At 33.6% G+C, this 59333-nt stretch overlaps 4 protein-coding genes, 1 long non-coding RNA gene and 1 pseudogene across 5 annotated transcripts; 2 read left to right on the forward strand and 4 right to left on the reverse strand.

Annotated features, from left to right (window-relative positions):
• Positions 1 to 13211: 13211 nt before the first annotated feature.
• On the reverse strand, positions 13212 to 18354 carry LOC133781576 (uncharacterized). The gene is made up of 9 exons (XM_062220616.1): positions 17987 to 18354; positions 17745 to 17849; positions 15716 to 16006; positions 15529 to 15638; positions 15209 to 15463; positions 14317 to 14654; positions 14064 to 14234; positions 13621 to 13789; positions 13212 to 13542 (listed from the first exon to the last, which is right to left on the reverse strand). Exons 4-9 carry the CDS (start codon positions 15622 to 15624, stop codon positions 13534 to 13536), a joined length of 1038 nt encoding a protein of 345 aa, XP_062076600.1. The 5' UTR covers positions 15625 to 15638; positions 15716 to 16006; positions 17745 to 17849; positions 17987 to 18354; the 3' UTR covers positions 13212 to 13533.
• On the reverse strand, positions 18032 to 18112 carry LOC133787813 (small nucleolar RNA snoR128; annotated as a pseudogene).
• Positions 18355 to 33866: 15512 nt separating the features above from the next.
• Positions 33867 to 42180, reverse strand: LOC133781580 (uncharacterized). Its single transcript, XR_009870156.1, has 3 exons — positions 41776 to 42180; positions 40421 to 40703; positions 33867 to 34279 (listed from the first exon to the last, which is right to left on the reverse strand). It is a non-coding gene; the product is annotated as an uncharacterized LOC133781580 (long non-coding RNA).
• On the reverse strand, positions 35037 to 37476 carry LOC133781575 (receptor-like protein EIX2). The gene has a single exon (XM_062220615.1). It carries the CDS (start codon positions 37464 to 37466, stop codon positions 35250 to 35252), a length of 2217 nt encoding a protein of 738 aa, XP_062076599.1. The 5' UTR covers positions 37467 to 37476; the 3' UTR covers positions 35037 to 35249.
• Positions 42181 to 42668: 488 nt separating the features above from the next.
• LOC133784636 (receptor-like protein EIX1) lies at positions 42669 to 44699 on the forward strand. The gene has a single exon (XM_062223927.1). It carries the CDS (start codon positions 42669 to 42671, stop codon positions 44697 to 44699), a length of 2031 nt encoding a protein of 676 aa, XP_062079911.1.
• LOC133781577 (receptor-like protein EIX2) lies at positions 44700 to 45363 on the forward strand. The gene has a single exon (XM_062220617.1). The coding sequence runs from the start codon at positions 44831 to 44833 to the stop codon at positions 45269 to 45271; it is 441 nt and encodes a 146-aa protein (XP_062076601.1). The 5' UTR covers positions 44700 to 44830; the 3' UTR covers positions 45272 to 45363.
• The last annotated feature ends 13970 nt before the right edge of the window (positions 45364 to 59333 follow it).

Consider the following 59333-nt stretch of genomic DNA (forward strand, 5'->3'; position numbering starts at 1 on the left):
AAGTTTGAATGGAGTAAACAACCTTGACTAAGCCTTCAACGTACTAAAAGCTGCTGACTGACCCTATAACATTCAAACTTTACTCCTTATTATATTTAATCCTCAAAAATCTTTAATCCTTAATCACCATTCATAACATGTGCTTAAAATCCTATTGGTTGATATCTAAACCTTATAGTATAAAATATATAATCCTTAATATCAGTCACATTAATCAAACCTTAGGTTAACTTAATATTCTTAAACTATAGATTAAACTTAGAAAATCTATAAGTACTACTATGAGTGTCCAAATAATTCCCGGTCTGAACCAAAAATCCACAGTAACAATGATAATACTAAACATACTATCATACTATTATCTATCTTAGCTAAGTAAAGTTCTTGGACTCTACAATGAACCTGGTTTCCTTGTTGAGAGTTAGGGGGCCTTAGTAGTGGGAACGATTTTACTGATCCCAGCCCTCCCTCAATATGGTTAACTTTGGAACAAAGATAAGTTTCGAGCCTGAGAATTAAGTCATATAGGATGATTAGAAACACACTTAGAAAATAAAGATGACTTGTTTTTCTAAGTATAGAAACCCACTCTAATAATAAATAAAGACCTATATAATTTTTCATAAAAAGTCATAATAAATAGGTCCGAGATATGTTTGTTTTAGAATAATTTTTTGCCTTAGAGCCTATTAGGAAAAAGTTCTAACATGTTTCTTTTAACTGTTAGAACTCTGCTACGATGTCTCTCCGAAGATCTGCTCGCACCAACGGAAACGCTTCCAACGATGTTCCAGCGACCAATGCGGTCCCTACCGTTCGCCGAAGGGGAGTGCGTGCTACTGCTCGCCGCAACGCGCCGGCACAGCCAGCTGACAACACTGCAGAGATTGCCAGACTGCGACAGCAAGTTGAGGAACTTCTGCAGCAACAACGCCAACAGGCTCAATCTCCGCCACAGCCGCAGCCACAGCCAATGGCCCCAGCACCCCAACAAGTTGGTCCGTATGGGGGATGGCCTATGACGAACTACGCTCCTTATCCTGTACAGCATATGGAGCCGGTGTACGAAAGGTTCCGCAAGCAGCACGCTCCGAACTTCGAAGGGACTACGGACCCATTTGAAGCAGAAGAATGGCTAAGGAATGTGGAGCCGATCCTAGCCCACATGAACCTCAATAATGCTGACCGCATATCCTGCGTCTCATCTTTACTCAAGAAAGATGCCAGGATATGGTGGGATTTGGTCCAGCAATCCCACGATGCTGCCACTATGACGTGGACCCGATTTGTGGAGCTCTTCCACAAGAAGTACTACAATTCAGCAGTGCTTGCTACGAGAGTTGAGGAGTTCACCAATCTGAAGCAAGGGAACTTAACAGTGGCGGAATATGCTCGTCAGTTTGATCGCTTAGCCAAGTTCGCGGCAGAGTTAGTTCCAACTGATTATCTGAGGGTGAACAAATTCGTGAGAGGACTCCGACCAAAGATTGAGATGGGGGTGAAGCTAGCGAACCCGGGAAACACTTCATATGCCGACGTTCTTGAGACGGCAATTGAAGTAGAAAGGTTGCAAGCCAACGTGAGCAAAGAAGAAGCCAGCAAGCCGGAACCTAGGCAGCAGAGCCAACCTCAGGCCAGTCGGAACAACAATCAGTCCAGCAACAGTCAGCCCAACAACAACGGTAACGGACAGAAGAGAAGGCATCCTGACAACAAGCAAGCCGACAACAATAAAAGGGCACGACCAAGTAATGGGGGAAATAGGTCGGGCTACATGGAATACCCGCCATGTGCCAAATGTCAGAAGAAGCATCCTGGAGAATGCCGTGCCAACACCAAGGAGTGTTTCAACTGTGGTCAAGAAGGGCATCGTAAAAGAGACTGTCCTCAGCAAAAGCCGGAAGGAAAGAAGGACGAAAAGATGGTTCCTGCTCGGGTTTTTGCTTTAACCCAAGGAGAGGCGGATGCTAGCAACAAGGTGGTCACAGGTCAGGTTTCCATCCTCAATAAATTATGTCATGTATTATTTGATTCGGGAGCCACCCATTCGTATATTTCGTTAGGAATGATAGATAAACTAGACAAACCTAGTGAAAGATTTAGAACTAGGTTTGCAACCGAGTTGCCTTCGGGCAAAGTAGTTCTATCATCACGAATTGTACGAGGCGTACCAATCAAGATTGAGGACAAGGAACTAGAAGGAGACCTGATAGAGCTGGTGATCAAAGACTTCGACGTCATACTAGGCATGGATTGGCTAGCACGGCATGGCGCAACGATCGACTGCAGACGCAAGAAGGTGGTGTTCGAGACTCCTGACGGCCAGAAACTGTGCTTCATGGGACAAGCTGCAGGACTACGCACACCGTTAGTATCATCTCTCAAAGCTCAGAGAATGATGGAGAAAGGATGTCAAGCATTCTTAGCCAACATCACGAATGTGGAGAAGGAGACATCACTCAAAGTTGGAGATGTTCGAGTCATACAAGAATTTCCAGAAGTATTTCCCGATGACTTGCCAGGATTGCCGCCAACTAGAGAAATAGACTTCACGATAGAATTAGTACCCGGCACCGAGCCTATCTCTAAGGCACCATACCGGATGGCACCTACGGAACTGAAGGAGTTAAAGACACAGCTACAAGAACTCCTAGACTTGGGTTTCATTAGGCCAAGCCATTCACCATGGGGAGCTCCGGTACTATTCGTGAAAAAGAAGGACGGAAGTATGCGCATGTGCATAGACTACCGTGAGCTGAATAAAGTAACGATTAAGAACAAATACCCGCTACCTCGGATTGATGATTTGTTTGATCAACTCCGAGGCGCGACTGTATTCTCTAAGATCGATTTACGGTCCGGGTATCATCAGCTCAAGGTAAAGGGGGAAGATATTCCTAAGACAGCCTTTAGGACTCGTTATGGACATTACGAGTTCTTGGTTATGTCTTTTGGTCTTACTAACGCGCCAGCCGCGTTTATGGACTTAATGAATAGGGTCTTCAAGGACTACTTGGATAAATTCGTTGTTGTGTTCATCGACGACATTTTAATTTACTCCAAGGATGAAGTGGAGCACGAGGAACACTTGAGGATAATTTTGACGCGATTGAAGGAGCACCAACTCTACGCGAAGTTCAAGAAATGCGAGTTTTGGCTCTCACAAGTGGCGTTCCTCGGGCACATCATATCGAAAGACGGAGTTGCAGTAGATCCATCGAAGGTAGAGGCCGTGAAGGATTGGCCTAGACCAAAGAACGCGTCGGAAGTAAGAAGCTTCTTAGGGCTAGCAGGTTACTATAGAAAGTTTGTAGAGGGCTTTTCTAAAATAGCCACTCCACTCACCAACCTGACCCGGAAGCAACAAAAGTTTAACTGGAATGATAAGTGTGAGGAAAGCTTCCAGTTGCTTAAGGATAAGCTTTGCTCAACCCCAGTATTTAGTGTCCCAACACCCAACGACAAGTTCGTTGTCTACTGTGATGCATCAAAGTTAGGATTGGGATGCGTACTGATGCAAAATGACAAGGTGATAGCCTACGCCTCACGTCAGTTAAAGGAGTATGAACAACGCTATCCAACTCACGATATGGAGTTGGCAGCGGTGGTCTTTGCGTTAAAAATCTGGCGCCATTATCTTTACGGAGAACAGTGCGAGATTTATACGGACCACAAAAGTTTAAAATACTTCTTTACTCAGAAGGAGCTTAACATGAGGCAGCGCCGGTGGTTGGAATTAGTAAAGGATTACGACTGCGAAATCCTATACCACCCGGGGAAGGCAAACGTAGTTGCCGATGCACTTAGCCGAAAAAGTTATGGGAACTTAGCAGCCTTATCCGGAATAGAAAAGCCACTGCAACAGGAGCTTATTAGTGCTGGAATAGAAGTGGTGGTAGGCAAGCTGGCTAACTTGTCTATCCAATCGAATCTGCTAGAAGACATACGGAATGGTCAGAGACATGATGATTCGCTATCAACGCACATGGATGCAGTCAGAGAAGGCAAGACTACAGATTTCTCAATATCCAGTCAAGGTTTATTGAGATATAAGGATCGGGTATGCGTGCCAGGCGATCAAAGTATTAAGAAGACGATCCTAGAAGAAGCGCACAGCACCCCATACTCAGTTCATCCAGGGTCTACCAAGATGACTCATGACATCAAGGCAGTCTATTGGTGGCCAGGGATGAAGAAGGACATAGCGGAGTATGTATCTAAGTGTCTGGTATGCCAACAAGTGAAGGCGGAGCATCAGCGGCCTGCAGGATTATTGCAACCGCTTAGCATACCGGAGTGGAAGTGGGACGATATAGCCATGGACTTCGTGACGGGTCTGCCAAAGACAAATAAGCAGCATGATTCTGCTTGGATAGTCATAGATAGACTAACCAAGTCGGCTCATTTTCTGCCTGTTAAGACTTCTTATACGGCAGACCAATATGCAGACATCTACATCCAAGAGATTGTACGATTGCATGGAATCCCCAAGACGATAGTATCAGATAGAGGATCAGTGTTTACGTCAAGATTTTGGAGAAGCTTACAGCAAGCCATGGGTACTAAGTTAAGTCTTAGTACAGCTTTCCATCCTCAGAAAGATGGGCAGTCCGAGCGTACGATTCAGATTTTAGAGGATATGCTACATGCATGTGTACTTGACTTTGGAGGATCGTGGAACAAGTACTTACTGCTGATCGAGTTCTCGTACAATAACAGCTACCAGTCAACGATCGAGATGGCACCTTATGAGTTGCTATATGGAAGAAGGTGCCGATCACTGTTGCACTGGGACGAGGTAGGAGAAAGGCAGCTTCTAGGGCCCGAAGCTGTTAGGCAAGCTCAAGAAGCAGTAACGCTTATTAGACAGCGTATGCTTGCTGCTCAAAGCCGACAGAAAAGCTATGCAGATACCAAGAGACGCGATGTGGAGTTCCAAGTTGGAGATCAAGTCTTCCTGAAGATATCTCCTATGAAGGGTGTCAAGCGGTTCGGGAAGAAAGGCAAGCTCAGTCCCCGATTCTTAGGTCCTTTTGAGATATTGGACAAAGTGGGACCAGTTGCGTATAGACTAGCCCTACCGCCAGCACTAGCCGATAGTCACAATGTCTTCCACATCTCGATGTTACGCAAGTATGTGTCAGACCCATCTCACGTCCTCAAGTACGACACCATAGCGCTCCAGAAGGACTTAAGTTACGAGGAACGACCGGTGAGCATCCTAGATAGGGGGATGAAGCAGTTACGGTCCAAGAGCTTTCCTATAGTTAAAGTCCTATGGAGCAATAGTTCTGAACGCGAGGCAACGTGGGAGTTGGAAGAGGACATGCAGAGCCGGTATCCGGAATTATTTGGTAAGTAAATTTCGAGGACGAAATTCTTTTTAGTAGGGGAGAATTGTAGAGTCCAAGAACTTTACTTAGCTAATTGTTTAGTAGTATTATAGTATGTTTAGTGTTATCATTGTTACTTTGGATTTTTGGTTCAGACTGGGAGTTATTTGGACACTCATAGTAGTACTTATAGATTTTCTAAGTTTAACCTATAGTTTAAGAATATTAAGTATAACCTAAGGTTTGATTAATGTGACTGATATTAAGGATTATATTATTATATTATAAGGTTTAGACATCAACCAATAGGATTTTAAGCACATGTTATGAATGGTAATTAAGGATTAAGTATTTTTGAGGATTAAATTAAATAAGAGTAAAATTTGAATGTTATAGGGTCAGTCAGCAGCCTTGAGTACGTTGAGGGCTTAGTCAAGGCTGTTTAATCCATTCAAACTTAGCTAAAAATGTGTAAATTCGTGTTTAAATATTCTGCGTATGCCGATATATCGCAGCTATAGGGGGCGATATGTCGCAGCACGTAGATACGGAAAACACGAATCGATGCACGGTCGCCTCGGGAACAAAGGTCCAAGCGATATATCGCCTATAGGGGGCGATATATCGCCTCCACCAGCATGAATTCAAATACTTTTGAATTCTTTTCCCTTCAGCCATTCAAACTCCTTCAACAGTCCAGCATCTTTTGAACGAGTCTTCAGCCTCTGCTGAACGATTATTCAAATGATTTTCACCTAAAAAGACATTATTTTTATTCAAGTAAAACCAAGATATTTTCATTCCCAAACTCTATAAATAGGACCTAGTACCCAGCCATTATTCACCATTTGCTCTAAGTTCAGAGGCTGCTAGTGTTAAGTGAGTGTGAGAGTGTAAACACTTGGTTTGGGGAAAAACTATAAGCTTAAACATCATAAGCTTATCAAACACTTTGGGAAGTGAGTTCTATAGTATTTCGGTGAAGGTTAGATTGATCTTGCAATCTTTGAGGTAAACCCAAAACTCTAGTTCTTTTCTGTATTTTTATGTTAATTCCTTTCTCAAAACCTTCTACTCAGTCCCCTAACCTTATTCTTATTTTGGTTAGGGAATCCAAGCTTTTAAGCATATAAGTCGGTAAGTGTGTTTTCTATGGTTTAGTCTTTCCATCTCTTTCATTTCATCTCCTTTCTTTAGACTTACTCTTTCTTATGGTTTTAGGAGTGTTCCAACAATCCCAACTCAGTCCATAATCTCGGTAACTTTGGTAAGGAAATAGGCTAGAATCAACATGTTATGTGATTATGTTATCTATATGTTTTATGTTATTAAAAGTGTTATGATATATGTGTATGTTTGTAGGCTTGGGCATATGACCCATATGACTAACAAGACCCCAAATGGGTTATGGGCATATGACCTACTTAGCTAGTAGGACCCCATTAACCCCATGGGCATATGCTTGTTTAGCCTATGGGACCCCAAGTAATAATGGCCATTATAATAAGTGTATGTTATATGTATTATGTTAAGTCCTTATGTTTTCTTATGAAATTATGTATGTGACTTTGTTTTAGATTTTCCTTACTGGGCATTAGGCTCACTCCTTTCTGTTTATGTGCAGGAAAATAAGTTTAGAGGTGGAAAGATTCGTGACGCTTGGAGAATGTGTATCGATGATGAATGGAGTCAAGGGGCCGAGCGTTATTCGATTCGAGGATATAGTCTCCTTTTATGTTTTTATGGTTTTTATGTGTATTTTCCGCATTATGATGTAATGTCTTTTATTTTAAACCATGTTTTGTTTTAAAAACAATGGGATCCCATAATCCTTCTTAGTATTCTGTTTGTTTGTAAATAACTCTCATTTTTGCAAGTTACTCAATAAATTATGGTATTTTCGTAAAAATGTAAGTTTTATGTATAGTTTCGTTAATGGTCCAAATAGTCTAGATTAGTGGGTCATTACAGAAGGGCTGGGTTCTAAGTCCTATTTATAGAGTTCTAGGAATAAAAATCTTTTTTTTTTGGCTTTGACTAAAAATAACGAATTTAATTGAAAATATTTGAATATTCTTCAGTCAAAGGCTTAGGACTCGTTCAAAGGTAGGTCTCAGGAGTCAAAGCTTGTTTTAAAAATTAAAAAAATAGAATCCTAACTTCTAACTTCCTAAATCTTGTAACTCGAAACTCACCTGTAGTAAAATCAACATAACTGGAGCTGTAGGACTCCAATTTAGACCATCTTTATACCGTTAGAAAGAAAATTCAATTATCTACAACTTATTGAGAAATACTATGTTTCAAAATTCATAATATAACTGGGTCAAAAATAGGTCGGAAGTTACAGTACCCTAAAGTTACGGGAAAATCTATTTAATTATCTAAATAACAACCTAATCCACAAATTTCTTAACTAACCATAAAATAACAAACTCTAATTCCCTAATAATCATGCTTATGATAAGTGTCATATTATTATTGGCTCTATCTAAACCTTAGGTTATAATAAATAATACACCTAGGACCAGCAATATTAATCAGACCTTATGTTATAATTAATATTCTTAAACTATAGGTTAAACTTATAAAATTCATAACTATTGCTATGAGTTTCCAACTAAGTCCCAGTTTGAACCAAAATCCACAGAATCTAAAATACTACAACTACTACTATCTAGCTAACTAAGTAAAATTCCGGGACGCTACACCAAAGAACCACTAGGGCTAGTATGTTCAAATGTCTGGGGACATATGAATGTTCAAGTGAGGGTGGTTATGAGTATTTCGTCAGCTTCATTGATGATTTCTCTAGAGACTCATGTAAGTACCTAAAGCATATGAATTCTGCGAATTTGTTAAGAAGTTCAAAGAATTCATTGATATGGCTTTAAAACCATATTATGTGAAATGTTAAAGATCTTGCAATCTGATTGGGGTGGAGGATATTTGGATAATCGTAACCAAGATCATTTAATTGAACTTGGAGAATTGTATAAAGAAACTGCCCCAAGGACTTCGCAACAAAAGGATGTTGCTGAACAGCATGAATCACGCATTTATGAACATGTGTGTTCTAAGATAAGCTATTCAACTCTACTTCTTACCCATATCTTTTCTGGAGACAAACTACCTAGACCGCATGTGACATTTTTTAAATGTTGTGTGCTGACCCTCGTTTTGGCCAACTGACACGGAGTCAAATGCTTGATATGACCGAAAGTGTTTAATAAGATCTAATGGAAAGAAAAATAGACAACACAACAATTTATAGTGGTTCGGCCCCAAGAATTGGTAATGACCTACGTCCACTTAGGCTATTATTGATCTTGATTCTCAAATGAGTGATCAAAGAACTAGGGTTCTTGAGTTTCACAAGCCTTCGAGGGATGAGTAATATGATAACTCTACAAAATAGAGTTATTTTACCACATTTTATAAGTCAATTGTTGCTTAGTTCTTGAGTTTTAAATTAATTTATCAATTTTTTAAGTAATTTTGAATTTATTAGTTTTATTTTGATTTTATGTATTTTTATTTATTTTTTGTATTTATTTTGTTTAATTATGTTGTTACTAATTTATGTGTGTTTAATTTCTTTATGTAGGTGTATTTGTTGGGGCAAATGAAATGTTGATAAAATGTTGGTATAAAGAAATGAAGAAAGCAAGCCCAAAATGAAAGGCCCAATCCAATTCTTGACAATGCCATGTCATCAATCCATGTGCTTCTTTCTCCACCATTGGATTTGTAACTATAGGAAAAGATGACAATTTTGAGCATGAATCCATGTGCTTTTTTTTAGACTAATAGGAGTGTTATCCTTTACCAAAGAATTTATCTATAAATAGGAGTCTCATTTCACCATTTCAAGGACACCTTCTCTTACACCACTTCTTCCATCTCTCTATTCTCTCCATCTTTTTCTTTTCTTAGATTAGTTTTTATGTATTTTTAGAGGAATAATTTGGAGGTTCCTCCTCCAAATTTTCCTATTTATGTTGTAATTTTTATTTTTGTTTTTGATAGTTATGGGTTTCTAATCCACTTAAAATTATTAAGGTGGAGGATGAACCAAGATATAACTATATAGTGTTTATTTTATGTTGACCTCCCAAAATGAGCAATAAAGTTTATGATTTTTCTTCTTCTAAATATTTCTTTCATCTATAATATCATGTATTTTAGATTGTTAGAACATATTTTACTTGGTTCTTAATTGTGCAAAAACATAGTATTCTTTGATTAAGATGTGTCATTAAATTGTTCACATCCAATGCTTAGAACAAAAATACTATATTTTGCTTTAGAAATAACATTATTTGATTTTTTTGTAGTTTCATTAAATTGATTCACAACTAATGCTTTAAAGTTATACTATTGAAGTGAAGGAAAATCTATATTTTTTGAATTAAAGAGAGCTTAAAGGAAGAATAATGTTTTGGAAAAGGTAATTAGATTAATTTCAATTATCACTAAAAATTGGGAAGTCAACATATTAATAAATATTATTATTTATATTTTGTGGATTCTAAAATCTTAATAATTTTATAAATAACTATTAAAAACAAATCTTTTTAGTTTATTTATTTTAATTTTTTTTAGTATTTTCTTTCTTTATTTTAAAACAAAACACATCAATCTTTGGAACTAGGTTAGAAATTTATTTCACTTTGGTAAAAATAGTTTTCTCTTTTGATTTAAGTCAACTCCTTTGGGTTCGACCTCGTGCTTACACGAACACTATTCTATAAATACGATTCGTGCGCTTGCGAGTATAAATATTTAAAACATACCCGTTTTGGGTCCATCATAATACAACCGAAAGATAATAGTCAAAATTCTCTTCTAAAGCATAAACAAAAATTAGCCAAAAGTCCCTCCCTTGAGCTATTTCTCTCTATTTATAGGCTCAAGGTGGGTTACATGAATCAATCAATGATATTTTTACCTAATTAATCGAATAATCAGGTATACAGGGAAATAATCTCGGATATGATTACAACTGCACAAGATTACTCAAAAATATACAGAGTATACGAGCAGTCTGGTCATATATAAAACTCAAATGCTATGTCAGGGGAACATCCCTGATCGATGGTCGAACAGAACCTCTACCAGGTGTTAGCCACGTGTTGAAAATATTTGCCTCGTCATCCACACCTGCATTCTGGAGACATACTACCTAGACCGCATGTGACATTTTTTAAATGTTGTGCCATCTCAAAAGATGTCTCCAAGACACCACTAGAATTTTGAAATGGAAGTGAACCTGGTTTACTGTAATGACCCACTAATCTAGACTAATTGGACCATTAACGAAACTATACATAAAACTTACATTTTTACGAAAATACCATAATTTATTGAGTAACTTGCAAAATAAGAGTTATTTACAAATAAACAGAATACTAAGAAGGATTTTGGGATCCCATTGTCTTTAAAACAAAACATGATTTAAAGTAAAAGACATTACATAATAAGGCAGAAAATACATGTAAAACCATAAAAATATATAAAATGAGACTACATCCTCGAATCGAATAACGCTCGGCCCCTTGACTCCATTCACCATCGATACACATCCTCCAAGCGTCACGAATCTTACCGCCTCTAAAGCTTATTTCCTGCACATAAACAGAAAGGAATGAGCCTAATGCTGAGCAAGGAAAAATCTAACACATAGTCATATACATAATTTCATAAGAAAACATAAAGACTTAACATAACACATATAACATACACTTATTATAATGGCCATTATTACTTGGGGTCCCATAGACTAAACAAGCATATGCCCATGGGATTAGTGGGGTCCTACTAGCTAAGTAGGTCATATGCCCATAACCCATTTGGGGTCTTGTTAGTCATATGGGTCATATGCCCAAGCCTACAAACATACATACATATCATAACACATTTAATAACATAAAACATATAGATAACATAAGCACATAACATATTGATTCTAGCCTATTTTCCTTACCAAAGTTACCGGGATATAACGGACTGAGTTGGGACTTTTTGGAACACTCCTAAAACCATAAGAAAGAGTGAGTCTAAAGAAAGGAGATGAAATGAAAGAGATGGAAAGACTAAACCATAAAAAAAAACATACTTACTGACTTATATGCTTAAGAACTTGGATTCCCTAACCAAAATAAGAATGAGGTTAGGGGACTGAGTAGAAGGTTTTGAGAAAGGAAATAACATGAAATAAATGAAATAGAGTTTCGGGTTTACCTCAAAGATTTGCAAGATCAATCTAACCTCCACCGAAATACTATAGAACTCACTTCCCAAAGTGTTTGATAAGCTTATGATGTTTAAGCTTATAGTTTTTCCCAAACCAAGTGTTTACACTCTCACAATTACTTAACACTAGCAGCTTCTGAACTTAGAGCAAATGGTGAATAATGGCTGGGTACTAGGTCCTATTTATAGAGTTTGGGAATGAAAGTATCTTGATTTTACTTGAATAAAAATAATGGCTTTTTAGGTGAAAATCATTTGAATAATCGTTCAGAAGAGGCTGAAGACTCGTTCAAAAGATGCTGGACTGTTGAAGGAGTTTGAATGGCTGAAAGGAAAAGAATTCAAAAGTATTTGAAAACATGTTGGTGGAGGCGATATATCGCCCCCTATAGGCGATATATCGCCTGGACCATTGTTCCAGAGGCGACCGTGCATCGATTCGTGTTTTCCGTATCTACGTGCTGCGATATATCGCCCCCTATAGCTGCGATATATCGGCACACGCTGAATATTTAAACACGAAATTACACATTTTTAGCTAAGTTTGAATGGAGTAAACAGCCTTGACTAAGCCTTTAACGTATTCAAAGCTGCTGACTGACCCTATATCATTCAAACTTTACCCTTATTTAATTTAATCCTCAAAAATACTTAATCCTTAATTACCATTCATAACATGTGCTTAAAATCCTATTGGTTGATATCTAAACCTTATAATATAACAAATACTATCCTTAATATCAATCACATTAATCAAACCTTAGGTTATACTTAATATTCTTAAACTATAGATTAAACTTAGAAAATCTATAAGTACTACTATGAGTGTCCAAATAATTCCCGGTCTGAACCAAAAATCCATAGTAACAAAGATAACACTAAACATACTATAATACTACTAAACAATTAGCTAAGTAAAGTTCTTGGACTCTACATTTACGTCATTATGGAATTTGGCGGTGTCATGTTTATGTCTTGAGGAAAAAAGGTAGAAAGCTAGAACAACAAAATGAGGGTTTTCTTGTTTGATGGATATTCTAAAGGTACTCAGGGTGGTCTATTTTATAGTCCAGTAGACAAGAAAGTTTTTGGCTCTACAAATGCTACTTTTCTGGACAACGACTACATAATGAATTTCAAGTCTCATAGCAAAATAGTATTAGATGGAAAAACTATAAACTATTATTCCATCCTCACTAATGAAAGTCGATGAAAACATGGTAGATTTAGAAACCACTAATCCATGTCAGAAAGTTACGATGCCTCGTCATAATGCACTACTACAAAATTGACATGGGACGATGGTTTTAAACCGTCGTATGGACTCTCATACGTCGGTTCTAATACCGTCATCCCATGCAATGTCATGCCATGTAAAAGCATAAAACGACAGTTGAAATAAAAGTGTCATCTCATGTCGTACATGAGATGATGGGTCCTATACAAACGTTGTCTCTTGTGGTACATGAGACGACAATTTCTGTGCAAGCGTCGTCTACTATAATAAATGAGACAACAGTTCCTACTAAAGCGTCATCTTCCTGCAGCACATGAGATGACAATTTATGTGCAAGCATCGTCCCCTGCAATACATAAGACGACAAGTTCGTGGAGACCGACGTCCCATGTAGAATATGAGAATTTTTTCATTTCTCTATTTTCAACCACTATATTCATTCATAATTTCCTGTGTAATTACAACATAGTTCAAACATAATCAATAGGCAGACAAAATCAATAGAACTCAGTATGTTCCAAATCTAAAAATTACAATATCAAAATATACACGTGGAATAACTATGTAAGTACTAACTAAATACTATAATTAGTATATTTTTTAATTCTGATTTCAAAAGTTACTCTAGCTATAACTCATCCGCTCAAGAAGCTTGGCTGCCCATTCATTTCGAGTTTCATTAATTTCGCCAAGTGTATATGTATTCTTTCAACCACACTACAAAACACAAAATAAAAACTAAGTCAGAAATTAAATCCAATAGAATTGTAGTTCAATACTAATAAATACACTTACATTACTAGTTAGCCATCGCATTGGTGTCTCATTCAAGCAATAGTCCTTCATCATCCTTATGATATAAAAGCCGCATTCTACTGACGATGTTTGACGAGGGCAATTGACTATTTTCCACTTGTAATTTTTTTCATTCCTTCCTGTCTTTCGCTTAATGTGTGAAGAGACACTATATATACATCAATATGAAGAGCATATTAATTTTTTATTTTCATATCAAATAACCATATTATATTCTAAAATGAGTTTCAAATGTATTACTTGTTCATAAGGTTCTTCAAATCATTTGGAGAAGATTTTCTAAGTGGATCAAGATAGTAACATATATGGTCATCTGGATCAATGATCACTAACATCCAGTGACGTATGCATTTAAACAAAGTTATTAAAATAAACATCATAAGGTATAAGTAAAATTAATATTAAATGAAAAATTTACTTACAAGAAATGGTATGGCATTAACCAAGTTTGACCCATTACTGAGTTATTGATACGTTCTGAGATAATTTCAGCCCGATTATCCATATTTGTCCCAATTCTCGATGACCACGATGGCTCAATGAAACCAAAAAAGTGTGATATCTCTCTATCGCACAACTCGGAATGTATTATACTACATACATGAAAGTTAATGATATTATAGTTATACTTAAAAAGAAACTAAAATATATAATGTTTATTAATTTAAAATTTACCTGATATAGAATGAAATGCAAGACGAGCCGATTTCTTCCATAAGTCCAAAGTGTACTATATCCTCATGTGAGATATATAAGGTATATTGTTCGCCCATAATATTGGTCTCCATAAGAATGCCAATCATGAATCCTGGTTCTACGTACTTAACTGAACCTAGAAGTATCTTAAAAAACATGGGAAGTCCAGTGGGAACCTTGAAGATAATCGGCGACTTACTGGCCATACTTGATCCTGCCTCTTCTTGAGTAGTGGGAAGATGTTGTGGAGGATGTTTTAGGTCTTGTGTTGGCAGACAAGCTGCTGAAATCCTCTTTCTCTTTAGTCTCTTGGGTTCCTTCACAATTAACATAGAAAGGTTAGATAAAAAAATCACAAAATACATTCAATTTGTTATCAATGCAAATGCTCGTCCAAAATTGATCTCTTCCTTTCACATATACATGTATAAATATATATATATATATAATATTCTTCATGGAGGGCTATAATTCTTTTAGTTGTAGTAGGTGAGAACAAATGTATTAAAAAATGTAAGAATTTAGGAGTGTGAACATATATGGTTGTACATGGGAGGCATAATGAGAAAGACATTTTGAAAATATCGCAAAAGAGAAGTTTCTAATACACTATTTTATTATCTGTTTGTAGTAGCACTTGCAATTTATAGGTTGTATTCCAACCGAAACCAATAATGTAAATATATAATTTAAGAGACTAATTAAGTATGCTATGTCAATTCCTTTGGCACATGGCTCCTCACCAGTACCACACCATATATTTCTTTGTCAAAATCCCCATCTATTACACAATTTACTCCCTCTCTCTCCATGAAATTAAACATTTATGGATCTTTCAAGATGAAAATTTTTACAGCACACTAAAAGTTACCTGTTCATGATCATAAGTAATGATCAGATGCGATGGCCAAGCAACATAACTGTTGACCGCATGAACCACAAGAGTCATCTCATCCCCAACTGAGACAGGTAGTTTTGCACTCCCATATAGACATCTATCAACAACCACATGATAGTTACCAGGTGCTAAACTTTTCCCATGTACATTGCCTTTGGTAGCCACCGCCCGTCCAAGAGCCACAACATCACCACCTTGCCCAATGTATAATTTGCACTTAACATCTTTCTGCAATGATGTTATAGTTAGTATAAGTTAAATAATCATTTCTTAAAAAATATAAGAGAATTTACCTTTAGTGGCTCAGGATGAATAGAAGGTGAAGGTGTAGGTGTCTCATACAAAGTACTAGTGTCAATAGGTGCCTCAACTCCTGGAGTAGTGTCCATCAGTACCTCAACTTCTGGATATCCTCAAATATTAAAGAATATCCTCACAACTCATTCCCCAAGATCAAGATGTGTGAGAAAGAGAGCTTACATTTTTGGTTTCATCCTGAATGTAGATGGGTCGGTCATGGCTCCAATTTGTCATAGATTCTTGAACATACTTGTACATGTCTCTGGTGATTTGAGCCTTGAGCTGTGGAGATTTAAAGAAGCCACCCACTAGTCCATGGATTCTCCTTTGCAAGCTTCCATTGATAAGCAAAATAGAAGACTTTCCCATCAACTCAGTCAGAGATTTTGGGTAAGAAGGCACAAAAACCTTTGCATCAAGTACCAACAGAAAGAAATTGTTAAGAAACCCAATAGTTTTTATAATTTGACCCTGAATAATGAGAGAAAGAAGTTCAAGTTAAACCAAAGAGCTGCAAGTACCAACAGAAATTATGAACTAATAGCATCCTGGAAATCATTGAAACATGATGAAGACAACTGAAACAACACAATATAACAAACCTCAACAACTCCTGCATTCTGAGGTTTATACACAATAAATTGTTGAAATTTGAGATCATTATCCACAACTTCCCCCCTAAGTATTATTCTGAAACTTGCTGGTAGAAATAGTTAAGAAATGCAAAGAACACAGACCATGCTTTATGTCTTCCCTTTCTTTTATTATGCAAAAAACACAGACCAGCTGAAAAAAACAATTTGAAAACAATACTTTTGTGTAAAGTTTCAAGAGAAACATGTACATAAACATGTATATGTAGGAGGGGATAGGTATCACTGAAATATTAAATGCAATCGTGGAGAGGATTCCCCCACCTCAAGATACTGCCGATAGGCCACAGAGGGCTTTAATATTTGATAGGTAGAAATTTTGTCCGTGCTGTTATTATTATTTTATGGAAGAAGACATGCCACCATCTTTAAAGTAAAGTTTTCAGTGTGCTCACCATTATGGGTGCAGTTTTATTGAAGCCACATAAAATCAAATTTTGACATAATCAAATACCAGAGAAAAAAGAAGATATTGATTAGAATTGGTAATTTAAAGGAATATGTATACTATAAATATATGGAAGATCATGAGACATTGGCATACACCCATTATTGTAAAATGCAGTAATGGAAAAGAACCAAATATTTTCTGTTACTAACTATTGAAACCTTATATGTACAGTAAGAATGAAAAGAGGCATGAATTACCTTATGCTAGACTCTTTTACAATATTAATTTTCTATTTCCCAGAAAAATGATATATATATATACACATTGTACTGTAGTAGTGTAATAGGACACAGTCCACTTTCAATATATATAAATAAAGTATATATACGATGATCATATCTATATCTATATAAGTAGGTACATTTACATACACACATTCACATGCACACACAAATATATCTAAAACTGTAGTATAGCCATTATTAAAGATATAAGATAAAAAGGGGAGGCAAATATACATATACATATATATAGCTAAAAACATATATATAGTGAGTATGGTTTACAAAGAAGAGACAATCAATATATAGTAGTGCTCTATATATCTTGAAAAATTACAAGAACGATCAGGCACATTTTGAACAATAACCAATAATAACAATGCGAATTCCAGTGTATAGTAGTGTGTGATGCTTTTCATATATACCCTAGTGATCTAAGAACTCGAGACTACTTACTAATCATTTTTGGGACCATCTGCTTTAATCAATATGACCCTTTTTAGCGTGTGCATTAATCCAGATAAGGTGCAAGCTGGTTGCTAGATACATATATATCTATATATATAGATAAGACATGAATTACACTAAGGTAAAAACAAAGGTAATAACCACTTGATGAATAATAAATATATATTACTAGAGATAGTTGACTCATATCCAGTTTTACTCATATCTAGTTTTACGGAGTTTTTAAGGAAATTCTGCTATAATGCATGAAAGAAAACCTACACACATCTACTGTATAGCCAAGACCAACAATCTCCAACAATTTGGGGAACTGATTCATTTCATTGAATTAAGCATATCATTAATATGCCAACTTAGGGAAAAACAATCTATTGACTTGATTGAAAAACAAAGATGCTAAGGAAAAGCCTACACACCACCGGGATAGAATCAATTGCTCCAACAACAGCTGATGCTAGCCACAGGGTAAGCAAGGCACCACCACCAAAAAGTAAGAAAGAGTAAGTGTCTTCGGATTCAAACTGCAAGTAGTGAAAAATTATCTGATAATGACAATTATTAAACTCAGTATGCTGACATGAAGTGCTGACATGTCAGTATGCATGTGTATATATCAACAAACAACAAGCATAACAATAGACATGAAACGGTGTTCTACCCTCATCTTATCTACTAAGAAACTGTGCTTCTGGAGAACCTTGTGTTGCTCAGGTAACCGCTCAGGATAACAACTCATAAAGCAAATAAGTTTAACTTTCATCACTTCCTGATCTCATCATAGCAAGTAGATAAAAACAAACATCATTTTTAAACACATGATACTTTATAGTTGTCGTGGAGCCCAATAAGGTGAGCTTTTGTAGTGGGATTGGAGAAAAATAAACACATGATAATCTTTGTTACTTATATCTCCTAAATTGTACATATATACGAGCCACTCATTTTAACTGATATAAAATATCACTTTATTGAGAATCATAAGTTTATTTAAAGATATTAAAGATACTTACCATTTGCATAAAGTCTACGAATAACAACAAATTAATACCATCTGTGCAAAACTTAGATAAATCAAGTATCAATTGGGGAATAAAACTGAAAATATTACACCTCTAATAAATTTGAATATTGTCAATTTAGTTTAAAGATATTATTGACATATATCTCAGTGAAGCATTTATTCAAACACTTCTAATGCGTTATTTAAAAGATTAGTAATATATACTTTAAAAAGGCAAGCAAGACCATCAAAAGCAGTAAAATTATGGAACAGAGCACATCCCACTATATATAACTAAAACTTACCTCATTCACACTCATAAAGCCATTTATATATATTTATAGCTAAAGAGCATAAATACACGGGTCTTACACTAACACTTACAATCATTATAATTTCAAAACTCATAAAATTGATCACTATGATATCCAACTGATTAACATATCTCATATATATGCATATAGCTAGCCGATGGTGGTGGTGGTGGTGGAAGAAGAAGGAGGCTTGTCTTCGATTCTAACGGAGGTGATGACATGATTGGGCTTAGTGGAGTAGTTGAGGGTACTTAGATTAGGAATGTGGAACAGAGAAGTGGGCAGTTCTTTAGGCAAGCATCGAAGCTTGAGTTAAAATCCGTACATACATAAGAAAATAGAATTACAGGTTATTGAGGAATTTAATCAAACAGTTTATATGCACACCAAATTTTGAAAAGAACAAAATATAATATCATCTTAAATGGATTTATATGTTCTCACACCTTGAAACTGTATTTACAAATTAGCTATAGTGTAAAAGTTATAATTTCTTGTTCGGTCTTTTTGTGAAGAGAAAAGATCATCACTATCATACTAATCAATTATAGCAATTAAACTAATTTTTTTCCATTTAAAATTTCAAAAAAGAAAAATAAATAGAAAAAAAGAAAAGAAAAGAGAGAAGAGTTTGTGTTGTGATAATTACCAAACACCTTAATTACATAAATTATACAACTAAAATGAATATTTTATAAACCCTTCTATTCTCAAAAATGAATCTTATTCACAAAATTGAATCACGATAATGGAACGTCCCATTCAAAGAAACACATATTCAATCAAATCTTTAGTATTTAAACCAAAAAAATCAGTGCAGAGAAAGAAAAAAAGAAAAAAAAGAAAATTCCCAAAGTCTTGTGGCTATCACTGTGAAGAAGATAGAGAAGCAGGAACACGGCACCGAGAAGAGCTTTACGCCGGAGATGGGTGGAGGGCAGCGATCGAATGGTCGGAGTGAGAGTTAGGCGCGAAGACGCCGGAGCTTTAGGTCGGAGATGGGCTGGACCACAAGTAGTTAGGGCTTGCCTGTATCCAAGGAAGGAGCCGTCGTCGCCGCCGTCACCTGGGTTGTCGCCGTTCTCCCTAGTTGTCATAGATTGCTGGATTGCAGTTGTCGCCGGTAGCTGTTATAGCATAGGGTTGTGCTATCGACTTATGCAGAAGAGAAATGGTAAAAGACTTTACCCCTAATTGCCTAATTCTATTTTGAAGATACTGGGTCATTAGTTTTTTTATTTAATTTCTTTTTATATATTATATTTTATTAGTTTAAAGACATTATTGTTATAATTTAGAAGTAACGCACGTTAATAAAATAGTATATATAACTAATAGAAGTATGACATTTTTTTTATTAATTTTTATCTTAAAAGTATTATTAACATAATATTTTTTTATTATTTTTATCTTAAAAGTATTATTAAATAATTTAACAACTAATATTAAATAACTCTTTTAAATTTAAATTTGAATTATTAATTATTATTTATTTTTTATAAATATATTTGCATAATATATTTAGTATATTTATTAATTCATATTAAAATATATACAAATTTAATTAATGCCAAAAAAAATTGGGTTGCATTGAGACAACGTTTCTATTAGAACTGTCTTCTCATGTTAAAGGTAGATACGTGACGACAGTCTCTATAGAACAGTCATCTAATGTAATCTTCAGTTTGAATAGCACGACAGTTCTAGAGAGTCTGTCGTCTCATCTTTACTTTTAACATGAGACGTCTATTCTACTAAAAATGTCGTCTGAGGTGCATCGTCTAAGTACAATTTTTTAGTAGTGATGGGAGGGTTTCTCGAAACCCGGTACCTATGAAAGGATAGTGAAATCCACCAGTTGGTTGGGGACACAAGTAACAATGATCTGTTGGCCTTTAAACATGCAATGGATAAGTTTGAAAGGGATCTTTGACTTGAAGCCAAGTACCAGGAAATAAAGTCTAAGTACTCTTAATTTGTCTGAGATCTTGTAGATGTGCCATTGGACTTTAGGCCCATGGGGTGCAAGTGGGTCTATAAGAAGAAGAGAGAATCTGATGGAAAGGTTGAGACATTAAAAGCTCGACTCGTGGCAGAGAGAGAAATTTGTCTTAGAGAAAACTTTTTCTCCGATAGCCATGTTAAAATTCATTTTATATACTCTTATCCACAACCACAATTCTTGATTAAGAGATAAGGAAAATGGACATCAAAGAAGCATCTTTTAATGGATTTCTTGATCAGACCATTCACATGGATTAATCAGAAGGATTTAGAGTAGTTGGACAAGAAAGTCGGCTTCGCGCTCCTGGAACTTAAGGTTAAATGAAAACATGAAGACCTGAGGTTTTGAACAAAATGTAGTTGACCCTTGTGTTTGACAACTTAGGGAAAAAGGCATTGTGGTGTTCTTAATCCTTTATGTAGATGATATCTTACTCATTGGAAACAATGTCAAGAAATTATCAGACATAAAAAACTGGCTGGAAACGAAATTCCAGATTTTGTTGTAGCAAGTCGTGTTCTTAGTATCTAGAACATTAAGGATAGGAATAACTGAATTTTGGCTCTAACTCAAGCGACCTACTTTAGTGAGGTACTTGGTCATTACTCTGTAACAAATTTTGAGAAAGGATGTTTAGCGTCTTGACATGGAATTTATTTTTCTAAGCAGCAGTCTCCACAGGCTCCTCAAGAGAAAGAAAAGATGTAACGCATTCCTTATGCATTTGAAATTAAAAGTCTAATGCATACTATGTTGTATGTTGTGACTGAAGATCTGCTATGTAGTGGGAGTGGTGAGCAAGTGTCAGTAAAATTTGGGGGTTGGTATCTTTGACAAACTAGAAACTATATGTTAGTCTTTTCAGGTGGATCTTTGAACCTGTTAGGCTACACAGATTTAGAATTTAGACTGATGTTAATGACAAGAAGTCTACTTCTGAAAAAATGTGTTTACTCTTGGAGGTGGAGCTATGATTTGGAAAAGCGATAAGTTGTCTGCCATCTCAGTAGTTGTGATTTGGAGAAGCGTTAGGCTACCTGCCATTTCAGAATCCACCTTGGAGGCTGAGTACATAGCTGCATCTATGGTGGCTAAGGAAATAGTCTGGCTAAGAAAGTTCTGTACGGACGGTGTTATTCCAGAAATGGATAAACAACTCATTTTTTCTAGTGACAGTAATGAGGCAATAGAAAATTCTAAAGAACCTCGAAGCTGCAAAAGAGCAAAGCATAAAGAGAGAAAGCACCACATTATCGAGGATGTGTGGTGAAGGCATAATGTGAAGGTGATGAAGACAGCATTGGAAGGCAATCTTTCATATCCCTTAACAAAGATACAAGTAGAGAGCATAATTGTGAAGCATGTAGAATGCATGGTTTTGAGAAACATGTCCCATTTGTTTTAAAATGGCAAGTGGGAGTTTGCTGGGTTTTATGCACTTATAAAACCATGTCGGACATGTTACACGATTTCATATTGTCAATAAAAATAGTAGAAATCATTTAGTTTTAGAACCGTGTTGCTTGCTTGTTTTATTACATGATTATTGAAATAATACAAACATGGATAGTTACAATTGTTGACCCAAGATTTGGCCAACTGACACGGAGTCAAAATGTGATTGATATGAATGAATGTATAGAGAAGAACGTATGGCAAAAACAGTAAATCACACAATAATTTTTATAGTGGCTCGGCCCCAGGATCTGGTAATGACCTACGTCCACTTAGACTGATATTGATGTGAGAATCAGAAAAGTGGTCAAAGAACTAGAGTTCAATGAGTTTCACTAACCTCTGAAGAACAATACAAGTTTACTTGGAGAATTACTATAGTTTCGAATGATTCAAAAGCCAAAAGTCCCTCCCTTGAGCTATCTCTTGCTATTTATAGGCTTAAGGGGGGTTACAAAAGATTGTTATAGATATTCTCCCCTGAATAATCGGGTACTCAGGAGATTGAGTAAGATAAATTCGGGATTACAAAGATCTTCCCATAAATGTTGCCTTGTACACGGAACCATCGACCAGACTGGTCGCGGGTAAGACGGGCTTACCCTGCTTCTACTGTGTCTTCTGGTCGATACTCTAGCAGACGCTTCCAGGTGTCAGCCACGTGTCCAGGGATTACTTGCCACGTCATCAATGATAATTTATTGGATAACAACAATTATAGTGACTAGGTCACAGTAGATTATAGTTGTAATTGTATGTTCAAAAGAACGAGTCCTAAGATTAGATCAGTGCATTGGATTTTTACTGATTAGGAAATCTACGATATGATCTGCTTACACATTTGGGGTGTGATGTCTTTTCCAAGGCATTGACCAAGTAGATAAGATCGGATGTATTTAGTTAAATCGGACTAGGACCGATATTGATTATTGATTGATAAAAAATTATCGTTGTTATCTAATCTAATCAATGTCACAACGTTTACCATAGGTTAAGTCGATATTAATTCTGAATGATAATATTATGCTAATTATATTATTTAAATCTGTTGACTTGTTTGTTATTAGCTTACCCTACGGTCTAGCCCATGCTTACATAGATACGAATCTATAACTTTTGTATGAGAAGTGAAAATATGATTTCCTTAATTGATTTGTTCAAAAGGTTAAATGATTGAGATGTCATTTCTGTGATTAAGTTCACAGAAATATCATTTATAAGGAACTTAGTGGGTGTTAAGGATAAAATACTGATGAGGGGTAAAATAGTGATTTACACGCATCTCGTTAGTAAGTCATCGATAGAGGATTGACTGACTGTAATAGTTATAATAATGGATAACGTATTTATAGTTTTGAAAATACGTTCTATGGATTCAAGATTTCAATTCAGATTCTATAGTGGAGTCACAAGAAATTAATAAGATAGTGAAATTACTCGTAAATAAATTCACAGTAACTTGTTGGAGCTTGATTTCATGGATCCATGGTCCCCGCATCACATTTGAGTAAATCATCTAGAATGTCTCAATTAATTGATTTAATTATCAATTAGGATTTTTAAAGTTGATTAGATCAATTTTGGAAAATTTATAGAGATGTGAGATTTAGAGAATAATAGAGAATTTTTGGGTAAATTTATTAATATTGATAAATTTGTGTCAATATAAATAAATAATAATAAATCAAGTTTCAAATTATAATTAATTAATTTGAATAAGGATTTAATTAATTAATTAAAATAAAAAAATAAATGGTTTTGAATTTAGGCCCAATTGGGATTTAAATTCAAAACAAAGAGATTGGGCCCAAGTCCATTTATGGCAGCCCAAGGTTTTTATTTTTGCTTATTATTTGTAATTAATTTTAATTTAAATTTAAATAAAGCCCATTGAGTTTCCTATATAAGGAATATGATATTTAGGGTTTTCATAAGGAAGTCAGTCTCAATGATTAGATAAGTGAAAACCTAGACAGTCTAATCCTTTCTTAGCCACCATCTCTTCTTCTTCTCTTCTAGATCTCTATCTCATATATTGAGAACCAACCCACACTAGTTCTTGGTTGATCAAAGGCTTGGTGAGGAAGACTATGTTGCTGATCTAGTTCAATCTCTTGATAATACTCTGTTGGGGTTTTATGCCCTAATTAAATCTCAAATTCTTTGTAATCTCATTTTATTATCAATAAAATAATAGAAATCATTTTTTGACTTGGTCAATCATTTTGCTCACATGTTTTATTTTCATGATTATTTGTTTAATATAAACTTCTATTAAATCCTGAGCATATAGCTAATATTATTTATAGTGACGTAATCACAGTGGAATATAAATATGATTATATGTTCAAAATAAGTTAGTCCTAAGATTAGTCAGTGCACAGGATTTACACTGACTTTCCAATCTATGATATGATCTACTTACACATTACAGTGTTATGTTATTTCCATAACATTAGCAAAGTAGATAAGATCAGATGTATTTGTTACATCGGACAGGACCGATATTGACAGTTGATAAGATAAGTAAACATACCGTTATTATCTATTCTAGTCATATCATATAGTTTTCCATAGGTCAATTCAATCTCAATTCTGAGTGGTTAGTATTCTAACTAATTGTATTATTTGAGTTCTTTGACTTGTTCGTTACCAGCTTACCCTACAGATTAGCCCATACTTACACCTTGGGAACTCGGTAGCATAATTGAGTGGGAGTGTTAATCATAGATGTGAACATCTATAGCTTCTTATGAAGAAGTGAAATGATGGTTTCCTTTTAGTTTTGTTCAAGGTGTTAAATGATATAGATCTCATTTCAGTAATTAAATTAGTTTACTGAAATATCATTTACAAGGAACTAAGTGTTTTAAGGATAAAATACAATGAGGGGTAAAACAGTATTTTAGTCCTATCTCATTGTAGACCGTCTATAGAGGATTGAGTGACAATTATAGTTGGAACAATGGATAATTAATAGCGTATCTATATTTGTTATAGAGCATTCTATGAAATTCAAGAGTGCAATTCCAAGTCTATAGTGGAGTCACGAGGAATTAATAAGTTACTAAATTCATTTGTTAGATTTATGATAACTTATTGGAGCTTGATTTAATAGGCCCATGGTCCCCATTGTACCTTGGATAAAATCATCTAGATAGTCTCAATTAATTGATTTAATCATCAATTAGAATTATCAAAGTTGACCAGGTCAATTTTGGATAGTTTTACAGAGTTGTGTAATTTTGAGAAGAAAAGAGAAATTATGGCAGATTTATTAATTAAGATAAATTGGTATCTAAATTAATAAATAAATTTAAATCAAGGTTCAAATTATAAATAATTAATTTGATAAAGGATTTAAATAATTATTTAATTAATTAAATCAATAGAAAATAATACAAGCCTTGATTTTAAGTCCAATGGGCTTATAATCAAATGGGAAATTTTACGGGCCTATAGCCCATGATAATTTCGACCTAGGGCTTCAAAATGGCTATTATTTTATTGATTTTTTAATTAAATTAAATGGCCTAATTGAGTCTATAAAATGAGTGCTTAGAGAGAAGTCAAAACATATGTTTGATAAGTCACAAGTCAAATTTTCTGATAGTTTTAGATTCTCTCTAAACACAAGTCCTTTTCTAAGCCTCTTTGTTATTTTCTCTTCTTCTCTCTATATCTATCTCATGTGTTGAGAATTGCCCACACTGGTCTAGGTGGTTCTAAGGATACATTGGAAGATTGTGAAGAAAATAGAAGATCAGTTCAGTTTCTTGATAATACTCTGCGACAGAGAGGATACACGAGTTAGAGAAACTAAAGGAAGGACTCTTAATTCCGCTGCATATACTGTAAGTATTCTATTCTTTGTTTCTCTTTGAATTCAATTTTAGAAACATGCTTTAGGCTATCTCGTATTAAGTTGTTTAATATTAGATATACATGAAAATAAATAAAGATCCTGTATAAGCTAATCCAACATACTCTGCTACAGAAAGGAATCAAGGCTTAGAAAGATTGAAGAATGAAGTTGTTCCAGTTTTGCTGCGTAATGTAAGTTTTACTTTACTCTATATTTGTATCAATTTCATAGGAGCATGTTCTAGGAATTTGCATGTTTGTTTGATAATATGTAAACTGCATGAAAATAAATAAAGATCCTGCAATAAGTATTTCCTACAACAATATAGTCGTTATGTTGTCGAAATATCGGTAGGGGTTTTCATCAAGCTTATGATAAGTGGATTCATCATGGTGAGGTTGAAGAAATTGTTGCCGATGAGGTGATTGATGAGATGATTCACGTTGTGGAAGACTTCCTTTTACCGAAAACTGACGAAGTAGAAATGGATCCCAATGCGAGTTAGTATTATGATGAGTTATTTGAGGAGGTTGAAGTGGAGTTGTATCCTGGCTGTGATTGGGTTTCATCCCTCAACTTTTTAGCAAAGTTATTGCATCTAAAAGTTAGAGGGAAGGTGCCTAACAACATATTTGATGAATTGCGGAAGTTGTTAAAGCTTGCATTTCCGAAGGAAAACAAAATTCCATCATTGTACTACGAGTCGAAAAAGAGATTGAAAAAATTAGGGTTGGGATACGAGTCCATTCATGTGTGTCAATATAATTACTGCTTGTTTTACAATGAGCGTGCATCTAAAGAGACATGTCCAGTCTGTGGAAGTAGTAGATGAACTACTTCCGAAATGACGAAAGGCAAAAAAGTGTCGCACAAGGTGATGCGTTACTTTCCATTGACACCCTGAAAAGATTATACAGTTCAAGTATTATAGTGAAGCACATGGTATGGCATCACACTGGGAGATTTAAAGATTATAGGGTGATGCGACACTCGGTGGATGGCTCTGCGTGGAAGGACTTTGATGTCAAGCATCCTGATTTTGCAAGAGATCCCAGAAATGTTCATTTGGACTTAGCTGCCGATGAATTTAATCCATTTGGCAATATGAACCTCGCATACAACATATGGCATGTGGTGTTGGCGAACTATATTCTACCACCTTGATTGTGTATGAAAGATAATTATTTCATGTTGACCCTCCTTATTCCCGGGCTAAATCACCGGGTAAGGACATGGATGTATTTGTAGGACCATTGGTGGATGAGTTGAATGAATTGTGGGTTAATTAACAGAGTAGTTACAACTGATAGTACAACCAACACGATATTCAAGATGCGGGCCACCCTTTTGTGGACAGTGAACGATTTTCCAACTCGAAGCAGCTTGTCTAGATGGATTGGATAGGGATACAAAGCTTGTCCTACGTGTAATGAAGACACAACTTCCAGACGAGTGATCGGTAAGACATCTATGTTGGTCACCAAAGATTCTTGCCAAGTACTCATCAAATGAGAATAGACACTGAGTTCGATGGAGAAGTTGAGAAAAAATGTCCTCCAGGAAAAAATGTCTAGTTTGGGGGTGTGAAACGTAAAAGAGGTGTAGATGAAGGTAAATGGAGGAAAAAAAGCATATTTTATGAGCTTGAGTATTGGTGTACAAACAAATTAAAACACAATATACATATCATGCATGTTGAGAAGAATGTGTGTGATAGTCTCCTTGGCACCATCTTATACAATGATAAATCTAAGGACACCACTAATGCAAGACATGATTTGAAAAAGATGGGTGTGAGGGAATCATTGTGGATTTATGAGGATGAGAACAGGAAGTTTTTGAAGCCACACGCTCCTTATGTATTAACTCCTGTGCAAAGGCAACCGTTTTGTCAGTTTATAAAAGGAGTTAAATTTCCAAATGGATTTTGTTCAAATTTGAAGAAGAAAGTGTCCGAGAGTAATACAAATATTATTGGATTAAAGTCACATGATTGTCATGTGATAATGCAACGATTACTTTCCGTGGGTGTTTGTAGGTTTCTCCCAATATCTATATCGACCACCATTACAGAATTGTGCAATTTCTTCAGGCAAATATGTTCTAGGACTTTAAATGTTAAAGATATGGGGAAAGCACAAAATGACCTTATTCATATATTGTGCAAGATGGTGTTGATTTTTCCTCCAGCTTTTTTTTGCCCTAATGATTCATTTGGTCTTACATTTGTCAGAAGAATCTATATTGGGTGGCCCGGTATTTATGAAGTGAATGTACCCTTTTGAAAGGTACATGAAAAAATTGAAGAGTTACGTGGGAAATAAAGCTCGCCCAGAAGGGTCGATCGCCGAAGGCTATGTTGCAGATGAGGTTTTGACCTTTTGTTCAATGTATTTCCAAGACATTGAAACAAGATTTAATCGTCTTGATCAAAATGAAGGTGCAACTTATATCCCGCGAAATCTTGCAGTCTTCCAATCTCAATGCCGTCCACTGACAAAGGGAACTTTGAAGCTTCTCGATCATAACACTCGTGAAATAGCTAAGTGGTTCATACTTTAGAATTCTGCTGAAATTGAGGCTTATTTAGAGTAAGTTTATTCCCTTTTAAATTTGAAGATGTGTTTATTTTAAGTTTTTTTTATCAAGTATCGTAACAATATTCTAATTAACAGCGAACATCTACAAGAGATTATACAAAATTACTCGGATGGTGATCCTGATCGTTTGCATAGGAAAAAATTTTGTTTTTATGAATCTAATACAGTTTTATATATTTAGATATATGACTTGCACAAGCTTGGGTCTTTGGAAAATGGTGATCAATTTACTAGCTTTAACATCTGAGTCTGATCATTTGCAACCTACTACAAAAAAGTCAATGGTGTTCGATTTATTGCATATGACCGAGATAAAAAAGTGCACTACACAGAATAATGGAGTGTCTGTTGTCGGAATAGAAGGTTTTAATTATTACGGCACACTTGAAGATGTAGTAACATTATCTTTCACTGGTGCATATTCAGTGGCATTGTTTCGGTGCAAATGGTTTAATACAAATCCAAGAAGAAAGAAAACAATCATTGAAAATAATATCACTAGCATAAAAATCAATGGTGAATGGTACAAAGATGAGTTGTATATACTTGTTAGCGAAGCTAAGCAAGTTTTCTATCTCGATGATCTACTTAGAGGTCGTGATTGGAATGTTGTGGAAGATGTGAATCATCGACAAATTTGGGACATTAAGGACAATTTTAATGAGGTTAATGATGTTATACACGACACAAGCTCATCAAATTTTGTTTTGATTGTGGACCTCGGAGAGTTGATTATGCAATCTGATCAACCTATTGCATATGTTGGCACTGATGGAGAAAATGACGACGAAGGTGATATGTTAGAACATGAGGAAGTGACAGATGCAGAGGATGAATTGCTAGTTGAGCTTTGTCAAGATGAAAATGTTTGATTACTGATGGGCACTCAAGTTACAATGTTGTGTCTGGGACATTATTTGGATTTGGCTGATTTACCTGACAGTTTTAGGATCAAGTAGTTGATCAGATGAAGGTAGAAAATTACAAATCTTATGCTCTATATTATATATTGGCATTGTTTACAAACTCATCTAAAGTGTTTTTTTTCTTAATGCATCATTATTATATTATAGACGGTCATACACAACCTGAGTCAGTTCTAGCAACTCTCTATAAGGAGATGGACGAAAGATGTCGCGAGAGAAAGACCATCAGACATAAACACTTCAAAAAGCATTACGCGGGAATAGAAGATTGGGAGAATGTACTCCCCAAGCCACCTGATCATTCCACTAAGGAGAGATGGAAGGATATTTGTGAGCTGTTTTTTAGCGAAAGATTTTTGACTCGCTCCTCCAAAAACCATGCAAACAGAAAACAAATGAAGTATGTAACAACGCAAGGCACAAAAACGTTAGCAGGAAAGTGTCACGAATATGTAAGTGAAGAAGTTGATTTAATTTTACAAAATAACACATTCTAAAACACAATTTTTAGATTTGTATAAGAGCACCCAGATGCGCATGTTGTTGATACTTGGACGGATGTGCATATGAAAAAATCGACAAAAACTTTTGTCAACGAGGCAGCCCAACAAGATTATGTAAGTGAATATTATTGTGTTCTCATATTCATAAAGTTATCTTAGTTTTATATTTCTAATGTTTTCTTTATATAGGAAAAAATGGCGATGGAGCTTAAGAGGTCACAACTTGAAAGGCAGTCTCAACATCAGAGTGAGGGGTCTGGTGCTGAATCTGGCGTTGATTCGTCCCCAGTCGATCAATACGAGATACTAAGCAAAGTACTCGGGGAGAGATCTGACTACCAAAGAGGAGTAGGTTATTGGGTTAAAGGGAAAGGGAGAAAGTCAACCTCCAGCTCTACAAATCAAAGTTAGTTCCAAGCACATACTGCTCCTACGCCCCAAGAAGATATGATTACTATGGCTCTGATGTTGAAGGCAATGCGTGAGACGATTTAGATGGTGAAACCTTAACAATCCAGTAATCTGTATGACCCATGGTTTGACAGCTTTCTGCAGAGGTATTTTCCATCACAATCTGAAGGTGGTACATCTTCTCGGGGTAACACCGCCCATCTTGACCTTCATACACCGCCACATCAATAGTACCAACCTCCGCCGCAGTATCTGCCATATATGTCGTCGCAACAACCTCCTCCACAATATCCGCCATATATGTCGTGGCAACAACCTCCGCAGTATCAAAATCAGTACATGTTTGTACGCTCTTCCTAGTCTCCTCCCCTCTATTTTAACTTTACTGACTTTCCAGGAGGATCGATGCAGCATCCGCAGCAGCAACCATATTTTAAGTATGATGAGTTTGGGAGCGGGTCGCAACAACAGGAGCAACCTATTTTATCCACCCCATACGCCCATAGCATCGAGATCAGTTTGGGGACCTCACGCTTGGACGATCTTCAAAGCAGCCTTATATTTCTTCATCGCCACCGCCACCAGCACAACAGAATGTTGAAGATGAGGATAATTATCAAATTGTCCTTAATGATTTTATATAGTTATTATTTTATGTATTTTGATTAAATTAAGAGTATAATTATTTATTATGACAATGTCGGTATTAGTTATTTTGACAAATATTAAAATTATATATTAATTTTAATGTTAATTATGTTCAAATTAATTAATTGATTATTTTATTAAAACTAATTTTAAAAATATTTAAATTTAATGAATATTAATTTATTTTAAATTAATATAAAAACTGATACTATAAAAAAAAAACATTAGTGGCGGACCCCCGCAGCTAATAGTCCATGCTAAATTAGCAGTCGGAGCACTTATTAGCGGCGGAGCTTCCCACCGCTAATAAGCATTAATGTTGTAGTGATATGAGAGTTATTCTAATATAGAGTAACACTTTAGGAAGATTTTACTATATATATTAACAGTTTTGTTTTCATTCTTTTGTTGACTTTGTCAATTTTTTTAATTAATATCATTTGTCCATAAAACAAATTTAATAAAATTGAATGATTTTCAATGTCATATTTTTACAGAGTACAATTCTTTTTTAATGGGAATTCAATGGATATATGAGTCGAATACTCCAAATTGAATTCAATACTCTTTCATGGCAATCAAATTAGATTTGATATTTTTCATTTCTATCTTAATATCAATTGAACTGAGGCAATAGACCCCCTCCCCTTATTACTTTGGTCCTATCATAAAAATTGAATGTCATAATTATCATTTCATTCCAAGATACATTTTACTTCTCCTAAAACGTTGTCAGTTGTTAAAAAATATATAAAAAAAATGAAGTAAATTTGGCATAAAAGCTATGGAAAAAAGACTTTAATAGTTGTGTATTGACATTATCATTCAGAAATAAATGTTCAAAATTAATTATAAATATATAGTTGACTGTCATCGTCACATTTCTTTCTCTTCCCCATTATGATATAGTTGGAATACTAAGAAGCTTGTTAGAAATATACTTGAATTGACCAAACAATACAACTTGTAATGCAAGTCATCGCAAAAATTTGATTGTTTTTGATGTAAGAGGTAATTTACATATGATTAAATCTTTATATTTACTTTAAGCAGATAGATGACACATGTAGTTTTTCGCTTTGTTTAGCTCAAATATTGTTCAATAACGTAACAAACGTTTAGTGATTGGTCAGGAAAATGATTATGTTTGCCCAACAAAAACGACAACAATTATATTTTAAGATTTAGCATGGAACTACAAAAGTCAATATTGTTAAAAAAAATTGTTATTGCCCCTATTTTTGATAGTGTGTGGATGGTAATTGTTAGGGGAAAATTTATTCATCATGAGTGCAAACACGCAAGTGTGAGTAACGCCATCATTGGCTTGGTGCACATTATCTACTAAATGCACCAAGCCAACGATGGCATGGGACTTTATGGGAAAAACATGACCTTCTCCCTCTCTATCGTGGGTAGGAAGTAGATAGCGTGCATTTAGTACAAAGCCAAATTGAATTGGCATTTAGTATCATTGATTAATGCAATAATTATGCTAGCAATTAAGGGTCCGTTTGGTACAATTTTGCTGTGGGGAAAAACAAATGTAGTTGTGTTGTGAGGGAAAACAATTGCAACTGTGTTGTGAAGAAAAATTGTTGAATATTTGGTGAATTATAGATTTTAAAGTGTCACGAGTTGTAATAGTTATATTGAAGTGTTTGATAAACTATATATATATATGATTAAAGTGCATCATTTTTGCCCCTACCGATAGTAAAAAAATATGTTTTCGATACTTGTTGAAATTATAACCTAATTTTTTTTATATGACAATGTACATTGTAATTATAGCTGGTATCCCTTAAGTTTTCGTGAAATTTCTAATAATTTACGGTGTTGAAAATAATATTCTACTGAGTATGTTGCATGGTATATAAAAAACAAGCATGAGTGCTACTAATTGTTTGAATCTTATTTGCGGTATCGTAAATTATTCAAAATTTCATGAAAATTAGTAGAATGTCTACTATAACTACAATGTACATCATCATATAAAAAAATTGAGTTGTAGTTTATCATGTGTCTATAAGAGCAAACGTGATGTCTCTACTTAAGAATTTCCCTATAATTATGTATAATATTATAATTAGTAGATGTAATTAAATGACCTTGGTACAATAATCTAGTTTAGGATATAATCACAAATATGTAATACTTAAGTTATGACTTTCTATTTCCTTTTTTTTATTTTTTATTCTTAATGCATGAAATTAATATATGTTTCAAAAATTATAATTTGAAAAAAAAAATATTAATGTATATTAAACTCTATATTAATGTGGTTTCTTAATATAAAATTACTAAAATAAAAATATGTGTAAAAATATCTAATAAATAGTATTCTACAAATATAAAAGTGTACAGCAGCAAAATGTAAAAAGTATTGTATTTTATAAAATCTATGGAGTTCCTTTTTTTTTTTAAATTATCTATTAATTCTTTTTATTTTCAAGGAAAATATAATTTGGTATATCCACTTGGTGTTTGCTCATACTTTCGGCATTATTTGGGAAATATACATATCAGTATAAGATTTAATAATGATTTTCTATTAAAACAAAAGCTCAAGGATTGATGAATTCTATAATGGTTGTTTTAAACTTTTAAAGTACGTAGATGCTATATGAGCTAGTAACTCTAAACAAATAAAAATATTACCATTATACTACTAGTGTACATTAAAATCTACACGCTTTAATCAGTAGTTTTTAGCTTTAATCACTAAAAGATAAGTTATTAAAATAAAATTGTTAACTTTTGAAGAGGACAAAATTAATGAAAAGTGTAGATCGTCTACAGTGTATTATTGCGTTAATGACACTCTATAACCATGTGGGTCCTCTTCTTTATTTTAAGTAATTTGTTTTCGTTATCAAAGGTAGATTTTATACAACTCCTAAACTGCAAATATCAATGGCTTAAATTGAATACACATCATTATAACTTTTGTGTATGTATACATCCTTGTGTAAGCTGCATTTTCCCTTTCGCATATCAACTTCTAATAAGGTACGTGTTGTTTTTTTATTTTTTCGAGAGCTTAGTCATTTATGTTTTTATCAGCTTATATCCTTATATTTATTTGTCTTAGTTTTCTTTGTTCTTCATTTGGTATCAGATTTCAGTCTTCCATGGCATCTTCGTCTTCCGCCAGAGCCTCCTCTGATAATGCCTCATCTTCTCCTGGATCTAAGGTCTCATTTTCTCTGTTTATCAAGTACCTGTATAAATAACATCAGGAATAAAAAAATAGTACCTTTTATTTGTTTTCATGCTTTAAAAAATAAATAATAGTTTTAAAAAGATAATGAAAACATATTATATATTAAAATAATAGTTAGTAAAGTCAAAACAAGGCAGGCAGTGGCAGTGGGTGATCTCTTGCGAAAGTATTGAAGCCACCGCAGTAGACTTCTTCAATAGGTTAGTGGGTGTTTTCCTTTTTCCCCTTCTCTGTAGCATGCATGTGTTTTTGATGCTTTCTTTATGGTGTCTGGGTATTGATTTTGTGGAATCATGACTTTGAATGTGAGACTAATTTCCTTTTAGACATTTAATAAAAAAACAAAAGTATTTACAATTGTTTAGAACACCAAAGTATACTTTAATAATCCAAAAGTTCTTGTTTAATATATTTTAACGGTTTGGTTTGTTTGGGTTTTTGAAATATACTTTTCAAATGTTATGTGTATGAAGAAAGTTCATGTTATTTATTTGATTTTTTCTTCTGTATTTGTGTTTACTTATGCATTGGAGGAGGGGAGACATGATACTGCATACAGGTGTTACAACTGATCAGATTGAACCAGAATCATTTGATGTTAATGAAAATGATTCATTGCCCCCCTGTTGCACCAGAATTTGGCAGGTTAATTTCAACCAATATGACCTGGCATCTCGGTGGAAATTTCACCACAGGAGCATTATCAAATGTTGTCCCGAGAAGGCAAAAATATACAACTTGTGAGATGAGCATAATTGAAGCAAACGAGGAATCTCTGTCAATTCCAACAGATGAGCATAGTTGAAGCAAATAAGGAATCTTTGATAAACTATTGTGGCAATAGGTTACAACTTAAACAATACAAGACAGCATAAATTAAGATGAAATACACAAACTGAGAGGATCGATCGTCCTATGAAGTACGTACATACACATAGAGAAATACATGTTATCAGTAGATATCTTTATTAGATGGTCCACTTCATGATGCTCTTCTTCAGTCTCCCAATTCTCACTTCTACTCTCACAAGAATCCAATCCATGGTGTTTTCAGTGAAACAAAAAAAAGCATGCCTCCAGTTTCTGTTGAAAACCAGACTCCCAATTACTCCCCATAATCCAGCTGCATATCCAAGTGTTACCACAGAGTAAAACCATATTCTTTCGATCCTACTATCTTTGTAGTCGTCATCATCTTCGTGGGCATTTTTTCTCCGATCATCATCTCCAAAACATTTCTTTGGCAATGGGGTTCCACATAGTTCATCGTTGCCAGCATAGATATTTGGATCATTCAGTGTTTGAAGTTGAGGTCCTGTTGGAATTTTGCCTGACAAATTGTTGTAAGACAAGTCGAGCTTGTCTAGTGATAACAATTTGGACATACTTTGTGGAATTTCACCAAAAAGTTTGTTGTTTGAAAGGTCAAGAGACTCCAAGGACTTCAACTCTTCAATATTGTTAGGAATATTGCCTAACAAATGATTATGGGACAAATTCAAACCACGCAAGGCAGATAACAAACATAGCTCTTTTGGAATTATCCCAACTAGCTTATTGCTTGAGAGGTCCAAATTATCAAGAAGTAGCAGTGTTTTTGTATACTCTAAGTCTCTTCCTTTTATCACTTGTGAAACCTTCGCATCACCCATACTTCCATTCACTTGTGGATAATCTTTTACCATCATTCCAGTGAGTTTTCCAAAGCAATGAGGAATTTCTCCTCTCAAATTGTTATTTGCAAGGTCTAAAATGCTCAGTGCCAAGAGCTTGCAAAAATTTAAAGGGATACTTCCACTAAACATATTCTTGCGTAACCTCAAAATTATTATGTCCCGGAAGCTATGTCCTCCAATCCAAGTTGGTAGAGGTCCTGAAAAGTTATTGTCGCCAAGATCAAGAAGCATCATTTCAGAACAACCCCTCAAAGCCAATGGAAGTTTCCCATTAAAGTTATTATTATTCATATGCAATCGCGACAGTTGTGATAAGTTCCCCATTGAGCTTGGAATAGTCCCTGACAACTTATTGTGTGATAGATTGATGACATCCACAGTTTGGCTCCCTCTCCAACAATTAGGCAATATCCCAGAAAACTTGTTTCTCGAAAGATCTAGTTCTTGCAAAGATTCTAGTTCACATAATGACTCTGGAAGTGAACCATTTATTAGATTGTTGCCAAGATATAGATACCACAGAATAGACAAAGAACCAATATTCATAGGTAGGTGCCCGCTGATTTGGTTCATAGAGAGATCCAGAGAGCTGATGCTTGACATGTTCTGAAGCCATTTTGGAAATGTTCCAATAATATTAGCATTTGAGAGATTCAATTCAAAGACTTCCCTTTGTGTCTGAAGCCATTGGGGGACTCCATGAGACCCTACAACTTTGCAAGAAGCCATGTTGATGTAATAGAGACTAAAAGGAGGGATCCAATTTGAATTAACTTGGCACGAGAAATTGTTGGAATCAATGAGCAACCTTTCCAACCTTGTAAGGTTAGCAAAGTGATCCTCGGATACAATACCTTCCAATAAATTTGATGAGATATCCAAGGATTGTAGGAATTCTAATTTTCCAATTGATTTAGGCAAGCTTCCATTTAATTGATTTCTAGAAAGATCTATAACCCTCACCAATGACAATTTTCCCAGTGTTTTTGGAATGACCCCATTCAAATTGTTATATGACAAATATAACTCCTCTAATACCGATAATTTTCCCAATGTTTCTGGAATGACCCCATTCAAATTGTTATATGACAAATATAACTCCTCTAATACCGATAATTTTCCCAATGTTTCTGGAATGACCCCATTCAAATTGTTAGATGACAAATGTAGCCACTTTAATACTGATAATTTTCCCAATGTTTCTGGAATGACCCCACTCAAATTGTTAGATGACAATTCTAGCCACTTTAATACTGATAATTTTCCCAATGTTTCTGGAATGACCCCATTCAAATTGTTAGATGACAAATCTAGCCTCTTTAATACTGACAATCTTCCCAAAGATTCTGGAATTGACCCTATTAATTGATTGACGGATAGATCTAATACTTTCAAAAATGAAAGTTTTCCAATTGATGATGGTATTGGACCATGAAATAAATTCTGGGAAAGGCCAAGGTATCTTGAAAATTTTAGTTGCTCTGACCAATCAGGCAAAGGACCACCCATTTCGTTATGCTCTAAATGTAATATCTCTAGATTATATTTGACACATTTTCTTGAATTTCGATGAGGCTCTAACACTTCTCTAATTTTGTTATGACAAATCTAATACCTTCAAGGAACAAGCATTATTTATTATGTACAGCAAGCCACCTTCTCCTTCAAAGCTATCATAATTATTCGATGCCAGATTAAGGTAAACAAGGCTCTTAAGATCACCCAACCAGGTTGGAATTGAGGAACTAGTAGCATAGAAGGTGAACGAAAGATCAAGTACTTCAAGAGAAGTCAGATTTTTTAGATCATTAAGAATTGAACTTTCAAGATGATTCCCGGAAAGGTCTAGGTATCGAACACTAGCAGAGAAGGTGGAATTGATCGAACGCCAAGGAAAATTGACCATATTTAATCCACAAACAGATAGGCTAATATGTGACAGAGAAGGAAGGTTGGTAAGTACCTGCATTTAATCTGATGCATTCGAACAACTTACCGAATTCATATCAAGGTATTGGAGAGACAAAAGATTTGAAGCCCACTGGAAAGTACGAGTACTAACATCATAAAGACCTCGAAGATCAAGCACTTGCAAGCTAGTAAGATTTGCAAATTGAAGAGAAATCAATCCACCCAAATATGCATGAGACAGATTTAGATACTTTAGATTCTTCATTGAGCCAAAGAAGTTGGGAATCTTGCTATAACTGAAGTTGTTTCCGCTGAGATCCAAGTAGTTGAGATGTTGCAGCTCCAACAAATTAGAGCTCAACTCATTAGCTTGTAAGTCAGGCAGATGAGTAGTATCATCAGAATAAGGTGAAAATGGATAATCCATTGATGAGGATCTGAGATGAAGCTTGACAACATGACCCGTGGTTTGATTGCAGGCTACTCCTTTCCATTGGCAGCAATCTTGACCTTGCCAGGAGGACAACTTGTGTGAAGGATCTTGAAAGCTTTGTTTCAAGTTTAGGAGAGCTTGTCTATCTTTTTCGATGCAGCCAAAGGTAATACTACTCATGTTTGATATGCATACACAGAGAAGAACCAGGAAGAATAACATTTCTGTGCTACGATGCCTCCCCATGTTTAAACCAAAACAGGCTTTCACTTGGTCTCTGTGCTACAAAACAGTGCATAATATAGACTTGTTTGCCAAAAGCTATGATTAATAAATACATGATAGTGTAATAGTGCCAAATTACATAAATTCATATGTATAAAATATTATTATTATTATATATAATAATCTTAATTTTTATGAAATTTTGGTAAAACAAATATTTAGTAATTAGATTAATATAAATTTAATTGTTATAAAATATAATTATTATAATAATATATATTACATAATCTTAATTTTTATTAAAAAAATTATCATTTGTATTTAAAAAGAAAACATGCTATTTTTTATTATTTAATCTAACTTATATAAATATATATTCATATTAAATAACAATAAACATTATAAATACATTATATATTAGTGTCATGCGTGTAGAACTAGAATGATTGTATAACTATATAAAAAGTTATAATAACATTTCTCTTTTATCAAGAATGAACAAGTTTTTTCTCTAATTATTTAAGTGTACGCTTTAAATAATATCATAAATGTTTTGTACCTTAAATATGATAGTTTATTGTCATCTAAAAAGTTATCAAATTATTAAAACTAACCAAACGTGTATTACATATTGCTTGCACCTAGTAAAATTATAATACAAGAGAATTGAATAATTTTCATTTATTTAATATGATTATTTGAATATAATATGTGAAATTATGCATTAGGTACTTTTGTTTTTATAGAGTATATACCTGTATTACCATTTATTATTAATAATATTCATTTAGTATCCTTAATATAGAAAATTAGTTAAAATAGTACCTTTTGTTTGAATTTGGTCTACAAATTTTTCAAAAAAATTATTTTGGAATTGGTTTATTTTAGTTTTAAGTATAAATCTAATAAATTATTTGATTTAATTAAGTTGTAATTATATTTATATTTTTGTAAAAATATGGTTTTAATTATATTATAATTTTTTTTTAAAAAAAAGTATAAGATGGAACAATTAGAACATGCACATGTCAAGATATTTTTTTCAAATCAATTAATTAAAGTTGTTGACCAAATTTTAAACTTATGAGAATTATTGATAATAGAAGGTATCTTCAAAAAACAATGAATACCACGTCAATACATACCCATAAAATATTAATGTAAATGTAATTTTCAATTGAAAAAAATGATATTCTCCCTCAACTAAAAGGCACCTATTTTATAATATAGGGTAGACTATTTTATATTTTGAGTAGTGTTGGAGTTGGAGACCACATATACAGTAATGCCTAATAACTGGGAATATTAAATTCTTTTATGTGTTAATGCTCAGTATCTTTCTACGACAAAATAATAACTGGGAATATTATTTTTTTCCTAATTTTACGTGTTTTTTTTAATTTTGTTTCATTTTTATATGTGATGTTTTTTTTCCTAGTTGAATGCCCTATAAACATAGGAGTGATTCATTAAAACTAAACAAAACAGAGTTCGAGTACAAGTAAAAAACGAAAAACATAGGAGGACTAAGTCATGAGACCAGTAGAACTAACTAAAATAACCAAAATCCAGAAGAAAAAAAAACAAGATAAACCGAAGAGAAACTAAATAGCAGTCACTTAAACCAGCAGAAAAAAAAACTAAGCTTCAAGAAAAGGATAATCATGGAGGGAATATCTGATGGTAGTCGTCAAAAACTGAAGGGTTAATAGTAAGTATATCCACCTCTCAATTAAATTCACAGTTTGTATTAACATTACTAAAAAAACTCAAGGAACATGGTATGAAAGTAAAATGAATAATGCAAGCAATTAACTCCTCCCTTCTTTTCTGCAAGTCATAAAATCAAAAATTGACATCATTACTCATAATGCAAAACATTTAGTACTTTTACCTTGGATATCAGATAGCGAGATGCGAACCAAACTGTATAGCGAAGACCAACAATCTCCAACAATTTGGGGAACTGATTCATTTCATTGAATTAAGCATATCATCAATATGCCAACTTAGGGAAAAAAAATCTATTGACTTGATTGAAAAACAAAGATGCTAAGGAAAAGCCTTCACACCACCCGGATAGAATCAATTGCTCCAACAACAGCTGATGCTAGCCACAGGGTAAGCAAGGCACCGCCACCAAAAAGTAAGAAAGAGTAAGTGTCTTCGGATTCAAACTGCAAGTAGTGAAAAATTATCTGATAATGACAATTATTAAACTCAGTATGCTGACATGAAGTGCTGACATGTCAGTATGCATGTGTATATATCAACAAACAACAAGCATAACAATAGACATGAAACGGTGTTCTACCCTCGTCTTATCTACTAAGAAACTATGGTTCTGGAGAACCTTGTGGTAACCGCTCAGGATAACGACTCATAAAGCAAATAAGTTTAACTTTCATCACTTCCTGATCTCATCATAGCAAGTAGATAAAAACAAACATCATTTTTAAACACATGAAAATTTATAGTTCTCGTGGAGCCCAATAAGGTGAGCTTTTGTAGTGGGATTGGAGAAAAATAAACACATGATAATCTTTGTTACTTATATCTCCTAAATTGTACATATATACGAGGCACTCATTTTAACTAATATAAAATATCACTTTATTGAGAATCATAAGTTTATTTAAAGATATTAAAGATACTTACTATTTGCATAAAGTCTACGAATAACAACAAATTAATACCATCTATGCAAAACTTAGATAAATCAAGTATCAATGGGGGAATAAAACTGAAAATATTACACCTCTAATAAATTTGAAATATTGTCAGTTTAGTTTAAAGATATTATTCACATATATCTCAGTGAAGCATTTATTCAAACACTTCTGGTCTCTCCTCTCCTTTTTCTCATTGTTCTGTATCAGAACCGTTTTCCTTTCATATATATATATAAGCTTGAGTTAACATCCGTGCATACACAAGAAAATAGAATTACAGGTTATTGAGGAATTTAATCAAACAGTTGATATGCACCCCAAATTTTGAAAAGAACAAAATATAATATCATCGTAAATGGCTTTATATGTTCTCACACCTTGAAACAGTATTTACAAATTAGCTATAGTGTAAAACTTATAATTTCTTGTTCGATCTTTTTGTGAAGAGAAAAGATCATCAATATCATACTAATCAATTATAGCAATTAAACTAATTTTTTTAACATTTAAAATTTCACAAAAGAAAAATAAATAGAAAAAAAGAAAAGAAAAGAGAGAAGAGTTTGTGTTGTGTTACCTTCTGAATACAACTGGCACAATTCCAGCACGGTACTGAGCAATTTGAAGGAAAGCAGGCTCGGCCAAATCGAAGTGCTGGAGCGGAGGATTATACCAGCCACCGTTGTCGTTGGACAGAGCAAAGTTTGGGGGACAGAAGTTGGCGGCGGTGACGGTGATGGTTCCGACGAGGCATCACCAGTGCTTTATTTCAATTGTGGATTGAAACAATTTTTAAGCAGCTGAGTAAGAACATACCTATTTGTTGAGGATATGAAAGCTTTTCAGGTGGTTTAGAGAAGTCGCGAGAATGATTGCTAGAAATCCATGAGGATGATTGGAGAAATGGAAGAGACAATCGGGGATGAGGAGAAATGGGAGAGAGAAAGATTGAAAGAGTCTTACTGTATCTTTTTACTTTCTTTTTTTTTATGTCAAGCTTATTAATAAAACGTTTATTGTTTTTAATGTAATTTGGTAACGTTTTTTAAAATGTGTTATAATCTAATGTAATTAAATAATAAAATTCTTGTAGCGATATGTCCCTTCTTTTCAACGACAACTTTATGTAAAGTTAGGCTAATATCAATTTCTTTAAAAAAAGGTATATGATATATGTATATAGATCAATGGTAGATAATGAAGTCAAACCACATTAGATGTATCTATATACTTGAAAATTGACAAGGTCCACTAATTTTTTATTATTTTTAAAATAACTCTGTTATTCTCTTTGGTCTGTATTATTAGTGTCTCTATTTCCACATTGCGCATTATAACAACACGTCAGCCAAGGTCACTATCAAGATATCAATATTCATTCCTCTCCTATTTTTCCAGGAAATTAATAGTTGACTCGAGACTATATATGAACTGGAAAAATGCAATTATACATGTACAATTCAATCCGGCATGGCTTTGTACAATTCAGTTAAACATATCACAAGCACTATTCTGATTATTCTCATTAATATCTTCCTTGTTGAAGCAACTTTCACTAATGTCACCTCTACCAAAAAAAAATCTAGTTCACTCTGTGTCGAAAATGAGAAGAAAGCACTTTTGAGTTTCAAGCATGACCTCGTCGATCCCTTGAACATGCTGGCTTCTTGGGTTGCCAATGGAGATGACTGCTGCAAATGGACTGGGATAGTTTGTGACAACACCACAGGCCATGTCGAACAACTTCTCCTTGCTAATCATCTTTATGATCAAAATGGTGCACTAAGTGGCAAGGTAAATCCTTCCTTACTCAATCTGTCATATCTAACTCACTTAGACCCGAGCTACAATAACTTTGGGGGGACTCAAATTCCTAGTTTCTTTGGTTCTTTGACGAGTTTAAAATATTTGAACCTCACCCAAGCAGGATTTGAGGGAAAAATCCCCCACCAACTTGGAAATCTGTCAAGTTTGAGTTATCTTATTCTTCAAAGTAATTATGAAGATGTTTATAATCCTGGAGATCTATATGTTGATAACCTTCATTGGCTCTCTAGTCTTTCTTTAGTTGAATATCTAGAAATGAAGGCAAATTTTAGTGCAGCTACTGATTGGCTACTCTCAATAAACAAACTCCCCTCTTTGTTGGAATTACATTTGTCATTGTGTGAACTCAGAAATATCCATCCCATATCTCATGTCAATTTTTCATCTCTAGAGGTACTTGATATTTCAGAGAATGATTTCCAATCTTCGTTAATACCAAATTGGATTTTCAATCTTACTGGGCTTGTGCATCTTGATCTTGGAAGAAGCTATTGCCAAGGTTCTCTTCCCAACTGTTCCAAGAGCTTACCTTCTCTAAAATACGTGGATCTTTCTCAAAGCAATCTGAATTCTTTACCAGATTGGTTTTTCAATCTTAAAAACATGGTCCATCTTACACTTAGTGACAATGCTTTTGACGCTTCCATTATGTGCCATTTCCACAACATGACCTTTCTAAAGGATCTTGATCTTTCTGGTAATTACTTCTCTTCTACCACCCCAAGCTGTGTTTATAGTTATCACAGTCTTGAATATTTGAGCCTTCGCTTCAATGACTTGCACGGAGACATATCAAGTGCCATTGAAAATCTAACATCTTTGGCCAATCTTGACTTGTCACACAATGCTTTAGAAGGGAAAATACCAGTATCTATGGGAAACTTGTGCAATTTACAAATTATTTGGTTGAATAATAACAAACTCAAAGGAGAAATTTCAGAAGTTCTTGAAAGTTCGTTCGGTTGTGACCCAAAGAGACTTACAGTTCTGAATTTGGATGAAAATTTCTTTTCTGGTGAACTCAGAGAAGACATCATTGAGAAGTTTCAAAATCTTAGAGTTCTTTGTCTTAAAGGAAATATGCTTTCAGGTCCCATTCCTGCTTCTATTGGAAAACTATCAGCATTGGGATATCTAAGCATTGGTGGTAACCAATTCAATGGTTCTCTTCCAGAAAGCATAGGATCTTTATCTAGTTTAAATACTCTTCATATTTTTGACAATCTTTTGGAAGGTAATGTCTCTGAAATTCACTTTGTCAATTTAACAAAACTGATTGAGTTCTATGCTTCTGGAAATTCATTGATGCTAAGTGTGAAACCTGATTGGATACCACCCTTTAGAATTTCAACATTGGACTTAAGATATTGGAGCTTAGGTCCTCAATTTCCAAGGTGGCTAAAATCACAAAATAACTTTCGTCACATGGACTTGTCCCAAACTGGAATTTCAGATCCCATTCCAGCTTGGTTTTGGAACTTATCAACTAGCTTTTCCTACTTGAATCTCTCTCACAACCAAATAAATGGGCGAGTTCCTGATATGCATTTTAATTCTATTATTCCTTCAATGATATACCTGAGTTCCAATAAGTTTGAAGGCCCTTTACCTCAAATATCTTCTTTCGTTGCAGAACTAGACCTTTCTAGAAACAATCTATCAGGCGATTGGTGACTAGCCTAGACCTTTCTAGAAACAATCTATCAGGCGATTTTCCAATAGAACTTACTAATCTCCAAGGATTATATTTTCTAAACCTTTCAAGAAATTCTCTCCAAGGAAGCATTCCTAATGAGATCAGAAATATGATGATGCTGGAATCTTTAGATCTCTCAATGAACCAATTATCTGGTAACATTCCTCCAGGTATGTCAAGTTTAAATTTTTTGAACCATTTAAATTTGTCGTACAACAACTTGTTAGGAGAAATTTCTACAAGCACCCAAATGCAAACAATGGATGCTTCTGGTTTTATTGGGAGCCAGCTTTGTGGACTTCCACTGCCAAAAAAGTGCAGAGAAAAGCATGAAACAACACCCAAAGTTGCAGGTGCTGAAGACAAAGAAGAAAAATACTGGTTTCGATTGGGCATTGCAATGGGGTTTGGAGTTGGCTTTGTGGGCATTGTTGGTCCTTTGTTGGTTTGTAGTTTCTGGAGACGTGCTTACTATTGGTTTTTCAATGAGTACATGTGGTACAAGATTGATGATTGCTTTATTAAAGTAAGGTTAATGCTTCGAAATTAGAAGATTTGATCATGTTTTATTGGTTTTGTAACAAGACATAGTTTCGTTCATTTTTCCTTGTGCCTTATGTCCAACGTTGATTATTCTTTTTATTTTCTGTTATTGGTTTTGCCCTTTGTTTTCCTCGTAAAGAATACATAACAAAAGAAAGAAAAAAATCATTTAAGTATACAAGTTTTCAAATCACCTTAAGAATTTGCACAACTAATTCATGTGTAAAATAAGCAAAGTTAAACTCAGTCACTAATAATTTCATTTATATATATAAAGCTTTTATTCTGCATGGTTTGTCTCTTCTCTTCATATTATAAATGTATAAGTATATATACATATACGTACATAGATTAATCAAAACTTATACAGAACCAAAAAAAATAAAAGTTACAGATATAATAAACATATACACATATCTAATCTACTACATATTTGAAATAACAACTTCTGTAAATGATAAAATTATTAACAGAAGAAAACGCGCAAGAGAATTATATAAAAATAGAAAATAAAACATGAATTAAAAGAGAGAAAAATGAAATGAAAAAAAAAACACAGTCAAAAGAAGAGTAGCAATCCCTCCAACCAGAAAATTTCACTGCTATAAATAGCATTATTCCAGAAGAGGTATATTCTTAGTTCTATTAAATATTTATTTACTACTCTATAATTATTTATTCCCTTCACATAATTACATTTTTCTTCATTAGATGAAAAAAACATTTTGGATAAGAGGATCAATTTTGAATAATTAATCCAAACCAATCCTTCTGGTACATTTCCTGCAACAAGTGTCATAATTTCACAGGAGCTGATTTTGAGCAATTCTTGAACTGCATTCAATGTAAAGAAAAAGAGAACAAAGAGAAGTCTCAAGCTGTTCCGAACTATATTCATCCATAATATTTCGCTCCAACACACTACAACTTCTTATTAGTCACAACATATATTTTATGTGATTAAATGCCACTTTTAGTAACAACAAAAAATTATTTGTGACTAAAAAATTATATTTAATTACAAGATTTCACTAATGTAGTTTTAGTCACAACTTATTATTTTTAGTGATAAAGTTTGTTGTGACTAAAAATACATTTAGTGACAACAAATTGTGATTTTTGTGACTAATACTTTTAACCACAGACTTTTTAGTAATGACATAGATAAGATGATTTTTCTTTAGTCATAAATTTTTTGTTTTTAGTCATAAAATTTATTGTGACTAAAACTAAGATTTTTTGTAGTAACATATAATAATACATATATATTATATATCGATAAACACATGTAAGATTGACTATACTTTTCCAACCTGCATGTATTATTTATAGATGAATAATTTCAATATTGGATGATGCACTTCAAAATTTTAAAAAATAATTATAATATAGTAGCACAACACAAAATGCCCATTTTGTGTGAGTCAAACGCGTCAGTCAACGCAGTTGACTGACGCCGTTGACCGAGATTGAGCATTTGTTTTAGTTGGGCACTACCACAAATGCAAGAGCAATTTCATCAGTACTAACACTGACGATGTTAATGGGGAAAATTTCCGTCGATGGCAGTATGACACAATTAATGGGGACATTAGCGTCAGTGCCTAACTGACACTAACGAAAGGTTTGCGTTAGTGGGGCACTGACGCAACCCCAATAATACACAGCTTCATCCCCAATTTTTTCATTTGACCTAAAAACTTTTAAAAAATTCTCTACGCGAAAACCCTCCACACCAGTGGCGCCTCCAACTTTCTTGACCCATTTTGGTTAGTTTTTTTATTCATATATTAAGGTTAAATTGATGAATATAATATGTTCATGAACCTTATGCTTGTTTTTTTAAAATTTTTTGTGTAGATTTTTTTATTCTTCATCAGGGTTGGGGTTTGTTTTTTTTTTTCTCTGCTTGGGTTTCGTTTTGCAGAATGCGCTTGGTGGTGGTCGCAGTGGTCATCGGGGTCGTGGGGGGTGGCTGGGTCATGGGAGTGGCTGGGGTTGCGGGGGTCAAGAGGGTGGCTGGGGGCAGGGGTCGCATAAGGTTGCTGGCTTGGAGCTGGGTCAGTATTTGTGTAGCATTTTTTTTTAATGTAGCATTTGCGTCAGTGCCTAACTGTCACAAATCTGACATTTGTGATAGTTCCCCACTCACGCAAATGTTAGTCTAGTTTGCATCATGAAATTCCACGTCATATATAAAACAGGTGCAAAAACTCCATTGTGGCAGTTAGAAATTGATACAAATGCCTTTTTTTGTAGTATTGTAGTATCATATGCTAAAGATAAAAATTATAGTTGACGTTGAACTTCTTTGTTAGGTATGGTATTAACATTTATGGCCTACATGTATTATAATAAACTAGTAAAATAACTATATATAGTTTATAGGTTAGTAACTATATATTATATATTATCTTTTCAAAACTATATAGGAAAATATTTATGTACATAGTTTCTCTTTTATTAATTATTTATTTTGTTATTTAATGTATTCTTCTTATCCAAACATATATGTAATAATAACATAAGATATAAATATAAATATTTATTATTATTTTTATTTAGTTGTTTTAATAAAAAAATTAATTATTTATATATAATTTTTTGTTGGCTTTAAAATTTTTTAAATTAAATAATTCAAATTTGATCAAATAAATTTTTTAAATTAATAGTTTTAATTTAAATTTTTGTAAATTTTATTATATTGAATATTTTTTCTAAAAGAAAATTATAAAAAAAAGTATTTAATTTTAAAACTAGAATCACCATATACAAAATATAAATCAAAACATAAAAAATACTAAAATTTAAATTATTATAAACACTAAATTTTAAAGTAATAAACAACATCAAATAATTTACTTTAAAACTAGAAAGCACCATATCTTTATATGTAAAAAGTGTGTATCTAGCTAAGGGATTCATGGTTTAACGTTTTTAAATTTAATAAAAAAATAAAAAATATTGTATTATTTGTTTTTTTTTTAAACAATAGATAATATTTTGGCTTAATTATTTTAATATGTTTATGTCATTATTTTATAAAATATGACCTTGTTTATTTACTTAAATTTTAAATGACAATTAAAAAATATAATAACACTAACCGAAAGTGCAATGCACGTTGCTTTTACCTTGTACTATAATATGTTGTAGTGTTGTTTAGAACATAACATATAATTTTTTTATTATTTTTAAATTAATTTTTTATTAAACTTGGTTTTCACTACAACAAGTCTAACATTTACCTACATATATTTATTGGTAGCTAAAGATATCTTTTACCTACGCTTATTTATTATAACATGATTATTAGTAGGTAATTCTTATAGATATGGCGCAAGGATATAAAAAATATCATTACCTATGAATAAGTTTGGAGGGAAATTTTTTTATCCCTACCGCTTATTTTTCCCTCCAATTTTAATATAAATTTTACATATAAATTTTTTAAGTGGTGATGTGTTTGTTGATGTGTATTAAATAAATTGACATGCCAAATGAGAGATACATGTGAATGTACATGTGGCACTAATAATATTATTATTATTTTTTAAATTAATATTTAATTTTTTAATTTAAGGTTTATAGTTTATAAACCTAATACATCGATCTCTCTAACCCTATCCCCATGCCACACATCTCTTCATTCTGTAGCCCTAACCCTCTTGTCTTTTCTCTTCAGCCACACTCTCATCTCTCCTCTATTCCAGATGGTTGATCTGCCATCTACTGCTGCTATTCATCACTCGACTTTAAATAATATTTTTTTTATGAAAAAGGACTTGGAAATATGCTTAAATAAATGACTTTTATGAGAAAATTCAAATAAAGTAAACTTAGAAAATGGGCTTTAGTGATAACTTTTTATTTTTCTTTTTGAAAAGGATAACTTAATATTTCAAATTCATAAAATAGTTCTAGAAATGGATCAATTTCAAATTCATAAAATTGTTCTAGTGTGTTCTGAATTTGATTAGTTATTTTATTGTTTTTAATTATGTCTTGGATCTGATATTTGATAATTTGTGATTTTTTTCCAATAAGTATTTTTTAATATGTTTTAAATCTGATCATTGATGTTATGTGATCTATTTTTCATATAGGTTATTAGATCTAATTTCATGATTAAATTATATCACTTTCTCTCAAGGATGGATCCATTTCTCATTATTAGTAACTTTGAGATTAGTCACATGATAAATTTTACTCTTATATTATTTCTAATTTTTCTTATTCTGTATTTTCACTTTTTATGTTTTGGTTTTATTCAGATTTAGTGTTTTGGTACATTGTTTTTTATATTTGTACTCAGATTTAGTGTTGCTCTTTGGTTGTAGGGTCTGGTTCTGTTTTGAGCAAGGAACCTATTTTAATTTGTCTATATATTGTGTGATTAAATTTGTTATGTACTGAGTTTTTTCTTTTGTAGGGATTGAAAACATATGCGATTCATTGTTCAGAATTTGTGTATTTTTCTCTATTTGCTTGTATGGTCTAGTTTAGTTTACAACTTGCTTTTTAGCTTGCTATTTATTTGTATGATTTATCTATGTGCATTCAAGCATGATCTGTTCATTCAGACTCTGCCTTTTACTCTAAATAAGAATTTAGTTTGGTTTTGATGTGAGTATAAGATATGAATAGATTACTTTGATAAGTTTACTGCATTGGTGAATCTAGTTCTTTGTTCCTGTACTCAGATTTAAATGTTTGGCTGATTGGGTGCTTTGTTTCTGATATTTGTTTTAATATTTGGTATTTGGTTTCTCAGGACTTTGTTTAAGATATTGATATGTTTATCCAGAATGAAGACACAATTTCTTTATTCATGTTTCAGATTTTATATTAATTTTAAGGTATAGAGGTTTTGGTTTCATATTATAGTTGAAGAAATTGACTAAGGATGAATTTTTTTTAATAGTTAAGCACTGATTCTATTTATTTATTTGTTGCTATATTTCCAAAGTTTTGCATTAATCTGAAGTATTTTTCTAAAGCATAAATGAAATTTTCCATCTAGTTTTTAATCCAATTGGAGTGTGTTTTATAATTTATTTCACTGTCACTTTTTTTTTTTTTTTTTGCCTGTGATGTTCAAGAATAAGTGTACTTATTTTATGCTGGTGATTGTGAGACTTGATGTGCTCATATATTTGTTTTTAATATATGCTGGTATATCAAGTCTCACAAATGCCCATAATAATAAGTCATATATTTTATGAAATCCTTATGATGATTAAATTAGGGATATTTATTGTATTGAAGTTAATTATAGTCCTTCAGCCAACCCGAACCTCACCTCTAGCTATCATTGTTGTTCACCTCCCAAAGCCATCATCTACATTCACAAGTTCAGTTAGAGAAAAGGAGGCTCTCGTCCAATGATCCCAAAGTGAAGAATATCAATAAAAATAACATTATTATATTTGTAATGACTGGGAAAAGAGAATTATGTATACTTGTTGACAATTTTTTTTATGGAATGTTATTAGTTAAACACTTGGAAAAGAGAATTATGTATATAATATATGTTTGTTTATTATGTTATTAATTTTTATTATTTTATAATGTATGAGGCTCTCGTATACTCATCATAATGTTCATTATGTTATTTTATAATTAAGGGTGCACTCTTAATGGTTACTACCCATGTATGGTTACTTTATTGTTAACCATTAGATTAAGAGCAATGATCCATATTTATAGTTGTTAATTAATATTTGTAAAAATAAATTTTGATTTTTTCAAATTTTTGAAAGGGGTTACCTGATGAAAAACGTGTATTTATTATGAAAATATTATATTGTAAACTTTTCATTTTTCAAATGCATGTCAATTTCTAAATATAGTTAGTGTTTCTCACTGGTTGGAAACATCATTAATTATGGCCAAAAAAAAATAATTAAATTCAAAAGTAATGTAGAAAAAAAAAATATTTAACTGTTGGTGACTTTGCTATACCAAGTTACTATGTTGCCACACCATCATAATTGTTAGTACTTATTTATGGGTAGTAACCATTGAGAAGTCTTCCTTATAATTAATTACTTTTATTTACTATTTATATTAAATTAAATTTAAATATATTATTAAAATTACATATATAGAAATATTATATTTACTCACAAATAAATAAGTGTAGGTAAAAATAGGTATACCAGAACTTGCCACGTGAACCAATCATTTAGTGTCATGTTACTAATAAAAATAGACAAGTAACCCAATCACTTAGTTTCAACTGGTCCAATAATGTGTGCCACGTGTTTCATTAAAAATTTGTCACAATGCTTGCCATGTCAGTTGAAACATTAGATGGCACGTGAAATAACTCAAAGTCATTTATGTGGGGTCCATGTGAGTTTTACCTATCAATATGTCAATCGTAGGCAATAGTACATTTCTCGACTAACTATAGCCTACCAATACAAAATTGGTCAAAATATGTAGGTAAAGAGATTTACCTACCAATACGTTATCTTTACCTATGATTAATATTGGTATGTAAATATCGAATTTCTTGTAGTGTTTTAATTTCAAAATTATTTTTAATTTTAATTATACATATGGAACTAACGTGACATTTGTCAAATCAACAATCTGTTAGCCACATAGTATAAACTAATGAATTTTTTTTACATTTTATTAACGTGTCTAATTTGGGTAATTTCTATTAGGCAAAAAAATTTGAGGGCACGATTTGATAGTGGCAATAATTTCAGGGGTGAAAATCCTACCTTTTATTTATTTTGTTTATGGATGTTCAACGAATTGGAAGAAACCAACCAATCAACCCCAAATAGTAGTAGAGCATATATGTTGAATGCAACTTTTTAGTTTATCATTGATATATATATTTATATATATATATACTAGATACAAGTAATGTGCAATGCGCGTTTGCTTAGTTTTATCTCTAGAATTTATGATTTATTTTTATTAAATTTATATCATTGTCGGATAAATTTCAAATAAATAAACAATATTATATATATAAAAGAATGATATAAACATAATAAATGAAAAATTAAACCAAAATATTGTTTATGATTTTTTAAATATATATAATATGATAATATTTTTAAACGCAAATGATAATTTTTTTAATAAAAATTAAGATTATGTATTATATATTATTATAATGATATTTTATAATATTTAAATTTATATTAATATAAGTATTAAATATCTAGTCTTATATTAAATGTTATTATAATAATAATATTTTATAACATATAAATTCATATTAATATAATCAGTAAAAAGTTAGTATTATATAGTATTATCGTAATAATATTTTATAACATTTAAATTTATATTAATATAATTATTAAATATCTAGTATTGTATCACTTATAACTATAATAATGATATTTTCTAATGTGAATTTATATTATAATATTTGAATTTTTTTATATTAATATCATTAATAAATATCGTCAGTGATTATTCTGCAGCGACGTATTTGCAGTGACATGTCGTCATTGATTAGTATCAGCGGCGACATGTGAGGTTTTTAGCGACGACAGACATTGCCACTGATACACATATTTCTTGTAGTGATTTCAATAAATATATTTTAATTTAATTAGTGACATTTAGTAAAGAAGACATCAATCCAAACAACGTGTTTTGACAAATAAATTAATACATTAACAAATAAAAAAACAACTCAATCAATAATTGATATTCCACACACTAACAAGTATATAATTGGATAATTAGATTGGACTGATGTTAAAAGTAATTTATATATATTGAATTGAATAAAATATTGCCAAAAAATATTTGTAGGAGAAATAGTAATCTCTAAATATTGAGAAGAGAGACTACAACATGAGGCATTATATATATAAATATATTTATATATGTATATTTATAAAGTAGAGCATGTAATTGAAGTGCATTTTTTAACATTTTTCTCTAATTTTTGAACGAATATTTTTTTTACATGTGGTTGGGTACTTTGATGTTTATCCAGCATCCAAAGTTCTTTTGCCAAAATGGTCTGACTCATTGATATAATCATATTTTCTTGTCTTTATTTGTAACACAAAGTACAAGTAAACTAATGCCCAATAAAAAAAGTTGTGAAATGGACAACCTATCATATTTTCATTTACAAAAGCATATAGTATCACTACAGGAAAAAGGGGTATTAGCGACGACTTTTTTCGTCGCTAGAAGGGCATTTGTCGTCACTGGAGGTTTTAGCGACGACATGGTCATTGCTATTTGTAATCGCTAAAACCCGGTCGCTAATTATTTTTTATTAGCGACGATTCCGGAAATGTCGTCGCTAAAGGCTCTAGCGACGCCAAATGTTGTCGCTAGAGCCTCTTAAATTTCGTCGCTAGAGGGCTTCTTTTTTCCGTATTTTGCGTTTGCTCTAGCGACAACTTCTTCCAAAAGTCGTCGCTAGAGCCTTCACTTTTTTTTTTCATTTGCTTTTTTTCTATAATTATTATATATTTTATTTGATTTTTTTTATTGAAACATAAATAAATCTAATTAAATTTAATAATCATAAAATTTTATAAATATAATGTTCCAATAAAATAAAGTAAGTCTAAATAAAGTAGAATGTCATATATAATATTTTCCTAAAGTCAAATTACATAAAGTATAAAGTCATAAATAATGTTCTCCAGTATCCTATTGAGTAGGAGGTGTCGGATCCTGACCATCACCTGGCTGAGAAGATCCAGAACCTGAGGCTCCACCAAGCTTAGCCATGTACTCCTCAATGATTCGGAGACGTTGGACCATATCATGCATCTCTTGTGCAGTAGGGGGCGGTGACGGTGGTTGAAGTGTGTCAGTCACTTCATGTTTTGTGCTCGAGCGAATCCTACGACCAAGTCCTGTCTGATGGCCCCGACGGCGTCCAAAGACTGTCTCAACAAGGGCAATGTTGTCCACCTCTGTTTTGGTAGTACTCGCACTGGAGGTGGCCGTAGAAGATTGTGTCTGTTGAGTTTGACGTACCTCCATCAACTTTTCCTGTATTATTGAATTTTTAATACAACTGTTACAAATTTACAAAGTAAGAAAAATATAAAATATATACAATTACTTACATAGTTATCACGCGTTATTTGACTGACCCAAACTCTTCCTTCTTTATATTTAGTATCCATCCAAGTTTCTGGAATGCCTGAGAGATGGCTAGTTTGCATATTACGCTAATATACAAAACTTATTTAGAAATTTAATAAAAATATATGAATTTTTTTAAAAATTGAATAAGAAAAAAATACCTTCTTATAACGAAGATCTGGCGTAGACTGCGATCCTTGGAAGCTATTTTGTTTTTGTTTTGCTCGATTCGTAGCGTTAATCTCAGAGTGCCTCTGCAAAATGACATTGTGTTAATTATATATATGTTATATTATAACAAAACTAAATTAAAAAGAAATTTTACCTTCACTTCAGGTCGATCAAAATAATCAAGCACCTTCTTCCATTTTTCTTCTACCAAACCATCAGGAGCATGTCTCCGACCATGCTTCTTTATGTGAGTAGATAGATCATTTTTCCATTCTGAGTAACGATCAGCGCAAGATCGTTGAATGCCGAGAAGAATGCCACTTCGGTGTTCTGCCCCATAGCGAGTGAGACCAATATCGAATAAATCATCCTAAATTAAAATAAATTAAGTTAATTAGTCAAATTTAACATTAAATTCAACAAAATACAAAAGATAAGAAATAAATTACCTGTAGACGAGGAAATATTCGATCCCTAACTTCCTTTGGTACTTTATCCCATCGATCGTAGTCAGGATCGACATATTGTCGAATGAGAAGGCCGATCTCGCGAGACAAATGGTGGGAATATTCACCAATTTCCTTTTACGTCTTTCCTCGAACATCCCACTCAAGGGGTAATGGTCTACCTAAGGCAGCCCTAGCCTCTCGGGTTGATATCCCTTTATTAATGCCATGCCTTTTTATTGCATGCACTATTATTTTACAATTGCATAATACTAATGTAGAGTCCAAGAACTTTACTTAGCTAATTGAATAGTAGTATTATAGTATTTATAGCATTATCTTTGTAACTGTGGATTTTTGGTTCAGACCGGGAATTATTTGGACACTCATAGTAGTACTTGTAGATTTTCTAAGTTTAACCTATAGTTTAAGAGTATTAATTTTAACCTAAGGTTTGATTATATAACTGATATTAAGAATAATATTTATTATACTATAAGGTTTAGATAAGGACCAATAGGATTTTAAGCACATGTTATGAATGGGTGATTAAGGATTAAGTATTTTGAGGATTTAATTTAATAAGGAGTAAAGTTTGAATGCTATAAGGTCAGTCAACAACTTTGAATACGTTGAGGGCTTAGTCAAGGCTGTTTACTCCATTCAAACTTAGCTAAAAATGTGTAATTTCGTGTTTAATTAATCAGCGTATGCTAATATATCGCAGCTATAGGGGGCGATATATCGCAGCACGTAGATACGGAAAACACGAATCGATGCACGGTCGCCTCGGGAACAATGGTCCAGGCGATATATCGCCTACAGGGGGCGATATATCGCCTCCATCAGTGTATTTTGAAATAATTTCCCATTCAGCCATTCAACCTCTTGAACGATTATTCAAATTATTCTCACCTAAAAAGCTATTATTTTTATTCAAGTAAAATCAAGATCCTTTCATTCATAAACTCTATAAATAGGACCTAGTACCCAGCCATTATTCATCTTTTGCTCTAAGTTCAGAGGCTGCAAGTGCTAAGTGAGTGTGAGAGTGTAAACACCTGGGTTTGGGAATCATAAGCTTGATCATCATAAGCTTATCAAACACTTTGGGAAGTAAGGTTTTAGAGTATTTCGGTTTGTGGTGTAGATTAGTCTTACAAGTCTTCAAGGTAACCCAAAACTCTAGTTCATTTCTGTATTATGTTATTTTCTTTCTCATAGTCTTCTACTCAATCTCTAACCTTAATCTATATTTTGGTTAGGAAATATAAATTCTTGAGCACATAAGTTTTGGTAAGTGTGACTTTCAATGGTTTAGTCTTTCCATCCCTTTCATTTCATCTATTTTTCTTCATTAGACTCACCCTGTGATATATGGTTTTAGGGGTGTTCCAAAAGTCCCAACGCTGTCCTCTTATCCCGGTAACTTTGGTAAGGAAAATAGGATAGAATCTATATGTTTTATGCTTATGTTATCTTATGTTTTATGTTATGAAATATGTTATGATAAGTGTTATGATATGTATGTTTGTAGGCTTGGGCATATGACCCATTTGACTAACAAGACCCCAAATAGATTATGGGCATATGACCTACTTAGCTAGTAGGACCCCACTAATCTCATGGGCATATGACTTGTTTAGTCTATGGGACCCCAAGTAATAATGGCCATTATAGTATGTGTATGTATTAAGTGTTATGTTATGTCTTTATGATTATTATGAAATTTATGTACATGATGTATGTGCTAGATTTTCCTTGCTGGGCATTAGGCTCATTCCTTTTTGTTTTATGTGCAGGAAAATAGCTATTAGTGGTGGTAAGGTTCGTGGATGCTTGGAGATTGTGTATCGATGGTGAATGGATTCAAGGAGTCGAGAGTTCGATTTTTCGAGGATGTAGTCTTGTTTTACCTTTTTATGGTTTTAAATGTATTTTTCCGCACTTTCTATGTAACTCCTTTTCACTTTAAGTTATGTTTTGTTTTAAAGACAATGGGTACCCATATCCTACTTATTTTATGAAAGTAACTTTTGTTTCTACAAGTTTCTAATAAGTTTATGGTATTTTCGCAAATGTAAGTCTTATTAAGGTTTGTATGTATAGATTCATTAATGGTCCAAAAGTCTAGAGTAGTGGGTCATTACAGTTGGTATCAGAGCAAACGGTTCCTTCGCATGAAGTTCTCCTCGATACACACGCTCAAAAGCTCCGAATCTGACCGCCAACTAAGTATTTAAGTTACAAGTTATTTTGCTTATAGGTATAGCTAACAACTTTAGTGTTTATGTTTTCAGTTAAGTATGAACGAAGCATTAAGCAATGAGGATATCCGAGCCATTAAGGCTTTAAAGAGAATAAGGGAACCAAGAAACACCATAGGCACACTAGAGAAAATCACTCGAAGACTGCTTTTGTTCCACAAAGAGATAGGTCACCTTCAAGAATCTAGGCAAATTATGATGAGAGCTGCAAAACAATATGTCCTAGTAATTAGGCTTTTTAAAGATTTTCCTTCAGTAATTTCAACTTTAGAAGAAATATGGGAGATTATAAATAATGATGATGACTTACAAGTAGCCCTAAGATATTATTCTCTCATACTTAAGTTCACCTATGATTTAGAGTTTCAATTCACTAATGAGCAATAACATAGGATCTTCTTGAATCTTCCCCGAGGAAATTTTGAGGCTCAAGACAATGACGATTATGAGGAGATAGATGACGATATGCTAGATGAAGGATCGGATGTAGAAGATCCCGATTTTTTTAGAATAGTTAGTTTTCATTGTTTGTTTTATTTATTTCTTTGTTTTATGATTGTAATAAGTGAAAATTATTTTTTCCAAATTAATTACATGTTATTTTATTATCATGTATGGGTTTGATTTTATTTTCGCAATCATAATAAATAATAAATAAAATGAATAATGACTAAGTCCAGTGAGGGTGGATACAAATCAATGGACCAAGTTTCCTTATTGAGAGTTAGGGGGCCATAGTAGTGGGAACGATTTTACTGATCCCAGCCCTCCCTCAATATGGTTAACTTTGGAACAAAGATAAGTTTCGAGCCTGAGAATTAAGTCATATAGGATAATTAGAAACACAATTAGAAAATAAAGATGACACATTTTTCTAAGTATAGAAACCCACTCTAAATAATAAATAAAGACTTATATAACTTTTCATAAAAAGTCATAATAAATAGGTCTGAGATATGTTTGTTTTAGAATAAGTTTTGCCTTAGAGCCTATTAGGGTAAGTTCTAACATGTTCTCGACTGTTAGAACTTTTGGTGAAGATGTCGCTCCGAAGATCTGCACGCACCAACGGAAACGCCTCCAACGCCGTCCCAACAACCAATGAAGCCCCTCCAGTTCGCAGAAGAGGAATGCGTGCTACTACTAGCCGCAACGCGCCGGCACTACAAGCTGACAACACTGCGGAGATCACTAGTCTGCGATAGCAAGTCGAGGAACTTTTGCAGCAACAACGCCAACAGGCTCAAACTCAGCCTCCGCCGCAGCCGCAACTGCAGCCACAACAAATGGCCCCATCACCCCAACAAGTTGATCCATATGGGGGATGGCCAGTGATGAACTACGCCCCACATCCAGTACCGAATATGGAGTCAGTGTATGAAAGGTTCCGCAAACAGCACGCTCCAAACTTCGAAGGGACTACAGACCCCTTTGAGGCAGAAGAGTAGCTAAGGAACATGGAGCAGATTCTGACGCATATGAATCTCAGTAATGTGGACCGCATATCCTGCGTCTCGTCATTACTCAAGAAGATGCCAGAATATGGTGGGACTTAGTTCAGCAGACTAACGATGTCGCCACCATGATATGGACAAGATTTGTGGAGCTGTTCCACAAGAAGTATTAACCCTCGGCAGTCATCGCTAATGGTAGAAGAATATGCTCGTCAGTTCAACAGATTAGCCAAGTTTGCACCAAAGTTGGTTCCAACTGACTTTACGAGGTTGACCAAGTTCGTTAGAGGACTTAGACCAAAGATGGAATTAGGGGTTAAGTTAGCAAACCAGGGAAACACTACATATGCCGACGTTCTTGAGACAGCAATCGAAGTAGAAAGGATTCAGATGAATGTTAGCGAGGAGAAGAGGGATTAAACGATTGTTCCAGACCAAAGTCTTTGTCTTGACCCAGGGAGGAACCCATGCTAGTAACAAGCAGTTACAGGTCAGATTCCTATCCTCGATAGTATATGTTCTAGTATCGCTTGATTTGGGAGCAATATATTCGTATATCTCGTTAGGAATGATAGAAAAACTAGACAAACCTAGTGAAAGATTTAGAACTAGGTTTGTAACCGAGTTTCCTT

This window comes from Humulus lupulus, chromosome 6, assembly GCF_963169125.1.
Source record: "Humulus lupulus chromosome 6, drHumLupu1.1, whole genome shotgun sequence".
In the NCBI taxonomy this organism is placed as follows: Eukaryota; Viridiplantae; Streptophyta; class Magnoliopsida; order Rosales; family Cannabaceae; genus Humulus; species Humulus lupulus.

Coding starts and splice junctions, on each gene's coding strand:
- LOC133781576 (XM_062220616.1), bottom strand. CDS start 15,624: ATGGACACTACTCCAGGAGTTGAGGCACCTATTGACACTAGTACTTTG. Junction 14,235..14,316: donor TGCATTTCATTCTATATCAG/GTAAATTTTAAA, acceptor TCATGTATGTAG/TATAATACATTCCGAGTTGT. Junction 13,790..14,063: donor TTAATGCCATACCATTTCTT/GTAAGTAAATTT, acceptor ATGTATATATAG/TGTCTCTTCACACATTAAGC.
- LOC133781575 (XM_062220615.1), bottom strand. CDS start 37,466: ATGGGTGGTCCTTTGCCTGATTGGTCAGAGCAACTAAAATTTTCAAGA.
- LOC133784636 (XM_062223927.1), top strand. CDS start 42,669: ATGGCTTTGTACAATTCAGTTAAACATATCACAAGCACTATTCTGATT.
- LOC133781577 (XM_062220617.1), top strand. CDS start 44,831: ATGATGATGCTGGAATCTTTAGATCTCTCAATGAACCAATTATCTGGT.